Raw genomic sequence first — 72,089 nt, 5'->3', positions numbered from 1 at the left:
AGCACTTTATTTCCAGACCAGTCAACTCATAATGATGCCAATTTAATAGTGAGGCTGCACAAATCGTGTAGGTGTAGGTGGCCGAAACAATGCATAATGCACAGACCGAGAACACATTAATTAAATGTGTTTTGCTTTCGATATTTAAATATGTCTCAAGTGTAATTTCCCTGGTAGCACAAAAGCTTGTTTTTTGATGAACAGAAAAGTCTGATTACATGTAGGGTTAAATTGAGAGCTGATGGTTTATGGGCTTCCAGGGAAATATGTAGAATGTATGCCAAAGGCTATGTGACTTAAAAATGACAGTCGCAAATAGGATTACATGAAGGAATGCAGGGAAAATAATATGGAACGCCGGAACATGTGGGAGGATAAGGATTTACTGCTGCTTCAATGAATGCTCATGTATTTCTCCCCCTTCCCTTGCCTTGAAGTGTTTATGGAAAGCCTTGCACAATCACCATCTGAGTTAATGGGTTTCTGTTCCATGTTCTGAGTAATAAACCTAGGTATTCATGAATCATAAATGTATTATGTGGAGTATGTAATGAGTAACCATGGGCCTCATCAGGGCCTTGGCGGTACTGCAGCGTTAATTTCGCCAGGATAGCACCTATGCTATTGGCATTACCGCAGCTCGGTCTGGTGCAATTTGCGGCAGATCCTGAGTTGCAGTGGTGCTGTAATTCCGTATTTTTTTAGAGTCCATAGGACTCTATGGGGCTTTTTTGCGCTATTACTGCCAGCAGTAATAGTACTGGTGGTAATAGCACTGAAAATGGGCAGAAAGCTGGTGATTTACCTACAGTTTTCCGCCCAAACCCAGGATTGGGTCGAGCAGTAAAGCAGCGGTAATAGCATTACCACCACATTTTTGCTGCTGCACCCAATCCCTGATGAGGCCGTCTGAAAGAAGATCATGTGTCAAAGGGGTTGTACTTTGTAAATGTATCCTATGTAGTTTTACAGCTAGGGGGATTATGTTATTTTTATTAGAGTTAGCCAAAGGGGGATTGGGAGGTGACTTTGTATCAAAATATTTGTGATTATGTAAATTGTCTGCGTATATAAGCTGAAACCTTGTTGTCATTCGGAGAGAATTGTGTACATTTTCAGATCCAAGGAACTTATTAGCCCCTCCCAAACGTTAGCATGCTATAAACTTGCTTTTCTGATGAAATGCATTCATTTCTTTGTGGAAGCCAGGTTTTCCACATTGGAATCTTTGAGTCACTTCTTTACAATGTCCAGTGCTTAACCAAAGCTCAACCCCTCCAATTCCTAGTGCTGACTAACAACAATGAAAACCCTGACATCCCAACCTGGCTCTCTGCTGTGAATCTCGAGGGAACATTGCCCTGCACCTCGTTAACCTCGCCCCAACTCCGGATTGCACCGTAACCTGCAAAGGCGAAGAAGAAACAAGCAAACATCAATAAGACTCTTACCTGGAATAGCAGCGCTTCGATCAACCATCACTCCGGAACATCACTGCACCGCAACCTGCATGAAGAAGAGAAAGGAATACAGGTTAGCAACTGATTCTAAATAAACAGCGCCACACTCCACACTCAACGGCTTACCATAGTCTTCTCTATCCTCTATCCGCAACCGCAACAATCCCTGTGGAGACGGAAAGAGACATCAAAGAGCGTAGTAGTGAAAAGTAACACCAAGAAGACACAGAGAGCGAAGGAAAGAAAAGAGATAGAACAGAGACTGAAAGACTCAACAGAACACAATTGTCAGGAACCAGGATTGGAAATGCTGGAGTCGCTGGAAGTTCCGACTTCGATGAACATTCTAGTCCTCACCCAACATGGCGCCGGTGCCTTCAAATTTAGGCCCTGCCTACTACTCGGCACGTTGTGTTTGTGATTGTTTTCGTTCAACGCTCCGAGTCCTGTGTACTTGTTCTTCCTTCCCGTGCTGTTGCTTCCTCTATAGCCCTCCTGTAGTAGCCTGTACTTTGTTATTATTCCTCTCTTTCTATCTATCCTCCTTGTTTCCGTATTTCTATTATTCCGCCTTCCTTAATTCCCGGCTGTTGGTTTTCACCCTTTTCTTCAGGCTACACGAGCTCGCCTACCGCTCTGTGTAGTCGGCGCCGGCTCCTCTCTCACGGAACCCTTTCGTACTCCTTGCTTACCTCCCTGTCCGCTCGGCATCCTGCCTCAGCCGTTTAGTTGGCCTTCTTGCTGGCGGCCTCGGTGTCGCTTCCCTGCGCCGCGTTCAGCGGAGCTTAATAAGGTGTTGCCTTTCTTTTGCTTCTCCTCTTGTGAGTATTTTCCGTTAACTTACATCCTCCCTGTATTCTGCTCTCCGCTACTTTCTTCATTCTTTGTTTCCCACATCTTTCTTTGTTATTCCTTCTTTCTTACTTTTGTTGTTCATCCCTGCTCTCTCTTCTTTCTCAGTACCTATTATTATTAGTATCTTCTCTTCAGTTATACTTCGGATTGTGTATTCCACGTTACTTGTATCCTAGACATTGTACCTGAAGATCTGTGCCATCTCTTTAACTCATCATCTGAACCCATCTATGGACTAGGGTTTTTTCTGCCTTCAAGCTTTTTCCCTAGATCAGAGGCTGGCCCCCTGGGGTTCCCCTAAGGCAGGTCTCAACCTCTGCCAAGGTGGCCTCCGGAGGGGCCAGACCTTACCTACACGAAAAGAAGGTTCAAGCACCTAAAGGCAAGGGTTCAAGGACGAAGAGGAAACCCCAGAAGACCGAGACTGACCTTCAAGGATCTACCTCAGGGGAGTCAGGTGAGGAGAAAGGGGAGGTAGACTCGGATCTTGACAGCATACAACGCCTAACCCCTACCATGGCCTCATTGGAACAATACCAAGAATTAGTGGCAGCTATGCAGAACCTTACTGCCGAAGTCCAGGCGCTAAGAACAGAGAATATCGCTCTCCGACAGCAGGTGGTCTTACATAGAGATGACCAGTGACCAGGGCGATCTACCAGCTATGCCCCTTTCTTTCGGCAAGTATGATGGTCATCCGGGAAGATTGAAGGACTTCCTGGACGCCTGTAATGTTTATTTTGCCTTTCGAACCCATGCCTATGAATCAGCGAAATCTAGAGTCGGATTTATTATTGCCAATCTCACAGGTAACGCACTAGCCTGGGCCACCCCCCTGGTCGCCAGAATCAACCTCTCCTTGAATGACTATGATCGTTTTGTAGTAAGCTTCAAGGAAAAATTTGACAGACCCAAAGTATTCTACTCTTCTCTAGAAGTCATTTTGGATGTCATACAAGGGAACACAGACGTTGAAACGTACATATCCCGCTTCCAGAGATTGGCGGCTAAGGCAGACTTGCCGGACTCTGCCCAACAAACTATATTCAGAAGAGGACTTCGCGATGAAAGCAAAGATGAGTGGCTTGTGTAGCCCAACCAGTATCCTGCCAAGAATTGATGACCTTGTCTCTACAGATAGAATTCCGTTTGACGGAACGGCAACAAGTAAGAAGACGAATCAGAGGTACCTGTCAGTCTACCTACTTCTTCTCCCACAACCAGGACAAATTTCACTTCTGACGAACCCATGCAAATAGGGGCCACCCGAGGGCCTCTGACTTCTGAGGAACGCAAACATAGAAGGGAAGCCGGATTATGTATGTATTGCGGTTCCTCTAAACACTTATTAAGAAACTGTCCGGAAGTGCCTCCTAGGCGGAAGGAAAACCTCAGCCCCGATCTACTGCAAGGGAAGTTTCGGGGGAAGTGCCAAGTACCCTTGCAACCACTCAAGAACCATGACCAACCCTGAGGAGAACAGTCTGATGGTGTTCGGAGTCAGATTGTAGCTATCCGACTCCGGTCCCACCGAGGTACTTGCCATGTTAGACTGCGGAGCAGCCGGGAACTTTATGGACTCCAACTGGGCACGGGAACATCAAGTATCCACTAAACCAAAGGTTACTCCCATTCCGGTGGAAGGTGTGGATGGCAGGCCTTTGTCCTCCGGACCAATTACCAGAGAAACGATACCCTTAAAGATGGAGCTGAGTCATCATTCAGAATATTTGGTGTTCGATCAAATCAGAGCTGCACACTTTCCTTTGGTCATTGCAATCCCTTGGTTAAGAAAACACAATCCTCACATAGACTGGAAGGCCACTAAAGTGAGTTTTAATTCCCTCTTTTGTAAGTTGACCTGTATGAAGCAGTCTGTATTCTCCACATACCAAGAAGAGAGGTCGGGTCCAGCCCTAGGTCCGGCTCTCATCGCCTCAATTCCAACAAAATATCAGGAGTTTTCTGAGGTGTTTTTAGACATTCAACCCCGAGAATTGCCTCCCCACAGGGCAGAAGACTGTGGTATTGACCTTGTTCCTGATGCTGTGGTTCCATTCGGGCGGATTTACCCTTTGTCTCTCCCTGAAAGGAAGGTCCTGCGAAACTACCTGGACTCCAATCTACAAAATGGGCTCATCCAGGAGTCAAGATCCGCTTGTGGAGCCTCATTGTTCTTCATTTCCGAAGAAAGATAGCGCTGAATTACGCCCGTGCATCGACTATAGAGGGCTAAATAAGGTGACGATTAGGGACAGGTATCCCATGCCATTGATCGGAGACATCCTGGAGGCGGTACAGGGGGCTATTTACTTCACCAAGCTGGACTTAAGGGGCGCGTACCACCTCTTAAGAATAAGACAAGGGGATGAATGGAAGACAGCTTTCCGCACCCCTTTTGGACTATTCGAATACAGGGTGATGCCATTTGGCCTTGTCAACGCCCCCGCTGTTTTTCAGAGGTACATGGACAAGATATTTGCCAATATGTTGTTCGTATCGGTTGTGGTGTATCTGGATGATATCCTGGTATTCTCCCAGACGTTACCTGAGCATAGGTTACTGGTTAAGAGGGTACTACAGCGACTTCAGGATCACAAGCTTTTGGTTAAACCTGAGAAATGCCAATTCAAAACCACTTCGGTATCCTACCTAGGATTCATTCTGTCCGGTAAGGGCATAGAGATGGATCCCATAAAGGTTAAGGCTATCAGGGAATGGAGAGAACCCAGCACTGTCAAGGAGCTACAAAGATTCTTAGGTTTAGCCAACTTTTATAGGAGGTTAATTCCCAATTTCTCCAACTTGGTGCTTCCTCTTACTTCCCTGCTAAAAAAGGGTGTCAAGTTCGCCTTTGGAGAGGAACAACAGAGGGCTATTCAAACCCTTAAGGAGTGTTTCTCCTCTGCTCCCATTTTGGTACAGCCAGATCAGACTAAACCTTACATTTTAGAAACTGATGTGTCAATAGGAGCAATAGGTGCCATCCTCTTGCAGAAAGCGGCTGATAACTACGAACACCCGGTGGCATATTTCTCAAAGACCCTTACCAGTAGCGAACGCAATTACTCAGTCCTGGAAAGAGAGCTTTTGGCCATCAAATTAGCTTGCCAAGAGTGGCGACATCTCCTACAGGGCGCAACCCATTGTTTTGTGATCAGAACTGACCATCGTAACCTCCGGGTTCTCCAACAGATGGAATGTACCAATTCCCGTCATGCTCGGTGGGTTTATTTTTTTTTGCAGTTCGATTTTGTAATAACATACATTCCTGGCTCTGAAAATAAGAAGGCGGATGCCTTGTCACGAAGCATTGGGAACAGCTTAGGGAATTACGAAGGACATGACTGTATTTTCCCCAATCTCAAGGTTTTAGCATCCACTGTTTCCTTCCTCCAAGATCTGATACCACAATATCAGACTTGCACAAAGCTTCCTTCTACGGTCATCCAAGGTAGTGATAGATTATATTACCATGAGGACGCCCTTTTCATTCCTACCAAGAGTCTCCAGAAACTCATCCTATCCTGGTGTCATGATTCTCACTTAACGGGACATCCTGTCATTAGAAAGACCTATGAACTACTACAAAGAGGTTTCTGGTGGCCAAATTTAAGAACGGATGTGTACCAGTATGCTACTTCATGCTCGATTTGTGCCTCTAATAAATACCGAACGGGTAAGCCACTCGGTCTCTTGCAGCAACATTCCTTACCGTCACGACCATGGGAACATATTTCTACGGACTTCATTGTCGATCTCCCACCTTCTGATGGCATGACGGTAATCATGGTCACAATAGACTCTTTCAGTAAACTGGTCCACTTTTCTGCCTTCAAACAAATACCTTCCGCTTCAGAGACCGCAGATGTCTTTCTCCGAGACATAGTCCATCTGCATGGGTTGCCCGGACTATAGTATCCGATCGGGGACCTCAGTTCACGTCTAAATTCTGGGCTTCGCTTTGTCAGACTTTGGGTATTCACCGAGCCCTTTCCTCAAGTTACCACCCTCAGAGTAATGGGCAGACGGAAAGGTTAAATGCCAGCTTGGAGCAATACTTGAGGTGTTTCTGCAGTCCACAACAAGAGAAGTGGCACCATTTCCTTTCGCAAGCAGAGTTTGCTTACAATAATTCACTGTATACCTCAATCCAAATGAGTCCTTTTTTGTGCACCTATGGGTTTCATCCCCAACACTTACCTGGGCTCAGCTCTCCAACCACAAAGATCCCTGCCTTGGATGGAATCTTGCAGGAAATACATGAAGTACATGAACTCACCAAGAAGGCACACCAGGTCAGTCAACAAACTCAGAAGAGATGGGCAGATAAGAACAGGGGATCTAATCCCAACTGGGAATTAGGACAATTAATCTGGTTATCTACCAGATTTCTACCTAGATGGGTTAATGCTGGAAAGTTTGTCCCTCGGTTTCTTGGACCATTTCCTATTCTACAACAAATAAACCCTGTTGCTTATAAGCTCAAACTTCCTGACTACCTCAAGAGAGTTCATCCGGTTTTTCATGTCTCCTTGCTCAAGGAATATAAGGAAGATCCGTTCCTTAGACCCATTCACAAGGGTCGTGCCCAGGTAAGACCGATTCCAGAAGAATATGAAGTAGCATACCTGGTGGATTCCAGATACCGCAAGGGTCGACTCCAATACCTGGTTCACTGGAAAGGCTATCCAGTGGAAGAAAGGTCCGGGGAACCGGTAAGCCACATTCATGCCCCCAGACTTCTAAGAAAGTTCCATCGTCTCCACCCGGGCAAGCCTGGGGGCCCCCGAGAGGAAGGGGGCATACTGTCAGCAACCACGATTGGAAATGCTGGAGTCGCTGGAAGTTCTGACTTCGATGAACTTTCTAGTCCTCACCCAACATGGCGCAGGTGCCTTTAAATTTAGGCCCCGCCTACTACTCGGCACGTTGTATCTGTGATTGTTTTCGTTCAACGCTCCGAGTCCTGTGTACTCGTTCTTCCTTCCCGTGCTGTTGCTTCCTCTATTGCCCTCCTGTAGTAGCCTGTACTACGTTATTATCCCCCTCTTTCTATCTATCCTCCTTGTTTCCGTATTTCTATTATTCCGCCTTCCTTAATTCCCGGCTGTTGGTTTTCACCCTTTCCTTCAGGCTACACAAGCTCACCTACCGCTCTGTGTAGTCGGCGCCGGCCCCTTTCTCACGGAACCCTTTCGTACTCCTTGCTTACCTCCCTGTCCGCTCGGCATCCTGCCTCAGCCGTTTAGTTGGCCTTCTTGCTGGCGGCCTCGGTGTCGCTTCTCTGCGCCACGTTCAGCGGAGCTTAATAGGGGTGTTGCCTTTCTTTTGCTTCTCCTCTTGTGAGTATTTTCCATTAACTTACAGCCTCCTTGTATTCTGCTCTCCGCTACTTTCTTCATTCTTTGTTTCCCACATCTTTCTTTGTTATTCCTTCTTTCTTACTTTTGTTGTTCACCCCTGCTCTCTCTTCTTTCTCAGTATCTATTATTATTAGTATCCTCTCTTCAGTTCTACTTCGGATTGTGTATTCCACGTTACTTGTATCCTGGACATTGTACCTGAAGATCTGTGCCATCTCTTTAACTCATCATCTGAACTCATCTATGGACTAGGGTTTTTTCTGCCTTCGAGCTTTTTCCCTAGATCAGAGGCTGGCCCCGTTGGGTTCCCCTAGGGCAGGTCTCAACCTCTGCCAAGGTGGCCTCCGGAGGGGCCAGACCTTACCTACACGAAAAGAAGGTTCGAGCACCTAAAGGCAAGGGTTCAAGGACGAAGAGGAAACCCCAGAAGACCGAGACTGACCTTCAAGGATCGACCTCAGGTGAGTCAGGTGAGGAGAAAGGGGAGGTAGACTCGGATCTTGACAACAATAAGCAGAGTCGGAGTCACAGCCGGTCTGGACCCGAAACAAGGGCATATGGACCAGTGAAGCAACTAGGTCCTCCGAACGCCCGCATCCATAATGCGCCCCTGCACAGAGACGCAGGATGTAGAGCTCAACGCACAAAAAACTTAGGTGAGACATAACCCCAAGGGAATGGACTTGGATCAGAGGGAGGTGGGAGTCTGCCTATCACGGGCCCAGTGTCTAAACCCTCTGTTCTCCTGTTTTAGGCGCTAGCCAATGGCTGACATACAAACAAGCAGAGAGGGGTCGAGGATAGTTCACAACCTTCCATCCAGTATCGTGTGGCACCCCTGTGGATACCAGGTGAGCGTAACACTCACTTTCAAAGAGCACATAGCAAGGAAGACACAAACAGCCTGGTAGCAACGTTCTGTCCTGCGGAAGATCAAGCCCTTCACCCCAGAAAACAACTTCAGATCTGTTGTCCAAGCCTTAATCCTGTCCTACCTGGATGGTGGTAATGCCCTTTTGGAAGGCCTTGCGGCGACTATCCTGGCACCCTGGAAATGTGTCCTGCATGCTGCTGCCAGACTCATTACAGGACTCTGCAAATTTGACCACATCACCTGACCCTCATCAAATTGCACTGGCTACCACTGCAGGCCTGTATCATCTTCAAATCTTGTTCTATCATCTACAAAGCTGTCATCCTACAGTCCCCAGGGTACCTCACTGAGAAACTCTGCATCTCTGAAGTCCTGCGATGCACCAGAAGTAAGGAAATGTGCCAGACTTGAATTACAACGGTGCAGGAACGAAAGAACCAGAAGACAGGCCTTCTCTTTCTACACTCCAAGACTCTGCAACCTCCTCCCCATCAACATCAGACTTGCCTCATCTCTTTTAGAGTTCAGGAAAGAGCTCAAGACCTACTTCTTCAAGGAATGGCTTCCTCCTTCACACCCAGGTCCACACACCCTTCACTCTCACCCTACTTGGGACTCAGTGATATGATCCCAACTTTCTCCCTCCCACCTCCCCTGGTTGCTTGTATATCCCTTGCTGTCAATTGCCCTCCCTCGCCCTCCCCTGCTAGCTCCCTGTTACTTTTTTCTCTTCTTCCCTCACTGTGTTCTTCCTCTTAGGATTGTAAAGCACTGAGTTGCTTCCCAAAGCTAGGTCTGCACTCAATAAATAACCTAATAATAATAATAATGCTCGGCCACAAATTCATGTCCTCACTAAGCACCTTTTCCATCTGGCAGCGCACACCGACATAGGTAAATATAAGCCAGGTGCCATGGCAATCAAATAATCTATGTTGGCAAAAACTAGAATCATCCAGCCTTTTGTTATGAATGGTATAAAAGAGTACTGAAATGCTATTCTGTGTAACCAACGGTGTTTTAAGCTTTATAATTAAAGGCTGGCTCACTGGTGTCTGGAAATAGCTCCAATGTCATTGCTATAACCAGAAAAGTGATGGGTGGAAGGTTTTGAATTAATCTGAACCACTGTCACTGCTGCCCTTAAGGTAGGCAGAATGTCATGGCGCATGTTCCTTCTCTTTTGAATGTATATAAACTGGTGATGGTCTGTGTCTAGTGTGTGCCTCATATGCTTGCAAGTTCATTTCAACAGTTCCTTCAGGGGATGCAGTGCTTGGCACAATTTCCATATGCATAACCATGAGTCAAACCATCGACAAACATTGGTGGCCACAGCAAAGAGGAATGTGATTACTGCGACCCCCAGCAGTTCGACTGCCGAAAATGCGGTCTTCTTTTTTCTCAAACCCTTTTACACCACATCGTTATGCAGGGTAGATCCCCAGCACCCCCTCCCAAACTTGTGTTATATCCCATACCCCCCTTCCACATATTTATGTGCTGTAAGGGGGGTTGGAAAAAAAGAGAATTCTGAGCTTTCCGCAGTCAGAGTTCTGAAGGCGACATTTTGGTATATTTCCAAGAGGAACTTATACCAACAGAGATTATCCAACCTCTGTGAACAATGCAGTGCCCTAATTAACCTGTTCCATTTTCAACTCACCCTTCTCCTGCCTCCTTCCTTGCATCAGAAGCGCACAACGTTCTTTCATTTTTCCCAGGTGAAGATCATTCCAAGGGTAACATTACAATCGTCAACCACAATTTGAATGCTGTACAGACAGGTGTCATTTTAGCCAAATAAAGGCAGTACTGCAGTCCACATACTGCTAAAGTACCACATCCTAAGGCTATCCAACACTGCAAGGTATTCGGAAATACTTCAAGCGTGAGCTCCCTACACTGCCCTGAATGCTGGCTCCTCACATTGGTTGCAAGTATCATCTCCTCACAATGTATAACCTTCTCAGATGGCCTACCAGGAAGCTACTAATACTGCCCATAAGCATTGACTTCTTCCACTGCCCACCCTAGACTCAGTGCTTAATTTGCAAGAAAATAAGTGCCAGGGCACACACATTTTCTTTCACTGCATTGACACAGCGGGGCAGCAGCTCCCAGCCCACTGATACCACCCATGCCTGCTCCATACAGTAGGAACATGGTGTTAAGGCTGCAAATCAGAGACAAAAGAACCAATGTGTCACTCATCCTTAAAACCTTCTCTCCTCTGTCTCCCCTCTTTGTAATCTTCACCACGAAAGTAAACACCCAGACCATGAACCAAATAGGTACTGGGTAGCACACAGATGGAAACTTAAAACATATCTTTTATTATTTTATGTATATATATCTCAATCACTTCAATTCACATATAAAATGCTAAAACACCATTTTTTACAACCTGGTGTTGTTAAGAACCATCATCGACAAACATACAAAAAATTCATATTTATAATTGTACTCCAGGTCAATATTTTAAGGTGGTTGATGCTACCTCAGTGGTCAATGTCAATGTCATTGTGACACACATACTAAAGATGGATGAAAGTTCTGTGATACGTGAATGGTCGTATGGAGGTTAAAGGCACAATTAAGCTAAATATATTCGAGTCAATGTTAAGAGGTCCTCATGAGGTACAGTGAATATGATTCGTAATGTGTGCCTGTTAACAATAGGTTGAATAGGCTTTATCACGAAATAAATATGTTTTGTTGTAAATGTCCCATGTTTAAACTGAACTAAAACACATATTCACGTCAAACATGGTGTTGTTTATTAGTACTTTGAGTGCTACGGACTCACGGAATGGAAGATGGTGGTGCCAGAGGCGTCCGGTTTTGTCCGTGACTCGTCCCGTTTGGCTTTTCAGTGAGATGCGGTTGGCTGTTGTGGAGCACGGAAGCTTGGCGCGGTGTGACACTGACTGCTGTTGATTGGATGCGTGGGCGGTACCAGGAGCCGCTGAGCACGATTGCGCAACTTCATACGTCCGATCACGTGTTATAGACGAACACCATTTAGCCATCAATCTGTGTACAGGAGAAACCAGTTCAGGGACCCGAAGCAGAGAGGCAGACAGATTGAAGACTGCAGCGACTAGGATTAATGAAGGTGAGTACAAATGGAGCTTCTTAGATGAACCGCTCTTTAGAACTAGATACTTGTATTGAGATGACTCACGGCAACATTCAATTATAACTAAGCCTTGGTTTATTACAGCGACGTTGTACGCTTGAACCAAAATATGGTTATTTATCGGGGCTGAATCGTTGCCCGAATGAAATCAGCATCCGTTCTTTCACAAATGGATACATGACAGGATTAGATCTCTACTACCGTGGATGTGCCCATTTGGAGGACACCAGGTAATTTCATAATCTTTCACGCATAATTAAATTCATAACTAATGGTTAGCTATATTCTGAGTAGTTACAAAAACAAATATATGCTCCCCTTATTACTACCTAGTACACGCCTTTTTGTTAAGATAGCCATTGCTTTTACCCCCACGAAAAACGTGAGGAAGTCGTTGTTTAGCAGAGAGCTGACACACGTGGTGTATTTCTAATAAGGTCTTTGTGGTATTGTTCACAGGGCATAGTCCAGAGTTTGGACACCTGAATATTCCCAAGCACAGAATTAATAAATTAACCTACGCTTGGTAAGTGTGTAGAAAGCGTAATAACATGCTTTTGAAACTTCTTTTCAGTAGCTAGAAGTTATAACATAAAGTGTTGTTTTCTCTCCTTTTTTCTCTTTTGTTCTCCTTTTTCCTCTCCCCCCTTTCTCCTTCTCAGCATGATGGGTGCTACACACCTCCTCTCAAGAATCCAATACGAATTGATTCAAGAAACTCACTTGTAAACAGGATCAAAGGAGTCACACATTTTTTTGCTACAATCCTGGTTTATAGATTATTAATATTTATTAGGATTGAATTGGTAAAATACCATTACTTTATAATCTGTAGTGGGATCACGTTGGTTCCCCTGATGAAGTCCTTATAGTTAGCACAACAAAACTGCTCCCAGAGGACGAAACATGTTGGGTACGAAGCATTGTGATTTAATAACAGTGACATAAAAATAGAGCTATTGAGTACAAGATGCCTTTCGGAAGAAAGGAGTTTGTGAATACATCCTAATATAAGGGTTCAATAGGTCCCTTGCTTTAGGTAAGGGTTCCTTTATACATTAGAAAAAAATGTGTATAAAAAAAGCCAACACAGTGTTTACACTACAATTGTATTTGTTGTTGTTTAAATTGTTTTTGAGATATTAATGTGGTAATTTTGCACTTTTTTGCACTTTGTACTTTTTGCACTTTTGTACTGCAAGGTTGTTCTTCCATAAGTGGTTACATTGACCACTGAGGTAGCATCAACCACCTTAAAATATTGACCTGGAGTACAATTATAAATATGAATTTTGTGTATGTTTGTCGATGATTGTTCTTAACAACACCAGGTTGTAAAAAATTGTGTTTTAGCATTTTATATGTGAATTGAAGTGATTGAGATATATATACATAAAATAATAAAAGATATGTTTTAAGATTCCATCTGTGTGCTACCCAGTACCTATTTGGTTCATGGTCTGGGTGTTTTCGTGTTGAAGATTAAAAAGAGGGGAGACAGAGGAGAGAAGGTTTTAAGGATGAGTGACACATTGGTTCTTTTGTCTCTGATTTCTTAGGTTGCAAAAAGGGCTGAATCTCTGTGTCTTGAAATTAGCCCATAGTCTCTCTTTTCGTTGTTAAGGCTGCAAATACTATTGGTTAATTGAGGGTCATGTATGCCTGCCGTTATTTACAGATACCAATCGACATAACATATTGGCCCTCATGACAAGGTTGGCGCTCCAGTAAGAACGGCACCTGTAAGGCAATACCGGCATCCATTACCTGGCCGGTGTATCATGACCCTAAATGGCGTTGCTACCGCCATCATCAAGGACCCGCTGTGGCCGTGCACCACCGTACCGGCATGCGGGCACGCGTGCAGATGAGGAGGCCTTAATACCGGCATGCCGCAAAGAAGGAGACAGCACGAGTCGCACATACAAGTACATACCGGCATCGAGATGCCGGTAAGAAGGGCCACCATGATGCCGGCAATACCGTCATCGCGGACCACCCCTAAACTGCAAACTGCGGTGTAACCAAGTGCCACAGGTGCACACAATCAGCACAGGTGGAGGCAATGGAGTCAGGGTCAGCACAAAAGGAGCACACCCACACTCCACACCCCCTTCCAAGCCAAAATGCTACCACTTGTACTTGCCATACTGGGCCTGCAGGACATGCCTGCACTGCTACTCCTTGAGCAGGCAGTACAACAGGAAACACAGAGGAGACGCAGGTGCAGAAGGAGGGTGAGACATGCCCAGCAAATCCCACCAGTGCAGGCAGTCGCTCCCCGCAGCCAGCCAACAATCCCACGTATAAGGGCCAATCCATTTGACTTAACCCCAGCACAGATCCACACCCTGTACCGCCTGGACAGAGACACCATCACCAACATAGTGGAAGTAATACAAGATGACTTGGTCAGCCTGATCAACACCTGCACAGCCACCCCCCCTTTGCTGGAGCTGGCATCTGTGCTCCACTTCCTGGCCACAGGCACTTACCAACACACAGTGGGCCAAATGCATGGCATGTCCCAATCATGCTTCTTTGTTGTGTTAAGCCAAGTGCTGGATGCACTACTGAAGCAAGCAAGTGCCCACATATCCTTACCAAGGACACCACAGGAGGCAAATGCCACCAAAATAGCATTCCATGCACTGGAAGGCATGCCCAATGTAATTGGTGCCCTCGACTGTGCCCATGTAGAGTTGGTAGTCCCACAAGCCGTGGAGGCGGTGTACCGCAATCGGAAGCTATACCATTCCATCAATGTGCAGATGGTGTGTGATGCCAGCCAGATAATAACACATTGTTGTGCCAGATACCCAGGATTCACGCATGATGCCATGGTGCTGCGGAACTCCTCACTACCCCGCTACATGGAAGGAGACGTACGAAGTGGCTGGCTGTTGGGTTAGTCTGCCCTCTGGGCCATGGGGGCAGATGGATTGGGGGGGTACATGCATATGCAAGGGGAATGCCCTCTGGGCGATGGGGGCAGATGGATTGGGGGGTACATGCATATGCAAGGGGAATGCCCTCTGGGCCATGGGGGCAGATGGATTTGGGGGGAATGGAAGTTTCTTAAGTCATCCGCCGACACACAGCACTCACATATGCATGCAAAATGCCCCTAGCCAAGACATACATTGGGTGGCCTGGTGGTTTAAAATCCTAGGACCCTAGGTCGTGTATGTCACACAAGGCTCCCTCTATGGATTGTCATGCACTGTACAGGGCTGACAGTCATGTGGATGTGGCTGCCAATGACGAGATTGTGCATATGAACTTGAATGATGTACAGGCTGAGCACACCTGTCAACTGAGCCTCATCCTCACACATACCTCCTTCTGCTCTCATGTAGGTGATGCTGGATATCCTCTGAAGCCATGGATACTCACCCCTGTCAGGAACCCACAGAACAGGCACGAGGAGGACTTCAATCGTGCACATACACGTACATGTGTGGTCATTGAGCAGACGTTTGGCCTTTTGAAGGCACGGTTTCGCTGCATCAGCAGGTCGGGAGGGGCACTCACATACGGGCCTCAGAAGGTGGGTAAGATCCTCGCAGCATTTGCAATGCTGCATAACATGTGTATCCGGCGGAACATACCCCTGCCACCTGATGTGGAGCTGCCACCACCTGGCGAAGTAGAAGGAGAGGAAGGAGTAGAAGTAGGACATAGGCCAGGACGCGAAACACGTGAGGGTCACGCAGTGCGCCAAATGGTCATAGACCAATCATTCTGATGTACTTTGATGCAGAGGCTGCCATGTGTTGTGAACTGTGGGCACTGGGTGTGTGGGCACATGTGCACAAATCACCATGAAGCAATACATTGACATACAAAAAATCAGCAATGTCCACGCATGTGATGTTTGCTACACAACTGGTGTATATGTGCGGAATTTAGTACAACATGATTAAACAATCCACGCCCTCACCTCCCCTCCACCCACCCTACTCCCATGCCCCCAAACACCCCAGTACTACACACTACACTCACCACCCCTCCAACTCCCCCCACCCTACTCCCATGCCCCCGAACACCCCAGTACTACACACTACACCCACCACCACGCTCCACCCACCCCCTAACACCCAAAGTCAACTATGGCACAACATGTGTCTGGATGTATACCCAAAGAGATTCTGCAGGGTGGCTCTGCTACTGTTGAGCCCCCTTCGAAGTGGGGGTTGGATATCTGAGCGGCGGGAACTCCACAGGGACATGCGCACGGGGCTGGTCTGCCTCGAGCTCGCTGGTGTGGATGATGCGGATGAACCAGATGGTTGTGATCCCAGGGGCAGGGTTTGCTGTTGGTCCATGCTGTCAGCAATCCTGTTGAGGATCTGACCCAAGGCATTGAAGCCATCACACACTTGCTGTGCACTTGAGTTAATGGCCTGGATTATGGCTGCAGTGCTGTGCTGGATGATACAGTGTGTTGTCTCCCCTTCAGCAAGGTACTGCTGCACATAGCCTTGCATCACCTCCTGCCGGGCCTCCATCCTGGAGAGACGTCCCTCAAGGTCCCGTATGGCAGTGTGAGTTGTGGTCGGTGGGTGATGTGGTGGCACAGCATGAGTCATGGGGCTGTGCATGGCCGGAGACCACTCTCCATGGCTGCCCTGGTCGGATGAGTCCCGCCTGTGGGGTGTCCTGCGGGCTTGGTGTGTGCACTACAGGCTCCTATTGGACAAGTCCTCCATCGCCCTCATTGTCCGGCTCAGCTCCCTCATCAACACTATAAACTGCCGATGCAGCCATCTCCCCAATTGTGCTGACAGCAGCAGACTGTGTGCCTTCCTCCATGCCTGTTGTGTCCTCAGCCAGTGTGGATGGTGTGACCAGGGGTGCAGGGGCAGGTGTCTGCTCGTCCTGTGTGGTTGTCTGTGTGGCTGTATTGGCATCGGATGTTGACCCGCTTCCCGTTTGGCCCATCCTTGGTCCACTTGTGGTTGATGGTCCTGTGCCATCAGCTTGCCTCCTAGGCCTTTTGGCTGCTGTGCATTGTGCACTCCCACGTGCTTCATCACTGTCTGCATCCGTACCTGTGGGGGACAGAGAGTGGCAGGGCATCAGTGATTGTGGCGCTTGCATTATGCATGCATTGGTCTTTGGGCATGTGGCACCATCTGATCAGTTGCATTCCTGGCTTTGTAGGGGACTGTGTACATGCAATGTTGGAGGGTGCATTTTGAAAGCGTAGTCGTGTTCACATGTACACCATGTTGGCTGCTGTTGGGCCTTGATGTGTTTTGGGAGTGTCGTCCTGAGTGACTTATGCCCGTAATATGTGTGTCGGGTGTGTATTCGTGTATGGGCGCAACATGCATTGGGATGGGATAGTGGTGGACCCGGCATGTGTATATGGATATGTGTAGGTGTGCATGATGGGCCATGTATTGGCTGGCGTTGCTGCCAAATTTGGGGGACAATGATTTTGATTAGTTATCGTGTTTTTGTAGGGACACTCACCTTCATCTGTCGATGTTGGCACGCCAAACTCTGCTCCACCAACTCCTTCGACTGTCTCCACGTCTATGATGGAGCTGCAGGTCTCCTCCCATCTGGCCAATTTCAGTGGTGAGTGTGGTCCTCCTCCTGTTGCCAGCCCCTGGCTCCGATTGGCTGACAATATGTGCCGGACTCTCAGCCTGAGGTCGTCCCACCGTTTTTTACAATAGCGCACTGTGCGTGCGGTGGTGCAGACTGCACTTACTTTCTGGGCAACTTCTTCTCAGATGGCCTTCTTCTTTAGCTGGGCTGGACGCCTTAGGTCATTGCAGAAGACCACTTCAGCATTTGACACTTGGGTGTCGGCTAACATGTTGATCTCATCGTCCGTGAAACATGGTGTGCGCAGGTGGGCCGTCCCTTTCCGGGTGGCCTTCGACATGTTGTCCGTGGCTTAGGAGTTGTGGTGTAGAAGGTCCTGTAGGTGAAGGATGGCAATGGATTGTGTTTTTGAAGATGGCCGCCATGGCATATCCCGTTCCGGCGCAATGACGTTACTTCCGGGTCCGGTATTAACGGACCCGTTATTAGCACTATGTTCATACCGGTAGCGCTATTTAGGGGTTTCCGAGGCCGGAGGCATTCTGTGCGTATTGGTCGATGCTGCTATGTGGGGGTTTGAGGGTCGTTAACGGCATGCCGGTACGGCCGTTACCGGCATGCAGGGGTGCGCATGCTCGCGCACTCTTGATCTCCCGCTATTTGCGGGTTGGTGCCAAGCCGGATATGTTATTACCGCCATGCCGGTACAGGCTGATTTTTAGCGCCAACCTTATGATGAGGCCCATTGTGTCTTGAAATAATATAAATATTCATGTGTTTCTTTAAAACACATTATTGTTAATATTTTGCTCTGATTCTATCAGTGGCAAGTGGAACCTTTTAACAATCAATCAATAGAAAATATGTGGCAACGTGCTTTCCTTCTATGGTAAATTATTGTACAAATGTAGGCAAAATCATTACTTAACTGATGAACGTGCCTGTCAAACACTGCAGCAAGATCATCTAACTTGGTTTGGCACTCACGCTACGCACTCCTCTTTGATATTGGCCTTTTCACTGACCGTGCCTCTGTGTTATGGCTGTTGGATGATGACTGTCCTCTTGTGGTCAACCCACTTTGTTGGTTATTACCATAGAGAATTTGCAGCAACGTCAAGCAGGTTCATTAGAGCAGTGTACAGGCATGGTCAGATCAATGCCCAACATTCTCACCTTCTAACTCATTGTCATTCATGAAAATGGATACATAGCCATGCCCTGGCCACCTGGCTTATCAAGTTTGTGAATAGAAATGAGCAAACCCAGGACGTACAGACCCAGGTAAGTGCACACTGTTGTTTTTATATGACTATGATTGACAGTTAACATAATAAAGTTGCCAAACCACCACAAAATGATCAAGCTAGGATTAGAAATAAGTGCCAGAACTCAAAGATAAGTGCCAGTGCTCAGCCCTGGCAAGCCCCCCAACAAATGAAACACTGCCTACATTGCCCACGAAGTGCAGCTCCTTTTAGTGCCCACCATTGTGATCTTTACATTTTACCCACGTTTTTCAAATTTCTTTGTAAGGCCCGCACATTCAATTGTTTGCTACATGGACTCACTGAACACCACTACCTCTACTCACGAGATCCTCAGTTCCATCTCCTCGCATAACACATCAATTATATCTTCTCAGTGTAACCACCGGTGCCAGCTTCTTGCACTGACTTGCTTTGCCAACTTCCTAGGCTGCCCACTGGTGCCACCCAGGCAGGCTGAGAATGTATGGGGGTTCGTGCGGCCCATTTCAAATAATGTTTGTTGTCCCCTTGCCTACAGCTGGGAAAAACAGTCTGAGGCAGCTGTGTGGAGCGTAGGATAAAATGCAAACTCCAATGTGTATTTTCCCTTGTTTTATCATTGTGGGCACACAAAATGAGCTCCAGCTCGAACGCAAATAATCTCCAACTTATTCACTTTCCCCCACCAAGAGCTGAAAGAATGATAAAACATATGTTATAAATTAACACCTTTTAAAGACGTGTGTCTTTGGCCAGCAAGTAGACATTTAAAGCGACACAGCCTTTTCTTTGTGAAAAAAATGTCTCTTTAGTGAATATGTGCATACCGACACCCCACTTTGTGGCTCCATTTCGTGGATTGATCCTAAATAAAGACACCTATGCACAGCAGAACAAAGACAGACAGACAGCAGGAGCTGAAACCCTAACTGACTACTTAATACATGCTATTAATCTGTGTTTGTCAAAGGGGCCCCCTCAAGAAGTGGTGGCCGATGTCATTGGAAATGGTTGAAAGACCTAGAGGAGGGGCCTGAGGGCCAGCTCACACAAACAAGTGCATACATACCACTACATCTCCTCACGTTATCCCTGATGCCACCTCCTCACACAGCTTCCCAATGCTATCTGCCTCAGTGGTCACAAGTGTCAGTTTCTGCCAATGAGTGCAAGTACCAGCTTCTCCGGCTGGTCACCTCTCAGTGGTACACTTGCAGAAACATAGATAATCTTGGGGAGAACTGTGATCATGACAGGCCGAATTTAAGTATTTGTTCTTTCAAAACAAAAGACACCCGGTTAATCGCTTTGCTAACAACCTACAATAACAAATAAACTGTGCCCAAGAATCCCTGTTGCAGCCACAGTGCTCCAATGGCCCACAAGCTCCGTAGGTTACTTTGATTTACTGCAGAATCATGTCTACCATGTAGAAGTTCAAACTCATCACCAAATAATCCAATAACCAACCACAAGCAAAGGCAGCGTCAGGATTTATTTCCATACAGCTCTGCAGAAATGGAGAGAGAAACAGGCATTATATCCATGTGCCAAAAATGTGTTCCCGAACACAGAAACCTGGGGGATTTTATAGGGTTTCACACAATGAGCCATATGCAGAAGAATCAGTATGATACATTCAGACAGTTACATGAATAATGAACTTCCGAACGGATCATCGTCTGACCTTGGAAGGCATGGCTTGACAGTGCCATTTGAGCCTCTGGTCAATGCATTTGTCTGCCAATGAGGATTTCATGCCGGCTCAATCCTGTAACCCAGCATGCAAGTTCTGTCATGCTCATCAGAGCAAGTGACAGCGCAACTGGCCACTTCAAACTAGTTTATGTGCATATTTTGGAAATGTTACCTTTCATGAAGTCCATTTTGCCAGTGTCCAGTCAAATGTTCAAAAATAAAGGATGGAATGACCTTTTGATCTAAAACAAAAGGACCGAAAAAAAGGATTGAATGTTTTATTTATTTATTTATTTATTTTAGCATGTATAAAAAACTTTTTTATAATAAGAAAACAGGGGACTGGGGGGAATCAATCCTTTTTTTCAGTCCTTTTACTGTTGAAAAAAAGGCATTCGAGCCTTTTGTTTTCGAAAGTTTAACCTAAAACCCATTTTGTATTTCCACTGCCCGCACTGATTGTGGGTGATAAGGGCAATCGAGCATTCGCTGAATATTCATCCACTTTTGAAAAAATTGGAGCATAGAGTTCCTTTTGTAGCTGGACTGCCAACCATACTTTTGAAACATGCACCACGCCATGGAGCACACATGCATTATTAAACATAGGCAGTGTGGGAAAAACGAAATGACTTTCACTCAAATGCCAAAGCCTATCACTGTGAAGAGAAGAGTCTGCTCTGAACCATGCACTGTTCTCAATATCTGGGGCACATTCTTGTATTTCTGCTAACTCAGATTCTGAGTAAACTGCACTATCTTTTGGCATACTTTTCCTTGTTGTGGGTTAAGGGGAAGAGCAGCCCCCCTCGCTCTGTCATCCGAAATGCCTTTCTTTGGCTGATGTCATCTCTTTGGTTTGGCACCTAATTCCTTCCATAAAAACACTGCCAGCGGTCCCAATGCCAGTATATAAAGAAGGGACGAAAGCGGGCATCCCTGTCTGGTTCCTCTCTGTATGTCCGATGGTCCGGACACCTGCCTCCCCGTTTTTACCCTGGCCACTGGTTGTGTGTATAGCAGCATAACACACTGAATGTAGTCCTCTCCAATACCAAAACCTCATAACACAGTGCACATCCATTAACAATAGACTGAATTGAATGATTTAAGGGGTCTAAGGACACCACTGCGTATGGCTCAACTTGGGAGTTGATCTAGACAATTATATGCTGCAAGCGGCGTAGAGTCATGGAGGTGTTCCTTCTGGGTACAAATCCTGTTTGGTCCTCATGAATGAAGGCACTGATTACCTTGTGAAGCCGCCCACCCAGCAGCACAGTTAGTATTATGATGTCTTGGTTTAGCATCACCAAAGGTCAATATGACTCGCATTGCTCCACCGATTTCCAGGGTTTCGGAATGGGTCTATTAAAGTTTCTTGCATACTAGGTGGGAGTAAGCCCTTTTCATAAGCTTCCTAGTACACTTTCAATAGGACAGGAGTATGCGTGTGGGTGAACTTTTTATAGAACTCCACAGGGAGACCATCACCCCCCGGTGTCTTCCCAGTTGCCAAGGATGCAATCACCCCACTTAACTCATCCTCCGTTAAGGGCAGTTCAAGTGCCGTATCTTTCTCAGCAGTGAGCCATGGAAATCGAATATGGGAGAGCGTAGAGTGCAGTTCCTCCGAGTTAACCGGTGACTCCTGCTTATACCATCCACTATAAAAGGCACTAAAAATATAATTTATCGCTACCTGAGATCGCCACTGGGCTCTTCACTCATCATGGAGCAGTGTGATCGTACACCAGGGCTGTTCAGTCCTACATACCCACACTAATAACCTCAAAGATGTATCTCCCTTGCCATGTGCATGCATCACCTGCACTGAGTAGACAAATCCGTGAAGCCTCTCCCATGCCTACATACATTGGGTCCGCAGCAACAGAGGTTCATTTTCTACCGAAGAGTCCAAAATCCCATTCGACTCTATAGTGCAAATCCAATCTTCCAAAGCCCACAAGTCTTCTTATAACGATCTTCTAATCCCAACTGTCCCAGCAATTACCTCCCCTCTAGTCACCACTTTCAAAGTCTCCCAGACTGTCCCCCAGCGGGCAACACTACGCACATTGGTTGACAGGAAAGTCGTTAGCAAATCCTCCATTCGATCTCTAAAGACATCATGCACCATGTCGGAACCGGGGGCCTAGGTTCCCCATTGTCCCAACACATCACCAGGGGGGAGTGATCCAAAACAGAGCGCCCCATATATTCTGCACCAGCGAATTCTGCCAAATGTTCAGCCCCTACAAACAAGTATCCAATTCTAGTGTAAAGCCCATGAGGGGCTGAGTATTACAAGTATCCCCTCTTACCCACATTTAACTCCCCCGGATATCAACCAGCTATAGCTCCGTTAGTACTGCATTAAGAGCCACTGATGCTGGCAAAGACTTGCCCCGTGCGGAGTCCGACTTATCCAAATCAGGGTCTCTTGCACAATTAAAATCTCAGCCCCAAAGGAACAGAGCATTCCTCTTTTGGGCCAGCTTACTACTCAGCAGACGGAGGTGAGCGGGAATCGCATGATTAGGGCAATAGGAGTTCACTATGCATACTTCTTGGTGTTCCACATAGCCATGCAGAGCCACATACCTGCCTTCCTTGTTCAACTCCACATTCAGGAGTCGAAAAGGAAGCACAGCGTCTATCCACAGCAAACCTCCTCTAGCAAACTTTGAATATGTGATCTTAATCCGGTCCCCCCCCCCCCCCTCAATGCCCCCTGGCAACAATCTTCTCCTGCTCCTCAGGGAGTAGGTGCGGTTCTTGCAATAAGGCAATTGATATTAGGATTCTATCCTGTGACATTCCATGTCAATATTCTAATCAACACCATCCAGATAACACATGAGCCCCCCCACTGCCAGTCCCAAATGCTAACCGAAATGTCCATCGCACCTCCCACCAGCAATCAATCCGGCGGCAGCACAACCCCTGTGCATACCTCCAGGTGCCACATGCAGATCCCCATCCCCGGCAGACCCCAACCCCACCTCCATCCAACTCCTAGTATCCCAGATGCCAACAATCTCACTAAACCACCACAACCAAACATGTTGGAACAAAAACAATGTGCCCCCATCTGCCGGGCAGCAACAGTGGTTAAGGAATTCTCTCAGTTGTACAAGCACCTTACCCCAGCCACCAATGGAAGAAGGGGTTAACCCTGCCTTAGTTAACTAGTCTAGCAGCCTTATTGCTTGGGGTCTTACTAGAATGTTAAGTGCAGACACATTTGTTGGGCTCACAGTCCTTTTTGTATCCCTCCCCATTCATCTCTCCCGTCTCGGGGATGATGGTTGACATTGAAACTGACATTGCTAATCCCTATGAATATTGATTGACACATGTATGGATTTGAGACCCTAGGATGGCAGAGGATGCGACCCTGAGCTTCACAGAATTACACATTTCAGAGGTGTTCAGAGGCCCCTCATTGTTTGATCCAACTAGCACTAATCAAAACATGTCCAGTTCCAATATGAGTGATGAACTCCCGAAACTAAAAAAGAAACATTTCAGGACGGCAGACCCTATTCTAGAAAAATGTATTCTAGAAGCTGAAGAATAGCATATGCAAGACATCCATAGGGATGCAAATAAATAAAAAAACAATTCAAATTAATATACACAATGAATTGAAAAATGGGGCTGTGTATCATATGTTTTTCATGGTTCATCCCACTTTCTGATTGCTACAAGGATGTATGTTTTAAAAACCTGATGTGAACACAATGATAAACCAAATGAGTGAATAGATTCGGATACATTATTTTGGATGGAATCAGTGAGAATAAGCAATTCACTTCTTAGGTATCTTACCTTATTATAGGGACTATGTGGTTTCTCTGTCTTTTCAATTCTTATTTCCTCTTACTCATTTTCGAACTAATCCTGGCACCAAGGGATACCTGCCAAGACTAAGGACAATAACGCCCTGTGGGATCTTTATCTGTTTGTATGTAATACTATCTAAACCAGCCCAGGTACTGTCCCTGAATCAAAAGTCATTGAAAAGTGTTAAAATGGATGTTGTATATTGTTACACAAGTCCTTTGTAGTTTATGTAAAACAACATAGTTTCTATTTTTAAGGGCTGTCTGGATATTTTCATGCTTTTTAGCTGGTCACACCAGTCATGTTGAGCGGGATATCAGGTGTAGAACTATGAATGCCCAATGGGGGAATTATCTTTGTTGTATTGGCAGCGAGACTCAACGATGATTTGCAGAATGCTCTTAAGTTTCGATTCTATCAGCTGACTAGTACCCTATAAAGGTGAAGGGTTTGGAGGTCAGGTTAGAGTAGGCAGTTCCCGATAGACGTATGATGCTAGTTTTCATGTCTTCCAAAACAGCAATAAAGCTGTCTCTGTTTTCCATCACTTGAAATTTATGCATGAGCCTGGTTTCTCCGACATCTCTAAGTCCTTTTTCATTTTTTGATTAGTCCGTCATTAACCTCCTCTTTACCTGCTGCACCTGATGACGTGTCACAAACCTTCTGTGTACAAACATGGGCATTAACCTTGTGGATAGCGTCAGTAGATTTCCAAAGTCTGACATCCTTAATACAGTTCTCCATTGTTTGGAACTTCAAGTCATGTGCTGCTTTCCAGCACCCAAGCCTTTACTGCTGTAGTGGGAGTCTACCCCACCCACCCAAGAATAGACCACCAAGTTGACAGACTCCACTCACTCAAGCAGCCCTACAGACCTTATCCCGATGACATCACCGAAATAATTATGAAGAGGCAACATGGCTGAATACACACACACACGTTGATGAGTTAGACATGAAGCACATGCATCCCTGTGTGAAACTACACAGACACTTAGGCCAAACCGCTCTTAGACACGAAGAACATGCTTACAATCACCAAGATAGAGATCACATACAACCTATCTCCCTTATGCTGAAATGCCAATCACACAAAGAATACATCTGACTGCTTGCTTGATGCAGAACGCAACCTGATATGTCCATGTTGTATCCCTGTTATGAAGGCTCTAATTTTCTTTTTCACATTCCTGGATCTCTCTGTTTCTTGGGTGTGGGGATTTACCCTGAGCCAGACCTCTTGCTTCATGATGGGGGCTTTCCCACCACTCCACTTCAGTGTCAGCTGTTTATAGTGCCAGCTGCAGAATGCTGTCAGATATCATAGCAATGTGCTGTCAACTCTAATAACTGTGGCCACCTTCAAAACGTACCATCAGAGGGTGGTCGCACAATACTGGTTATTAGTGGCATTATCTTTATATGTTAAATGTCGGTGCTGAAAGAAAAATGACAAAACCTATGGAATGGAATACAGGGAATATAAAACAGTGGTATACACAATCCAACAAGAAAACATGACAGCATGAAATTATGCGTTCACATTTCTCACTGCTTTGGCCTTCGACTCATCCTAAAAAATAATGGTGTGGCTAACCTTGTTTTGGCATTATCCTGCCTCTACGTAACAGACATGGAACATTCCCCTGCACTGCTGCTGTGTTTAAAAACTAGGCCTTTCCCTCTTTTTAGGAATGATGAATCTGGGTGTTTTGCATTTCTTACCTGGCAGATCCTTCTGTGTGTACCCTACTGTGTGACCCCCCCCCTCTGTGTATCCTGTGCTGTGTGACACTGGGCTGTGCATCCCTCCTCTCTCTTTCACTCCGTCTCCTCTGACATCCCCCTCTCACCCTCTATGGTGCTTTCCATCTCCCCCATCTTCTCAAGCTGCTACTCTATCTCCTATCCTATCCCTCTCACTAAGTCAGTAAGGAAAATGTTCAAGAGGGACATCCTGGTCTCCAACCCAGGCCTCCCTATCACTGATACCTACATCAGTGCTTCCTCCAGACACACTCAAACTGACATCCTCTTTGTCGTCAAACACTCGTGTGACATCTGCCACTTCCTCGAAGAACTTGACTTGGATGTCCTCACTCTCATTGAGACATGATTCACAGCCAGCTCTGTCACGAGTTTTGACACTCTCTTCCCTGATGGCTACAAGATCCTCTCGGAACCCAGAACCAACCGTTCCGAAGGTGGAGTAGCTCTGAACTTTCTGGATTGGGTACCTGTTTCTATCATTCCTATGCAGGCCTACTCCTCCTTTGAATGCCTGGACTGCAGGATCTCTATCTCTCCTGGCCTCTCTCTGACTGTGGCCACCATATACAGGCCACCGGGCCAGGTCTCCCTCTTCCTCTCCAAGTGTGCTGAACTGCTCTCTTCTCTCCTTGCCTCTACCTCTCAACTTCCCCTCCTCTGAGACCTCAACATCCACCTGGATGCGTCTAATCCCTCCTTGGGCACTTCCGCAACCTCTGTGATACTCTCTCTCTTTCCATTCTACCTTCTGGTCCGACACACTCTGCCAGGCATACCTTGGATGTTCCCATCTTCTCAGACATTCTGCCCTCAAACCCTATCACCACTCCTCTCTCTTGTACTGACCATTTTCTGCTCTCCTCTCACCTGACGCTCTCTGTCCCATCAGGATAAGCCCACCCAAGTATTGCCACCTACCTTCTTAGTTATTCAGCCCATGAGCGTGTGTCAGTGGATGCCTTTGCCACTACTTACCCTGCTCTTCCTATGCACGTGGCTGACCCCCACTCTGACACAGCCTTCTCTAACCTGCATCTTTCTATCTCCAACACTCTGGATGTCCTTGCTCCTGTCATGAGAATCTGTCTGAAGCCTACCTTCAAGTGCAACTCTTGGTATGACTTTGTCCTCCCCACGCTGAAACGCAAGTATAGGGTGGCTGAGAGGAAGTGGAGGTGTTCGGGTGCATACCCTGACAAACTGGCCTGCCACCCTCTCCAAAGGCAATACACACTCTCTGTCCTGTCCAAGAAGAGTGCCCATATCCAGTCCCGCATCTCTGCGGCCTCTAGCAACATGACCAAGCTCTTTAAAATCTGTAAGGAGCTAGCCAGTCCTTCTGCAGTCCTCTCCTGTTCCCTCCCAGGCCCTCTGTATGGCTCTGGTTTCTTACGTCACCACTAAAACTCAGGACATCCTGTCCTCTTCCTCTCCCTCTCCCTCTCCCTCTCTCGGCCCCCCTCTGGCCACCTCTCCCTCTCCTCCTCCCTTCTCCTTTTCCTCTCCGACTACACCTGACGAGGTTTCTAGACAAGTCCGATCTATGAAAGTGCCATCCAAACTGGTGCTCCCCTACTGTTCCAGAACCATCAAGGACCACATTGACACCCTTGCCCCAACCTTGGCCAATTTCTGCAATTACTATTTTGCCACTGTATCCGTCCCTTCTCTCCTCAAGCACTCCCTTGTTCACCCCCTGCTTAAAAACCCTTCTGCCAATCCTACCTGTCCGGTAAACTATCGCACCGATCTCTATCACTCCTTTGCTGGGTAAACACCTAGAAAAGCTGTTCATCTCCCAGCTTATCCGCAACACTGAATCTGTTGGTTGTCTCGATGACCATCAGCCTGGCTTCTGAGCAGCCAGAGGCATGGAAACTGCTCTCCTAAACACTCGTGAAGATCTGCTCACTAATCCTGATTCAAGCCATTCTTCTATCCTCATCCTCCTTGACCTTTCCTCTGGTTTTGACATGGTCAATTACGCCATCCTGATCAATCGACTGTGAGAACCTGGGCATCACGGATCAGGCCATGGAGTGGTAGTTCTCCTTCCTCCTACACCGACCCTCCCAGGTCCAACTTGGATCCTTTCTCTCCACCACCTCTCTATCCACATTTGGTGTCCCCCGGGGTTCTAACCTCTGATCCTGGCTCTTCAATGTCTACTTGGTTCCTTTTGCCCACCTTATCTCTCCCTTTGCCTCTAACTTCCAGTGTTATGTGGATGACACCCAGCTCCCTTTCAGGCTACCCTCACCCTCTTTTTCTCTCTCGCTCATACCTGACTGTCTATCCACGATTCAGGATTGGTGCACATCCAATGATCTCTGCCTTAATGCCAGAAAGACGGAGATCCTGCTCATTGGTACTTCTGCTCCAGCTTTCCCTCTCTCACTCTGGCTGCCCTCCTTGGACCCTCTTCCTTTGCCTTCCTGTGAGGCAATAAACCTTGGTGTTATCTTCGACTCCACTCTCTCCTTATCTCCTCACATTACAGACCATGCCAAAAAGGCCCACTACCAGCTGTACCTCCTTAGAGGTATTCTTCCTTTTCTCACCTTCCCCCAGAAATACTGTAACAGCCTCTTTCTCAATCTGCCTTCCTCTATTCTCCGCCCTCTGCAACTAATCGCCCTCTGCAACTAATTGCCCTCAAGCCCAGTATGTCTCCAGCCCTGAAATCTCTTCATTGGCTCCCAGTGGCTGCAAGGATTAAGTTCAAGACCCACTGCATCGTCCACAAGGCTTTCTGGGGCCAGAGGCCGACACTAAATCCAACTCTCTCTTCCAAAACACCTTTCTTCCCAAGCCCTTCGCTCAGCCACCACTAGTTCTCTGAGGGTCAGAGGCTACTTCAGGCAGAGTGTGGGGGATATATGTCTCTCCTTTGCAAGTGCCATTGCGGTGCAGTTGCGGTGAGTTCTCCTTCACCTATTATTTTATGGGGATTTCTGAAGTGCTGGAGACTATTGCCAGGGCTAGAATTAAGTCTTCTGCCCGTACCTCCACTTATGTCGAGCACGTTGCTGCTCTCCCTGATAACATACCCCAGTTGCTGACATTAGAGCAGTATACACTGCACCTACGTTAAACCACATAACCATGGCGAAGGGAAAATGGGTGTCTGGAGGCAGCGTTGATTGTGGCATGGGGGAATCTCTGCCTGCTGTGATAGTTGATACATGTTCCCGAGGGGAGAGGGGCCCAAAAGCCGATACTATGTCAACAAAAGTGCCTCTAGCAGCGAACATGAATCTGGCGCTGTTAAACACTAGATCTTTTGTTAAGAACACGATTGCTGTGCACGATTTCATCCTGGAACACAGGATTGACGTCATGTGCATTACGGAAACATGGTTCACTGATGCCCATGGTCCTATCATTGAGCAAGCAACCCCATCTGGGTATGCTTTCTTTGGGAAACATCGAGAGGGAGGACCGGGAGGGGGAGTTGCTGTGTTATGTAAAAAAGAGCTTGGCATTTATGAAGTCAAGTTAGAATGTGAAGGCTGCAACATATTACATATTAAACGTATTCCTAATTTTAATCACAGTATCAACCTGGTATTTCTTTACAGACCACCAGGTGAATCATCTAGATTCAATGAGGATCTTGTAAATGTTGCAACCCAGATGCTAACTGTAAACTCGGCAGTGGTCTTGTTAGGAGACTTGAACCTCTGGAAAGGACACCCCAAAGACAAAAAGGCCTTAGAGGTCAACAAATATCTTAAAAATAACAAGATAACCATTCACAACTCTGGTCCTATGTATAAGAAAGGGCACACCTTTGATGGGGTGGGGAGTGGCAATATTGCATATGGTCCGACCATTTTTCCATTCTATGCCAATTACAGGTTCCATCGCCTCTACAAAAATTGCATGAACCTCTGCGTAAGGTGCAAAATAGGAACTATAAAGCCATCACAGCACCTATTCTTTCTGAGTGTCTGAATGTCCCGTTGAACAAAACGGAGGATTCTGATGACCCTGCGACTCTTATTAGTACTTATAACAAAGAGATTAGAAATATGCTGGACAGCTTCGCCCCATTGAAAACCAGAATGGCTAGAGTTACTCCTAATCATCAGAAATGGTTTTCACCGGCCCTAGTGAAACTTAAAGCTAGTAAAAGACATATGGAACATGCCTGGCTGAAAGACAAAACCCCTGAAAATCAGGCAACATGGAAACTCAAGGAAAAGGAGTATAAGAGAATAATTATAGAAGCAAAGCACAGTTTTTATAATTACCAAATAAATCAGGCTGGAAAACAAACAAAAGAACTTTTCCAACTTTTTAGATCTCGGGAAAAAACAACAGTCACTATTTCCATTATTAAACCCACAAAGGATGACTGTATAAGAGTTCAAAAAGTCTTCTCTGATAAACTGCTAGCCAGGCAGGAACTACATTCAATAGTCAGAAATGTAAGTGGCAATAAGGAAAATAAGGAGGAGGGTAGTGTTAATGCAAAGGTGGGTCCCCAGAGCCAGGGGGAACCCCCCATGGGTTTCGGGGTTTCAAAGATGACTACTGCATAAATTCACAACATTCTTAAAACTATGCATCCCACTAGCTGCCATGGAGAACTCCTTCCCTCCAAGATAATCTTGGAGCATAAGGAAATCCTTGTGCCATTCCTATGCAGGTTTGTTTATATTTCATTTCAAACAGGTGTTATCCCGCAGTCTATAAAAGATGTGGCAGTTACCCCACTGTTAAAGAAGGTGGTTCAAACTCAAATGATGCTGTAAATCTTAGACCAATTAAAAATACCCTTTTCTTCTTGAAATTGATTGATAAAGTTGCTACTGTACAACTACAATCTCATATCTCAGTTGCTGGCATTCTGCACAAAAAGCTATCTGGTTTCTGCCGTTTTCACGGTACTGAGAGTGCATTACTGGATTTACAGACCCATATGCTATCCAAGATAGAGATGAGCAAATCAGGGCTGCTGGTATTGTTAGATTTATCAGCGGCCTTCAATTTACTTGTTCATAAGATTCTGCTAGATCTGATGGCCACTGTGGGGGGCCTTTCAGTTGAGGCGATTAAATGGCTAAAATCATTTCTCGACGGCCGTCGCTCAAGAGTCTATTGGGGTGAAAATGCTTCTGAAATTGAAATCACTACATGTGGAATCCCTCAGGGGGAATGTCTCTCCCCCTTACTGTTCAATATATATATATATTATCCCTCTGTGCATGGATTTTGAAAATGTGGGTCTCTTTTTTTCTAACTACGCAGACGACTTCCAGTTGGCACTAGAGATCAGTGGAAAATATGAAATTGATCAGGGGAAGCTGGATTCAGTCTATCAGACCATCAAGGGCTGGATGACAACAAATTGGTTATGCCAAAATGCAGCAAAGACTGAGCTCATGATCTATGGGTCCCGGCATGCCAGAGATGGGTTGAGTCAGGCCTTTGCGAATTTTATAATTCATGGGAGTCAGATAGCAGTCATTTACACAGTGAAAGCTCCAGGCACTTACCTGGAGGCCAGCCTAAATATTGGTGCCCATGATTAGGCAATAGTAAAAAACATGAATTACCATCTTAAAGTGTTATGACAAGTTGCCCCCTTAGTCTCAAAGGAAAATCATGTTAAACTGGTCAGGGTGGTGATACTCCTATGAGTGGACTATTGTAATGCTCTCTTAGGTGGGGCAAACAAAGAAGATGTACAGAAATTGCAAAAAGTGCAGAATGCTGCAGTACACATTGTGCACCAGATGGGTCGTGCTGAACTTACTTCTGCAGCCCACAGGGAGTTGCATTGGTTGCCTGTCTCTGCAAGAATTCAGGTTAAGTTGTTGACTGCCTGTCACAGATGTTTCTTTGGCGATGCCCCGACGTACCTTAAGGATAGGTTGAAAGTTTATCGCCCCAAAAGAAATTGTCGGTCCGCCATGGCCTGCTACTTGGAAGTTAACCGCATAAGAAGAGCCTCTGGAAACAGTCCTGCCTTCTATGCCCTTGCAGCGCGGGCTTGGAATGACTTGCGGGAACTTCTCCGTAAGGAAGAAAACCACCAGGCTTTCAGGAAATTGTTAAAGACTAGTCTGTTTGAGTAACATCTGGAATATTGATGGCTATATGATTTTCCCTTTTAGGGTGCCTGGATGCCTTCAGGCTTTGGCGCAATACAAATCCATTAACATACCATAACATAACATAACATAACATAACATAACATGTGCCTTCCTCTGGAATGGCATCCCTGCCACTCTCAAACTTGAGCCGGACCTCCTGTAGTTCCAAAAGCAGGTCAAGACCTTCCTTTTTGCCTCTGCTTTCTCTCCCTCCCCTACTGACTTACCTGTCTGCTGCACTGACTGATGGCCTGGCTACAACTCATCCAGAACAGGACTGCAAGACTTGTCCTTTGCCTCAAGCTGAGGGATCGTATCTCCCAGGACTGAAATATCTGCACTGGCTCCCAGTGGCTGTGAAGATTAAGTTCAAACCCCTATGCATTGTCCACAGGCCTTCTGGCCACGGGGTCTCAATACCTTCAACTCTCTCTTCCTAAATATCTTCCTTCTCAAGCTCTTCGCTCATCCGCCTCCAACTCCCTCAGGGTCAGTCGCTTCTCCAAGCAACAAGTTGGTGGTAGATCTCTTTCTTCAGCTGGGGCCTCCCTCTCTAACAGCCTCCCTGCCTCCCTGCCTCCCTTAAACTTGAGGAGAACCATCTCTGGTTCCGGAAGCACCTCAAAACCTTTCTCTTTGCTTCTGCTTTTTCTCCTCCTCTCCACTGCTGACCTCCTGGCTGTAACCGGAACTGCACTGGTTACCTGGACACCCTCTGATCTCGGGCCCAGGTCCCTCCCCGCCAGTCTCACACACCTGTAGACTGGCAACCCCCACACTTCGGGACTGTTTCTGTATCCCTACAGTCCCCCTACCAGCACTTGACACCTGATGTCTGCACTTACCCTTGCACTTGCCACTTGCTGGCCATTACTTTTACTTATTGTTATTATCTATTCCCACGTACTGCACTGTCCCTTCCCCCATCCCATGCACTTGCGCAATCTGAATGACACCTGGCCTAGTAGGATTGTTGTATGTCCTCTCTTTTGTTCCTCCTCCCTTGCCTCGTTGCGCCTTGAAACACTTATGTATAGGCACGTTATAAATGCCATATCATATCATACCCCCAGAGTCTCACTGGGTACCAGGCACCACCACGACCAGTCGAACTTGCACTACACCCGGGCCTACCAAGTACTTAGGGGCTCTAACTGTAACCCTCCAGTCCCTTGTCACCATGCACTTAACCGAGCAGCGCTGCCCTGACCGCACTTACTCAGAGCAATGCTGCCCTGATTGCACTTCCCTTCCCAGGCACTTCGCTCTCTCCCTCCCGTATGCACTTTGCGCATTGCACTTACACAATCTGAATGACACAAGGCCTAGTAAGATCGTTTGTTTTGTCCTCCCTCTGTCTTCCCTTCCTTTTCTTTTAACGTCTAGAAACACTTGTGTACAGGTGCGTTATAAATGGCCTATATCATATCACTGCTTTGGCCTTTTCCTCCACCTACAAAATAGACATGTGCGTAACACGGTTTTTAGTTTCAAGCGCATCAATAAAAGAAATGTGTGACTAACATTTCTTTGGCCTTTTCCTGCAACCACAAAACACATGCAGGGTTCTCAAAGCTATCACCTTCTCCTTCAAATGCAAAGTACGAGCGTGCCTAGTACTGCTTTGACCTACGCCATTGCCTATAATTAACATATAGGCTGCTTTCTTCTTTGGCCTTCTCCTTCACCGACAAAACATACGTGGGCCTAACAATGCTTTGACATTCGGCGTCTCTGAAAAAAGACACATGCAGTGATCTGACTCCTGTAGCCTACTTCTCTGCCTATAAAATGGATGTATACCTTCGCAACAACAGCCTTCTCCAACAAGAAATGTTTTGTATATTTATCTATTTTACTGCATATTATTTCAAAGCGACTTTATTTCTGCCAATTTCTTACCAATTTGTTTTACCGAGAAATGCGTGGGGAGACCACACCCAACCCCCACACTCACCCCTAACAGTCCCTTCACCTATCACCCACCCCATAGTTCCTTACCCAAACACGGCCCCTGCCTTTAGCTGTAAACAAAATGTTTTAAAAAATCATCGGGAAAAAGCTGTAATTAAATAAATGCAGGAAAAACATGGATACTGTGCCTAGTTCTGCCTTGGCCTTTTGGTTACTTGTTGTTTTAATATAACCTTGTACACAGATGCAATATGAAGGGCAAATTGAGAAGCAAACTGCTGTTCTATACTATAAATGGCAATCATTTTTTTTAAATAAACAAAAAAACACACATGGAGTTCTCGCTGCTCTGGCTTTCTCCTTACCCTCTCCTCTGCCTACAAAACACATGTGCGCCTAACAGCGTTTTTGGCGTTTTCGATTCCTACAAAACACATGTAGGGTTTTTACTGACTTGGCCTTTTGCTCCGCCTGCAGAACATCCACACCTGCTCATTGTTATGACCCTCCTTTCTGCCGAACACTGCCTTGGCCTTTGCTATATGCAAAACACACATGGGTTCTCACTTCACTGGCGGTCTCCTTTCCTTCTCCTCTGCCTACAAAACACATGAGGACTTCTCATTGCTTTTGTCCTTCTCCTAATATTAGTTTAATTTAACCTTGATCAATACTTCATTTATCCCCCAACTTCGCAAATTGCCTTCTGTAAATTGCCATAGCTCCAATGTATCGCTCCTGCCTCTTCAAACGTCAAACCCCCAATTATTACAGGCTTTGACTTGTCTCCCCTTATTTAGACCCGGGGTGAACTTGTTTGAAACAAATGACCCTAACCTCCAAAAAAGTAATAACATTTTGACGACGAACGGTTTCGCCCGTGCCGCTTGGCCAACTCAAAACGTCAACATCTGAAGCTGTTTATGAGTGCAATACCTTTTGCAATGCAAACACATGTTTCTATCATGTCCATACGTCTGGGAGAGAAGGGCTTGCTTTGCAAAGACGTATTGTGAGTGTTGCTAACTGCCCCTTCCTCAGATGCCAGGTTTAATCCCCAATCCTTCTCTTCACTTTTCACTATTAAAAACAAAAATAAAATGAGCAAATTGTATTTTCGACATTTAGCTAGAGTGCTTTCATACGGATCATAAAATTGTTGTTCCTTTCTAATTGCATTATTCTATTGACAATAAATGAACCTATATTTCAAGAAATATGTTTCATAATCTGGTTTTTAAATGCCTTTCAATATCTGGAATTTTAAATCAGTGAAGTTGCCAACGCTTGAATAATGAGGAATGAGCTGAGCAGTAAAACAACCCGCTCAAGCCTCCGCTCGAAATAAATAGGGTGCTAATTGGGACAGTTTGCACACATTGACACAGAACAAAATGGGTGTTAAAAACTTCTATTTCAACACTCCAGAAACTTGCAACTCATAAAACACCTAATCAAAGAATATTTGTTTAACTTCATGCAGTATAACAGCTTTCTACAAGTAGTGTGTGAAGCGGCTGGGCTATTACCGTGTTGCCGTTCAGTGGAGTCTGCCGTTGCTGCCCATGAAAAAAGGAGGAGTTACTCTGCAGAGCATAGCGACAGTCGGTTAGGGGGTGTTTCTGCGGTTAGAAGCATGCTAAGCCCCGGGGACGCGCAGAGGGGGTAGTGGGATCCTCGCCTGAAGCTTATGTGCAGGCGTACAGGCCGGTCTCCGGGGCTCGCTGGATAGTGTTTTGAGTGGAGGGATGTGTGTGTTTGAGGTATGATAGCTGGTGGTGTGCGTTGGTGGGGGGCGTTTGTTTGTGGTGGGGTTGCTGGTGGTGTTGGATTGGAGGCAGTCGGTGGACCTGGGGGCGGTGCAGGGTAGTGGAAGCCTTGCCTGAGGCGCATGTGCAGGCGTACAGACCGGGGTCCCGCTTGTCTGCGCGCCGTTCTCTGGGGCTCGCTGGATGGTGTTTTGAGTGGAGGGGAGTGTGTGTTTGAGGTACGGTAGCTGGTGGTGTGCGTTGGTGGGGGGCTTTTGTTTGCGGTGGGTTTGCTGGTGGTGTTGGATTGGGGGCATTCGGTGGACCTAGGGGCGGTGCGGGGTAGTGGGAGCCTCGCCTGAGGCACATGTGCAGGGGTACAGGCCGGGGTCCCGCGTGTCTGCGCGCTGGTCTCTGGGGCTCGCTGGATGATGTTTTGAGTGGAGGGGAGTGTGTGTTTGAGGTACGGTAGCTGGTGATGTGCATTGGTGGGGGGTGTTTGTTTGTGGTGGGGTAGCTGGTGGTGTTGAATTGGGGTAGTGTATGATTGTGGTTAGGTAGCTGGTGGTTTGTGTGGAAGTGTGGGCTGTGTGTTGATTGGTGGGTTTGGTGCACATCATCCTTTTGGATGGGGAAGCGCCTGCGTGGGTCTGCCCACGCATTCGATAATTAAGAAGAAGAAGAAGAAGAAGAAGAAGACAGTCCATTAGCGCGGAGAGTGTGAAGCAGTTCGGAAGTTCGGCGGAAGAAGGGAGGAGGGCAGTGGGGCTGTGTTGCTGCTGTGAATTACTGCTCGGATCAGATCATCAAGGTGAGAACTTGTGGTTATCTTCTCCTTTAAACCTTCAAATAGAAATCGCCCTGCCTTTACGATCCTCGCCCCGACCCCCTGGGGAGCATCCCTCAGCACAAGGGATTATTGCAGAAGACGGACTATGTAAAGATCTCATGAACGCTGGCATGCAGACAGACAAGAACCATTTGGGAAATAATTCGGAAAATAAACCTGAGAACAAAACTAAGAAAACTAATAATAAGAAAAACAAAATTACATCTTTCTTTGCGCCACTTGTGACAGAAAGAAACCCCATGCTACCTGATTTTCTGTTTGAGAGTAGCGATCGGTTGGTCCAGCAGAATCAGAGACCATCTACGCATGTGGGTCATACAACAGCGTCATCAGATGAAGTCTAGCTCAGTGTTCTGGATCACACTGAAGGACAACTGGGTCCTGAGAACGGTCCTGAAAATAAATGGCTCAAGAATCTGGGTAAGGCTCTCGTAATGGTCCAGCAGAATTAGAGACCATCTACGCTTGTGGGTCATACAAAAGCGTCATCAGATGAAGTCTAGTTCAGTGTTCTGGATCACACTGAAGAACAACTGGGTCTTGAGAACAGTCCTGAAAATGGCTCAAGAAGCTGGGTAAGGCTCTCGTAACCGGGACTAATGTCCAGCAGAAGGACTCCCAGGAACCCCTTTGTTTCTTGCATAATTTAAGTAACTTTGGGTGTCACCCTAGGTTACTAGAGGAATCCAGACGTGGACCCCTTGCTCACTCTTCTTAGCGAGGTATCGCTGCCCGCTGTGGATGAGGTCCAACCAGATCAAAACAAGTGTCTCAGGTTGCTGTTGGTACTCTTGTTCAGAGGAGAATTGCTTAGCATTTCGGTGCTGGACTGCCCCAGTGCAGGACAAACACTGATATGTTTTGGATATTTCTTCTCTGTGAAAGATAGTGAGCTAAAGAATCTGGGTAAGGCTCTCATAAATGGGAATAATGTCTGACAGAGGGACTCCCAGGACCCCTCCTGTTTGTTGCATAGTTTAAGTAACTTTGGGTTTCACCCTAAGTTACTAGGGGAATTCAGACGTGGACCCTTTGCTCACTATTTTTAGAGAGGCACACCTCCACACTATTGATGAGGTCCAAACAGACCGAAACACGTGCCTGGGGTTGCTGTTGGTACTCTTGTTCAGAGGAGAATTGCCTAGCATTTTGGTGCTGGACTGTCCCAGTGCAGGACAAAGACTGATATGTTTTGGATATTTCTTCTCTGTGAAATATAGTGAGCTAAAGAATCTGGGTAAGGCTCTCGTGACCGGGACTAATGTCCGGCAGAGGGACTCCCACGACCCCCCTTGTTTCTTGCATAATTTAAGTAGCTTTGGGTCTCACCCTACACCCTTAGTTACTAGGGGAATCAAGACGTGGACCCCTTGCTCACTATTCTTAGAGAGGCACAGCTCCACTATTCTTAGAGAGGCACAGCTCGACCCTACTGATGAGGTCCAACCAGACAGGACCACGTGTCTGGAGTTGCTGTTGGTACTCTTGTTCAGAGGAGAGATGCCTAGCATTTTGGTGCTGGTGTCAAGATGTGAGTACCGCTTGGACTAAGAATACCTCCATCCCCAAGCACCAGTCAGAGAGAAAATAGTCTCACTCACTGACCGATTATTGAGGCCACAGGTGGCTGGAACAACAATAATGGGTCCCCACATAGCTGCAAAGGAAATATCACAGGTTAATGCAAATGCAATGGTCAGAACAGACAATACACTAATAGGGACTTCACCTACCACTTACAAGCAGGAGACAGGTCCTGTAGCAGAAGAAGGAATGGGACTCCCGTGGTACAGGAGATAATTCCTCTACTACTGCGTTGCAGAGGTAAGCGGAGGTAGTTCCAGCAGTTCGAGATAATATGTCCCAAAGCTTTGCAGAAACCCACAAGCAGTCCTAAGCAAGGTACCGTAAAGGAGAGTCCAGAAGCAAGCCAAATGCCAAATCTAAGGTCCAAAACATGGGTAATCCAGATGAGCAAAACAAAAACAATGTGAGCAGAGTCGGCAAATCCAAGAGCAAATCCTAAAGCATAGCCGAGGTCCAAATTCCAGGAATCACAAGTAACGAAGAATGAGCAGCAACAAGAAAACTCTAAATGCCGGCTGGGAAACACAGCTGAGGAGCAGTGAAACGCAGTGCAGATCATTCTTTTAAGCCGGTTGCTGGGGTAACCATCCACGTGACCTCTGGCACGTCACGTAACTGGCTGTGAACGTTCTGTCTTTCCCCCAAGCGCCATGTCAACCGCCAACACGGACGCCGCTGCATCAGCTGTCCACGTCACCATTGGGAAATAACTGCTCCTTTAACCTTATGTTTCCCAACAGAAGGGATTTTTTTGGTGATCCTGTGACGTGAAGGTGGAGCGGAGGGAGGACAAGGATGGCGTGGGCGTGGAGTATGTGAGTGGGGGCATGACTGATTCTTGACAGCTGGACTGCCCCAGTGCAGGACAAAGATTGATATGTTTTGAATATTTCTTCTATGTGAAAGATAGTGAGCTAAAGAATCTGGATAAGGCTCTCATAACCGGGCCTAATGCCCGTCGGAGGGACTCAAAGGACCCCCCCGCCCCCTTGTTTCTTCCAGCAAGAGCATGTCAGACATAATAGGAGTCTCAATGCATGAACTAGAGACTTCTCTTTCCTCCTCAAGGACATCATTTGACCAAAATCCCAGGGGTGGCGGAAGTGACATCACATGACCCTTGACATCTGATGAAATCACAGGAAGTGATGCAATTTGACCCCACCCGAAGTGACATCATGGGAAGCAATGGAACACAACCTTTTACCCCTTTGTCAAAACAGGAAGTGGCATCACATAACACTGTTTCTAAGTACACTACGAAAAATATGGTTACAGTATTACTGTAATGTGACATACATTTCATACAACAATCATGGATCGGCAGAAAAAAACATGCTATAACTGCAACTTGCGAAAAGCAAAATACATAGTCCGAAATGGATGCTTATACTACTCTAAATGCTTTTTGGAGGATTTTGTCTGCATTGTGAATTTGAGGTGTTTAAGAACAGACTAAATCAGTGACTCACACCCTGAAGCGTGCCTGTAATAAACCTTTAATGAGTCTAGCAATTATTGTATGGAATTCAAGTGCGACCTCTGGTGACCCATAAATGACGTCCCTGTTTCTCCTTCACGTTCAAGCCACAGGCAGTTCCCTGGATGGCCCAATTAAGGAGATTAACTAAGTCCTATGTGCCCTCGTCAATGTGTGACAAGGTCTCAAAACAGAATCAAGGAACCACTCAATGCTACTTGAGTACTTTTTGTTTCAATTCAATCACATCAGTGTATACAAAACGAAAGGATTTTTGAGTAATAAAATCTTGAATTCTGGAAAGTTGCCTAATTTGAGCAGAGAACATTTGACCAATGAAGAAGAAAGAAATACTCACGGGTGCCAAGGCTCAGTAGCTGGGGTGCCTAGGGAGTGGACCTCCAAGGTGCCGAAACGTGCTGTCCAGAAACTATAAGAGAAATAGCCGTTAGTGGGACCATGGAAAATAAAGGAAAACGCATAACAAAGGGTCACTACGCTGCTTACATGGGTCTCTGTCAAAACTGGCCTGGAGTGTGCAGAATCATTATTAGCAGAGTCAGCTATCGGCGATTGTATGGATTGTTATGGGGGCCACCTATTGGCATCAAGCTGGCCCCATTGGTGCTATGTACATCAGCACCTTAGTTGGAGGCCCAGTGCCTCAGGGGGGGGTTGCCAGGGAACACAGCAGTCTTATATAGGGACAGAGCAGATCATACCCAATTTGTGCAGTGCCTGGCCACCGTACTGGCAAGAGGACCCCACAGCACCATGGCCTGCTGGCCCATGTTCACACAGTGTGGGCTTGCAGGACTAAATAAGACACAGTTGCAGTCATTCCATTCTTAGAGCCAACAGCCGTACTGCCGCACATGCCTGCAGTTGCTCCTTTTATTAGCTTGGGCCATGACCCAGACATGGCCCATCTTAAAAAAGGGCAATACACTTGGGAGTACCACACAAAACACTACCCATCTTAAAAGGGCAATACACCTGGGAGGGTCACACACGGCATGGATGAATCCCTGATGGAATCAGAGCAGGGACTGGTAGGAAAAGCACAGGAGGGATAGTGTATATCCCTGCAGACAATGATGAGCAGAACCTCAAACTGAGTCAACCAAATAAGACATCTAGAAAGCCGTCAGGAAAAGCTAAGGCTAAAACGAAGTTGTGTGAGGAAAAGAAGGAAAAAAACAAGCTGAGGCCTAAGCAAACCCAGAATTCCTCACGTACATTTTTGAAAACCTTGTCAAAGCAACCTCTGATGGCTCTGCGAAGAGTGCCACAGAAAAAAATGAATACACAAAGAAAGCGGGATGCATTACTCCAAAATTAAGAGACCCAGGTTGTGGCTGGGCAGGTTGCATCGCAACAGAAGCAGAAACAGGCAGCGAATTCAGATGAGTTGTGCCATGGTGATATTGTGGATTTGGCAAAAGTGCATCTGAAAAAGTAACTTTTTTTAATAGGCATTGTAGAGGGGCAGTCCGCCCGGCCATTGAGATTTATGGAAACCAGGCTTTTCCAGCTATTCTTTATGACTTAGATCTATGGGGCAACTCGAAAACGTCTAGCTTCACTAGGGAGGAGAACAAATTCATGAAACAAATGCTAGAGCTCCCCTGCTCCACCCCTAATGCACTCGTTCACCTGGAACTTGATGTACGCCCTCTTTGCAATTTGGCCTCTCTTTCTCCAATTTTATATTGGGTAAGGCTTTTGAGCACAAAGGCACTGGAGAAATATCAAGAAGACCACCTCCTAGATCTTGAGGGAAGCAAACATTTTCCTTGGGTGGCCCATGTGAAAAAACAGTTTTCTCAAATTGATTGAAGCCAGGATGTGGGAGGAGCCACATAACATAGACAAGGCGGCAATAGAAGGATTAAGAGAATAGCTACCATCACCTCAAGGAAAACATGATTGAAATTGTCGGTAGACTGTACAGTGGCCCAATGTATCTTAGTCTTAAATTTAAATTTGGTCTACAGTGTCATCTGAACTACTTGGTGCCACCATTTACAAGATCGCTTTTTGTAAGACTGCAGTTTGGGCCATTACCAATGGCTACCAATGGCTACCGTAACTCACTGCTGGGCAGGAGGAGGCTCAAGGGCCTGCTCTGTATGCGGGTTCAGAGATGAGACAGTGGTTCATTTCCTGTTTATATGCACTGTCATGAAACTGCTGAGACTAAGATATTTATGCCCCTTGCTTAAGGATGCTGGAGCTCGCTCCTTAGCTGAGGAATTGGTATTATGTAAAGGAACATCAAACCCAGACATTGTAACTTTATATGTTTATAAAGCCTGGATCCTAGGAAGACAAGGGATGAGCGAAATGAGAGAGGATAACTGACTCTCAATGTATCCACAGCTAAAGTAATGATAAGCAATTGGATATGAGCCCAACTATGTTCGCCACGTATACTTGCGGAATTGTCTCTTGTATTATGTGTAATTGAAACCTCTTTTAGTCAGGCTCGAGAAATCATGCATTGGGTTTCAAAAAAGTTTCTTTTGTTGTGATTCGCCGACCTGTGTTTTGAACAACCAGGTCATTTTCAAGGCCAAGAGATGTAAGCACCTGTAGCTTATTCTGCGTTGGATGGGGCAGGTCCCAATTTACAATTACGGTGGGTAATCCACAACCAGGCTCGAGTCAGCCTGTTTGCAATGTTGACTGTCCTGGTCATTCGCACTGGATACAATTATCATATCCAATTGCCTATCAAACAACGGCGACAGTGGGGCACTTCCCTAGGAGACCATTTCCAGAAGCAGCAAAATATACAACATTCTAATTAATTAGCACAGTGTTCCTGCTTTTCTATTGCTCCCAATTTTAAATTTCTACAATAAAAACACTTGTGATTAAGCAATATAAACTTTATCTGCTCTTTTACATAAGAGGCAGAACGGCTGTGAGTACAATCTCCCTTCTGGCCTCTATGTAGAGATTAGTTTTAAATATATTTTTCAACCTTCCATGCATTTTGCACTTTACTATATGCACTTTTTCTCTTTTTTGTAATGAATTTTGATTTACTTGATTTCATTAAAGTTTTTCTTTTTAACCATTTTTTATTGAATTTGTATAACGACTTAACAGCTTGTCACATTATCCTTCCCACCTCCCAAACCTCTCGCCCATTCAGGGTTCCATTGTATCACAGCTTTGTCCCCCACATCACCTATTCCTGTCGCCTTCCCCCGGCCGTTGATCAATGTTTTTATGCATGCATGTGTTTATTAATGAGACTTTTATGGCATTATAGATGAATAAAGTATTTTTGATGATTAAAAGTGCAAAACAACAGAGAAGTGCGGGAGCCAAATGGGGGCGAGTCAGTAAATACAAGTGCACATAGTGTTGTCAGGTTGCTAAGAACCATTACATTCGAAGAACCATGTGCTACAGAAGAATTTACTCCGGTTGACGAGAGGGCCCCTCAGGCCATAGCACCCACACTTCAATCTGCTCCTATTTTTGCAGGAGACACCAGGAGAATCCCCTTGTCTGGGTTACTGTGTGGTCCCTTACGGATCATGGCCTCTGAAAGTAAGTCTAAGTGTATGGTATTCATAAAAGGCTCAAAAGGCCCTGACTCATTGCGGGATGGGAGCACAGGTGATGTTGGACTATCTAAAATGTTGCTGCCTCACATGGCCTCAAGATTTGACAGTCCATCTTCGCCCCATAATACCATACATATGGTCCTGATTGAGAGCCTACTAACTGAAAATAGAGACTTTGTACTCAACAGATCCAACATATTATATCTGTTACATACCGAATTTGATGGCACTATCCTCTAGAGATTTGGAAAGAGCGATTTTCATTGATTTGCATAGAACGGACGACATTATGTTTTTTAATTCAAAAATCGTACTGGACAACATCTTTGGGGAATTGCAATTACTGAGACCTCTTGGTTTTGATTTAACAATGCATGAGAACCCTCTCTCTTCAAACAATCTGACAAGCACCGATCGGGCTGGAGATTTAAATGGAGCCTGTATTGACATAGAGGACCTAATATCATTTCCTCCTGATGCCAGTGCTAAAGATTGCAAACATTGGGCGGGGTGACTTTGGCAGCAATGTCTTCAGGGGCTGGGTCTCATCATGCTTAAGGGGCAGTAAGAGGAGATGTGACCCGTCATACTATTTGGCACAATGGTGATCTTGCCTCCACTTTGGATTACATTTTCATCGGCAAGTGTTTTGTTAGTCAATGTGAATCGTTGGAGATAAAACAATCTGCACTTACTGACTACTCTATGTTAATATTACCTTCAAATGGAAATCAGTTGAGTCTCAACATGAACCACGTTAACATGGAAAAAGTTGAAGATGCATTTTATGACTGCCTGGTTGAAATAACTCTGACATGGAAGATGAGCACTTTTACAGTGAATAACTTTGAACCATTTGTGGATGAGCTGGTGAAATGGGCTAATCCATCAATGAGGTGCGCTGGCCACAATCTACAGAAGAAAATATGACATAAGTTTGAAGAGACTCTTGTGGAAAAGAAACACCCGATGAGATACCAGATTAAAGAACTGAAAGGTAGAGATGACCTGACGTGGGAAACTAGAGCAATCAAGATTAAAAAGGTCAAACAATACTACAGAAATAGGGCAAGAGGGAGCAAATTGTGTATGCTCCAGAGAGATGCAGAGGCAATGCTGGGCGACCTAAAAAATTCAAATACAAAGCCATTTTGGCACTTAATTAATGGCTGAGAGCAAATAAATACTGTCTCTGAGGTGGAATGGGTGAGGTACTATAAAGGAATGTTTGGTGAAAAATGATCTGATGGTACAGAATGTTCACTAAATGAGCTGAAAACAGAACCTAGCCATAAGCTTACTATAGACCAGGAGACAATAGATGGCATGGTAAAACGGATCAGCACTTCAAGAGCACCTGGAATAAATAACCTTTCTAACACACTCTTTGGGGGTAGTCCTGTGATCTGGTTGTCTGGGCTAACCCTGCTTCTGAGCCAAATATTCAAGAACAATTATTTCCCTGTCTCCTGTAAAGTGGCTTACCTGATTGCCATTCATGAAAAGGGTGAACGATCGGAACCCGAAAATCATAGGGGAATTGCTATATTGAATGCAGAGAGTAACGTATTTGCCTCTTATGTGTTACAGCTCTTACAAACCTGAAACCTGGGCCAATGACTTTGGAATCCTAAAAAAGTGGCAAACTGAGTTCAGAAAGAATATGTCCACCTCACTGAATGGTTTTATGCTAAATTGTGTACAATCCCTTGCCTGTTCCAACACAATGTGAGTCGGCCTTTATTGCTACCGAAGACCTTAGCGCTGCTTTTGACCTAGTTAATAGAAACCTTTTTTGGTCAAAGTTGCAGTGGTGGGGAGTTCCCCACAGACTTCTAAGGCTCATAGTTGGCCTATTCAGTGATACAAGTAAGATTGAACCATTCTGGAGGCTTAACCAGAAGCATACCGACCTATAGAGGGCTGAGGCAGGGGTGCATTTTGGCTTCCTGCCTTTTCAACCTGCATATGCCGGACATGGGCAATTATCTGGACCCAGTGGCATTTGTCCCCCGAAAGTGAATAATCTTCCCAAAATTTGTCTAAGTTATGTGGATGACTTTCATATCTTTGATTGCACAGAATTGGGTTGCAGTGCTTAATCACAGCATTCTCGAGATCTGTCTGAAAATTCTCTGGTGGTAAACCCGCTGAAGTCAAAGATAATGCAATGCACAATGAAATAAATCTTCATTTAAGTGGCCAGTAACTTCTGAACCAGTAGAGAAGGTTAAGAATATAATCTACTTGAGTTTCCCTGTCTTGACTAAGCCTCATAGGTCTCAGTTTCAGGAGTGGCTGCGGAATAGAGCGATTGCTTTATCGGCACAGATACATTGTGTTGATGCTAGATATGGGATATTCTCGATCCTCGCTAACCTGAGATTCTCTGAAGGAAAAATCGTAGCAATGCTTTTGTATGGCTATGAGGTGCTACCCCTGTGGGCGATAGACGTGCTCCCGGTGTTAGAAGGCATATTATGGCGTAAGATATTGGGCATTCAATCCTCTAACCTGCCTGCTGCCGTTCAATATGAATTGGGGCTTAATTCCCTCACTGTTAGAGCCAAGTGGAGAGTGTTGTCGTTATTTCAAAGCATAATTTTTCCCCCAGATAATTCATTGTATAAATGACTGTTTAATCAGATACAGTCGGACAAAGTGACATTTCGAGAGGATTTGACTTAAATTGTCTATTCTTGCTGGACAGTTTAAGGTTGCGGAAAGAAGACCTCATCTTAAATCCTTTACGAGATAGGAAAACATTATATGAAGAGAATTGGATCCAGATTCTGGAGAAATATGATGAGTAGGAGTCATTGGTGCATCTAAAGTTAGAACATAAAAGACGGGTACGTGTAGCCTCTTTTCTCACTAGCTACTTGAAAGACGAGAAGGCTGCTCCTCAGGTTTAGGTGGAATCTGCTGCCCACAAATACAATAAAATACTGATATGGCCTTATTAAAAGGGTGAACAATGGGCGCAGAGTCAGTAAGAGGGAAGACTCAGTACAAACATTATATCATCTGGTGACTAAATGTCGAGCATTGGGAGGATATCAGCAATGTTACTTTAGCAAATAAGTTAACTTTGAGTATCCTGACTGGTAAGGCACATTCTGGAAGGAATGCCTAGTGGGGAGAACCACATCTACTGTCATCGCAATTGTGGAATGTGTAAAGAGTTTGCAAATGGAAGGTGATCTCCTTGAGTAAGGACTCTTTGAGTGTCTGATTATTAATTCCTAGTTTTGCTCACTCTGCTGGATTTTAACAAGGTTGTCTTAAAAACTGCTATTTTATCTGTATGAAATGATTGAATATGTATTTAGACTTCAATGCATTGTCATTTTTTTAAACTTTGTATTTCATGTCATATGAATTTATATACAATTCTTATTTAACTTTTGTTAAAGGTTATTTGGCTAACCATAAAATAAAAAATAAAAAAGTATGGCAAGAGGATGAGGGTAGGTGTTCAGGTATTATGTTGGAAATGAGCAAGATAAACCATCCAAATAAGATTGACGGCAAATTCGCCATCATTCACAAGGCATCATGATCATGACCAAACTGGATGTCACAGCCATCGGCTCTTTTGAAAACCTTTCCACTTCCCACTCTCCCCAATAGACACAGACACTTTCCATATCTTCTACAGACCACACTGCACCTACAACTCCTTCATTCAAGACTTCACAGACTTGGTCACCTGAACAGTGGTGTTAACTTCTTACCCTATTTGTATTTGTATTTTATTACATGTTTATAGTGCCGTCGCCAAAGCACTGATCATAGGGGACTCTAAAAATAAAGATGAGTTGCAAATTGACAGAATACATGCGTTAAAAAATGTTGAGTAAATGGTTTTTCGAAGCAGCACTGAAAAGGAAGTAGCAAAGTGAATAGGCAGTGGAAAAGAATTCCAAAATCTAGGGATGAATAATGAAAAAGAGCAGAAACAGGATAAGTCACAAGGAGTTTAGTAACAGAAAGAAGGTAGAGGTGCTGGGAGCCCAAGGACCGCAAGGGGGTTTGAAAGGAGAAAAGAGAAGCAAGATAGGAAGGGGTAAGGCCATGAAGACATTTATAGACTATACAAAGGAAATTAAATAATAGGCCATTTTCAAAGGAAAGATGGGAGGCAGATCGAAGCTGTGATGAGATAGATGCACGAGGGAAGACAGAATGAAGAGGTGCAAGATGGGGAGCCAGAAGAATAAGGGAGGAACAGTAGTCCAGCCTAGAAAAGACAAGAGAAAAGATAACAAGTTTAATAGCATGTGAAGATAAAAGAGGACTACAGCGATGGATGTTATATAAATGAAAGAGACAGGTGGGAGAAGTAGTGGAAATGTCCGTTGAGAAGGACAGTGAGAGATCAAAGGTGATGGCAATATTCTGAGCGATAGTGGAGAACGGAAGAAAAGTAGGTGGAAAAGAGATACCTTTAGGGTGAGCAGAGGGAGAAAAAGATGAAGCAGGAAAAAAAGAAAAGTTCAGTTTTGGCAGGATTTACATGCAGAAAGTGGGATGCATCCAGTGTTTGTTGGCAGGGTGACATTAGGTTGGACAGTATCAGAAAAGTAGAAGGACAAGAACAATTGATCTTTGTCAGTATAAAAGTGGACACAGAGATTAAAAGAGTATATGATTTGGGAGATAGGGTTAGTGTAGAGGGGGAATAGAAAAGGATAAGGATCGGAAGTAGAGCCTGGCCCAAGAGACCAAAAAAAGGGGGCTTAGAGTGATAGTAGGAGGACCAAGAAAGGACAGTACCAGAAAGGCCAAGTGAGGCAAGAGAGGACAGGAGAGTGGGGTGATTGACAGTATCGAAACCCGCAGAGAAGGTCAAGAAGGAAAAGAACAGAAGAGAGCTTTTTGTGAATGCAGAATGAAGAAAATTGGTGAGGGCAATGTAACAGTTCACATCCATTTTGCTGCCATTCCAAGCAGCGTGGGCTAATCTTGTGCTCTGGACATTTCTGGATGGTAGTTGATTGAAAAGGTGGTGGTTCTGATGGAGAATGACATCACAGAGAAAGGTAGGCACTTTTACATTTTATGTAAGTAAAATCTATATCCATGGGCAGTCTCTGGCTCTCACTGGCTGGTGCATCGTTTCACAAGGCTGGCTTGTGATTTCGAGCACTCACCATCCCTGGGGGAAGAGTGCGGCCATTGCATGCAGGCTGACAGAAGGCTTCGCAGAATCTATTCAAGCTCAGAGGTGAGTGACCAAGATAAAGAATTCTCCTGCAGGTAGTAAGTAAACTCATTTTACCACAGGCAGTAATTCACTTTATCATGTGTGGTAAAATACAAAGCAAATTGGTCACTGTGAATGGGATCATTTTTAGGGGCTTTGTATGAATGACAGTATTTTGTTTACATGGTGGATGTATTCTGAGATATCGCTAAAAGGGCATAACGTGGTATTGTAAATAAAATACGGCAGGGACATGAAATTATGATCTAGAGTTTACTAGTCCAGTCTTGGCTTACCGTTGGTGACCCCGGTATAAGAACAATCACCAGGCAGTTCCCTATATTTAAGCTCACTACTGTACCACAAAATACCTCTGACATATTTATGGTGCATTGGACGTGAAGTGGTAAAGTAATTACTGGGCATGACCTTGCATAATATTGCCTAGCATATTGTACGCTCATTCTCTGAGTTAGAGCTGCGAGGTAGCAACTGTGGTCTGTGCACATTGATTTTTGGCATTATGTCACTGGCACTAATCCCACCATGCCGGAGGTACAAGCTGATTTTTTGGAATTATTGGCTTATCTTGCAATTATTTGTCATCTGAAAACATAGTGAAATGGAAAGATAAGTTTAGTACTGATATTCAGAAAGAGTCCCCCGAAAAGATTTCTGATAATGGAACTATTGTGCAAATGTGTCTCTTTTGACTATTCCAAGCATCGGAGAATAAGGGGAAGAGTGATTATATTATCCGATTGTTTCCCAAGTTGTTGTTTCTGCTACACAGGTCTATAAAGCTGCAGGGGAAAGACTGTGATGTCATTAGCAAATTGCAATGCAATTTAGATGCAGAATGAGAGTGATCGCTACAGATGCAAAATCATAGAGAGTTGGACACCTATGCAAGTCAAATGTAGTAAGTTTAGTGCCCGGTTGGCTCAGAGAGACAAACTATTTGCTGAAATTGAGGAAGAGTTCATTAATTTAAAAACAGTATTAGATGATGTAAGACAGGACAAAGATGTCGCAATTTCAGAAATTTAGACACTTAGAAAATATAATAGTGAAAAAGATAAGGAATTCCGTGCCATGGAACAGGACATACTTAAATTACTGTATGAGATTGAAGAAAAAACTAAAACAGTTGACCTTTGTCAGGCACAGATCAAAGAGCTGCAAGGAATAATCATTAAAGTCAGGGATGAGAATACTACTTTTTAGTACCTTCATTCGCAGTGCAGAGAACTGAAACAGTAAATATTTAAGTGTCAAGAAAAGCAGCAGTGCACCACAAACACTGAAGCTGATTTTAATCACAGCCCCAGCCCAGGGAATTTGCCAGCAGCTTTCCGCCTGACCAGGCCCGGTTATGAACCAATATTAGGGTGTGAATCGCCCACAACTGCTCACACACATTCTGACCCACAAGAGAACAGCAGTGAGGGACAAAATGGAACATCCCAGAATGCACCATGTAGTCCTTTAAAAATTATGAAGTCTATCAGAACTCTGATCAGACTGCTCAAAAAAGGAAGTGATTGCTGCATAGAAGATCATTTGCAGGTGGTCCATGATATATTTAAAACCCTTCAGCTTCCTAGGGAACAATATGGGCAGCACTTTCACCTCACATTAGATGCGACTTCTGCAAGCATTATCCATGGTCTGAATGAACAGAAACATGTATTCTGGGCAGATTTTGAGAAAGAAATTTGAAACCAATTCATGCCATATCAGTCTATACAGCAAGCCAAGAAAGTTGCTTATATCATCTCTGCACAATCAAATTAATCTCCTCGCCAATTCTTTCAAAATTTAAAAAGGGCATTTCTTTGATGTGACCTTTAACCCTAACAGTAGAATTGAAAACTGCATATTTCTATGGGCTCCAAAAGGAAAATATCTGCCAATTAAGCCATGAATTTGATCGGGAAAAACCATTAGAATGGACAATTGAGCACGCAACAAAACTGTATGAGGTAATATTCAATGAGAAAGAGGAGGGACCTCAAATTAAGGCAATAAAATCAAAGACTCAGTAATCCACACCAGCAATTTTAGAAGTGAAGTATGTAAAGATGCCACTAGAATCAGCCCAGACTCAGGCAAATAATAGCATGACACATAATCAAAGGGACGTGACTCAACAGAGTACACAACTCCTATGTTCCAATCCATTGATCCCAGTGATAGAAATTCATACATTAGTTCTCGGTACCTTGGCATTTCTCTCTCCATGATGTGCTAGGCCTAAATAACATTAGAAATGACATGTACAATGCTCCATACCAGACATTAGGTGCCCAGAGTAGATTTCACCCAAATATAATGGTGTTTGCCCATCAAGAAATACCAAGGTATGTGGATAGATTAATTGAAAATGGAAATCAACATAGGGAACAGTTCCCACCAAATGAAAGAGAAAATATGAATTATGTACCTCGGCAATATAGTCAGCCCCCACCACAGGTTGACCATGGTCAAAGAATGGTCACCCCACGTTCCCCGCCTCCTGTGTCATGGGAATTCAGGGGAAACACAATCAATCTCCTGAAAGGTACCAGAACAGATCTAATCAGGGTGAATTCAACCCATAACGGCCCAGATGACAAAGGGAGGAATCCAGAGACCTGGACAGGTTTCAGTGCGTAGGGGCCCAGGTTAAAATGTTGTCTGAGCATATATGGAAATTATGTGCAGTTCAAAAGCAACAACCAAATGAAAGTGCAGAGGGTCATAGGAGTGATATTGCATGTAGAGACAACATGCGAATAGACGGTCACCTCTGCCATGATGAGAACACAAATGCCCATGAATCACATTTGAATATAGACACTGAATTGCTTGCCGATTTAAATCAAGAACAATAACACACACAAAAAGGGAGTGTGGTTTAACTTGAGGTGTGTGACAATGAGGAGCAGGAAACAAGAAATGAACAAGAAAAACTTAAAGAACAGAGAGGTAGAATTAATAAAAAATTACAATGTGAAAATGAAGCACAAAACGAAGAGTCAGGATCAACAGATATTTTACCCTTACCTGACAATCAAAAAACTGTTGATACCCTCACAGAAGTAAACATTCCCCAAAAGGCAGATGCAGGTCAGTTACCCAAGGAATATTTTGAACCAAAGATATTCCGGAAGACAGAAATGACAGGCACTGTGCAAAATGCAAGTAAATATACACCAGAAACTGGCATGCTGACACTTGTAGAAGTACACAGCCAATAGGTTCCTGAGTGGAGGTAAGTAGAGAGGACACAGACAATGGGAAAGAACAATGATTGGGGTGTGAACACTATTGGTCCCAAATCAGAGGAGCAGTCAGTGGCTACACTTCAAATGGGTTCTGAGTACAGGAAAATAGACAAAGAAATGCAAAAGGTAATGGATAAACATGAGGGTAAAATGTTACTTCATATGCCCCTTTGACTAGTAAAAAGCCAGGCTGGGCTGAGCAAAGTAAGTCCAGAGATCAGTAACAATTCACACTTTCTATGCATACTAGAAGCATTTGAGGACAGATACTATGCTTCCGTCACTGTTCAAGAGAAATATAATGTATTTGCAATGGTTGATTCAGTTATCCAAGCAACAATAATATCAAAGGAACTAATGCAAAGCATACATGAGGGGAGGAGCCCACAAAACTGTGTAAAGGTGTGGCAGAGTGAAGGTCGCGTGCACAATTTCAATGGGAAAGAAATACCTATTGAAGGTGTCACCAAGGTTGACATAAAAATAGGGAAGCATAGGATGAGACAGGAATTGTTGGTCATACCCATTAATGAAATACCCTTCCTCAGAGGGACACATCGTCTGAGGAGGCTGTCACCCCTCATTGATGGGGTAAATGGGATATTGTGGTCCTTGGCCAAAAACACTGAAACCTAAACAAATAATGACACAAAGCAACAGCATACAAGGATGCCAATCGGTCACTAAATCAGAAAGTGCAGTGGAAGTATATCTTCAGAATGGCTGTGTGCCTAGCATCACTATCATTCTCATGTGTCGAGGTGAAAAAGAAAAGCAATCTTTGGAGATTTATTTGGACCCTAAGAAAAACTGGCAAACAGAAACAGATGAAAACACATTGCAATTTTATTTAAATGAGGAAAACTGCAAACCAAATATTACTCCAGAGTCAGAGGAGGAAAAATGCATTTCAACAATTGCAGAAATACACATGTGAAAAGGGCAGCATTGGATCCATATCCATGTAATGGGCAATCTGAAATGATTGAAGCCACTTTGGCGCTTGAGCAGGAAAGGAGTTCCATTAATGAAAAGGTATTCAGGCAAATACTTGACAGGGAGGAGATGCTCGATTTTTAAATCAAAAATCAACACATTTTTGGCCTGGATGACCCTGAATTGGGACAACGAATTGTGGCAAGATGCATGCTAAAGATTATGCTAAAGATTACAATTGGCTCTAAAAGCATTCATAACAATGTGTGGATTGTGAGCGGAACACAAAATACATTTAGTTTGAGAAATTACATCATGAACAGAATGTGTGTGGCTTGAGACTTTTGAAATCAAAAGGTCTGGTCCAAATTTGTTGGAGCTGCACCTGAATTTGAAAACAAAAGACAAGCTTACCATTGTGCATTTACCAGACACTTTACAGTATCATTAAAATACAGGAAGGGACAACAGATGAAAGATCCTGATGCATTTGTGTGCTTAAATGAATTGAATCCATAAAACAGCAAGGGTTAGAATGCGAAAATACACCATTGGTAGAGATTGGGGATTCACCCATTTGAATCCTGGTGGACAACAAAGGGTGTCAGGATATTCATTTAGAAGAAAATACAGCATTAGGAATGGCAGTGCAGGAATCTTATTAGACTGCTGATTTCAGTTACCCAGTGATCGGGAATATTCCTGAAAGCTATGTGACCTCACAGGGTGAATTACCTAAATCATTGGATTCTAAGCTAAAGGGAATCTTTAAAGTTCAGACCCTTATGAGACATGTGAAGTGATATGCTGTCATCGGGATGATTGTGTCCTATTTAAATTGGGTGTATCCGAGAGAGAAAAGCAGCATATAGAAGTGGAGGTCCATATTCCAAAATATTTGAGGGTAGCGGCTCTTCAGAGAGACACTGCCACACAATTAGAGGAAAGCACAGAGGTTCCTCATTTGGAGGATTTCACAGAACTTTCTGAAATGATAGAAGAGCACATTGAAGCAGCAGATGTTTGCACAAATGAAGAAGAAAAATATCAAATCAGGGAAATATTTATGGAATTTATACAGGTTTTTGTCAAAGATGCCTATGGCTGTGGGCTGACCAATTTGCATGTTGCTACACTACCAGAAGGACATGGTAGGGAACCAGTATTTTTGCAACAATATAGGCTACCCCTAGCATGTCTGGAGTCACTAGCTGAAAAGGGAAAATGTGGAATCTAGAGGCATCATTAGGCCTATTCACCGTACTTCAAATATTCCTATATTAGGTGTGCTAAAGCCCAATGGCCAATGGTGTTTGTGTACAGACCTAAGCGAATTAAACACGAGTCTACCTGTTTCAAGGTGGCCCCTTCCATTTATTGATCATGGACTTGAACAGGTGCAGGGATCAAAGGTATTTAACACCTTGAATCTGACAGATGGATACTGGTGTGCACCACTAGCTGAAGATATACAAAATGTATTTGCATTTTCCTTTGACAAATCACTATATGCATGGTCCTGGATGCCCTTTGTGTATGTCAATAGAGGGAGTGAATTTGGGATATTCCTAAGCAAGGCATTCCTAGATGCAGCTGAGAGAGGAACCATAGTTAATTTGGATGATGTGTTAATCAAAAATTAAGATTTGAAAAGTCATTTCAATGAAATAAGACATGTGCTCAGTCAGCTACAAAAGGTTGGGGCAAAGGTATTTCTACAGAAAGTACAGTGTTGCAGAAAAAGGGTACATTTTCTAGGCCATGAAGTAACAGAATATGGGTTAAACCCGCTTAAGAAAAAGGTGGAAGCAATTCAGAAACTAAAAGATCCCACTAATTTGAGAAGTTTAAAAAGTTTATTAGGCATCAAAAGTTGCAACAGGAAGTTTATTGAAAATGATGCAGAGTTCACACAACATTTGACCAAATTAATGAAGCAGGGTGTACCCTGGAAATGGGAAACGGAACAAAATGAAGCAGTGGCCAAGTTAAAAGGTTGTCTGATAAAGGCGCCTTGTTTGGCATATCCAAATAAAAACCAAGATTTCTTTGTAGAAATAGGATTCACAGATCAATGTATGTCATCTGTGCTATATCATGTTGTAAATAACAAAGCCATTGCATATGCCAGCAAGATATTATCACAGGTAGAGACCACGTTTAGTGAATGTGAAAAAGCGCTTCTGATCACTGTCTGAGAATTACAGCATTGACGTCCCATAATTCAAGGGGAGCGGGTTATTGTGGAAACAAATCACCAGCATTTACAATTCTTGCAAAGTAAAAGGATCAGATCAGGGAATTTGGCCCAGTCAAGAATCACTTCATGGACATTAGCAGTACAGGTATTTTCAGTGGAGGTGAGAGATAGACAGAACACAAAGAGACCAGTTGCTCGAGGGCTAGCATATTTACATGATTATGCAGCTGTCTGTGCACCTGAAGACACTGAGTTAGAAACACATTTAAATGAATTCAAGCCATCCCAACACACAGATTTCAATGAAGAAACAAGTAAGGATCACCCAACCGTGTATGTAGATGGATGTGCATATCATGTGGGGGGTGATTCTGAAAAAGAACTAGTGCCAGGAATTGGAAACTGGTGGATTAAATGTGGTGGTATTCCAAGAGTAAGCATGAGGTTAGGTTCTAAAAGCAGTCAAGTTGCAGAATTGGCCACCATTTATAAGGCAATACCTACTGCGGTCGAAAATAGATTTAAAGAAATAGTGTTAGTCACTGATTCTGATTACACATGAAACAGTTTTGTGGAGTATTTACCCAGCTGGAAATTGACAGTAATGCTCACATATAACAAGAAACCACTCAAACATGGCAAAATGATCCAAGCCATAAACAAACTTGTTTCAGAAAATGACATGAATTCTCATTGGAGAATGATACGTGCTCATTTGAAACCACCAGGGGAAGACAAGGAGGGAAATGATAAGGCAGATCAATTAGCCAAAATTGGGGCTGTGATGTGTGAGTTATTTCCCATTGAACACCTGCGGGGTGAAATCGAGGTGGATGCGATCACATGCTCCAAAACTCTGAAAACAGTTGGTCAGCCCGTGGTACAGTGGAGCTTTGATACTCCAGATCAAGACTTGAGTAAGGCACACAAGAAGATCTTCTTTAGGCCCATTTTACAACCACTTGCTAGATGCAGAGCAAAATCCTTTGACTGAGGAGGATTGCAAAGGGAAAGAGGAACTGAGGGGGTTGTTGAAAAACAAATAAAATGATTAGTTTACAAGATAGGCTGATGATTAGGGAATGTGTGTCAGGACAAACACAATGAGTAGTACCTTTTTAATTTCAGGGATTGATGTTACATTAGGCCCACGTTGCCATAACTGCAGGCCGGAGAGGTTCCCAGAAAACCTTTGAGATTCAAAACAATTATGCCTATTGACCACACATGTCACAGGATGTAGAACTCTATACCAGGGGATGCTTAGTGTGTGCACGATTTCAGCCTACGTCCCCGACTCACAGGGCACCATTAGAGATTTGACACTCCCATGGTCTCCATGCCCCCCTTCAGCTCTTCTCTCATTCCCCACCCACCCCCCTCTCTCTCCACTTCCCCCTCCTCAACATCACCCATGGTTCTCTCTGTTTCTCCTATCTTCTCCAATTGTTTCACCATCAACTATCCCACCCTTTACACTAAGTCTGGTAGGAAGAAGCTCAAAAAGGATATCCTGGTCTCCAACCCTGTCCTCTCTATCGCTGACACCTACACCAGCACTTCCTCCAGACAGACCCTCACCGACATCCTCTTTGTCGTTCCTTCCCCAGACCTTTCGACTCTTCATATGATCTCTGTGCTCTCTCCTTTCTTCTCTTCTCCCATTAATGGTTGCACCCTTTGGGAGGCCCTCCTGGCTTCCTTCCACTTCTCTAAGGTCATTAATGTGTACCTTAATGGTAATGGGCCTCATTCTGAGTTGGGCGGTAAGGGTTTTTGGTTACCGGTAAGGAGACCGGTGCCGTTAAACCGTTACCACCCAATTCCGAGGTTCCTTAGCGGGACCCGCAAAGGACGTGTGGTCTGACCTCACGTTCTTTATGGGACCCGTTAAGGGACCTTGGAGCTAATAACGGGTCTGCAATTAGCGGGCCCGTGATTAGCACCTTCCCCCTTCCCATTGATCCCTATGGGGCCTCAAATGGGAATGGGGAATGGCATTTGGAATGGGGACTTACTGGTCCGCCTAGGTCGGAATGTCCCAGTAAGTCCACATTCCACCGGACCGGACCCGGACCCGGTTATGGAGGCAGCCATGGCGCTTTTTTTTTGGCCGAATGTCTTTGTCTAAGGCCCTCAGGCCAACCGTCTCCTCTTTGACAGACGTTTCCCGCGACCTATCAATTTCCTTTAATCTCCTGCTGGGCCCTCTCTCCATTCTTCAGCTTCCTTGCCTCCACCCTCTGCCACCTCTATGGCGCTCTCTTCCTTCTCCTCGTGTACCTTGCCCTCTCTTCCTACTTCCTCCGCCCTCCCTCTGGCTCCTTCTTCACCTTCGCAGGAGTATCTCTGATTTGTACCCCTCCCCAGAAGTCTTAACAGGATGGCAACCTTCTCCACCTCGCCACTCGCTCAGCTGTCAAACACTCCACTGATATCTGCCGTCTCCTGAAAGAACTTGACCTTGATGTCCTTGGTCTCACTGAGACATGGTTCACGACCAGCTCTGTCACAAGCTTTGACACTCTCTTTCCTGATGGCTACACGATCCTCTCCGCACCCAGGTCCAACTATTCCAGTGGGGGTGTAGCCTTGATCTTCCCGGAGTGGATCCCTTCCTCTATCATTCCTCTGCAGTCCTACTTCTCCTTTGAATGTCTGGTCTGTAGGTTTTCTCTCTCTTCTGGCCACTTTCCCAGAGTGGCTACTATCTACCGGGCACCTGGTCAGATCACCTCTCTTCCTCACTCCAGGCCTCATCCACTCAACTCCTCCTCCTTTGAGACTTCAACATCCATCTGGATGTTTCCTGTCCCACCACGGGAATCTTTCGCGACCTTTACGACTCTCTCTCTCTCTCTCTCTCTCTCTCTCTCTCTCTCTCTCTCTCTCTCTCTCTATTCTTCCCTCTGGCCCGACTCACTCTGCAGGGCACACTCTTGAAGTTCTGATCTCCTCAGACGTCCCCTCTCTAACCCTCTCACAACTCCTCACTCCTGGAGTGACCACTTTCTCCTCTCCTCTCATCTCCCTCACACTAACCCCCAGGTCAATCCTACCCCCAAATTGCCACCCTCCTTCTCAGTCATTTTACCTATGAAGTGTGTGTTAGTTGAGGCTTTCGCTGCATCTCCTCCCCCCCCGCACATCTGGCTGACTCACAACCTGACATAGCCCTCTCCATGCTCCACTCTGCTATCTCTGATACTCTTGAGGTACTTGCCCCTGTCACGAGGATCCGCAATAAGCCTAAAATCAAGTGAAACTCCTGGTATGACTCTGACCTCATCACCCTTAAACGCAAGTGAGGGGTGGCTGAGAGGAAATGGTTGGCATCTTGTACATCCTATGACAAACTGGCCTGCCGCCTGCTCCCAAAGCAATACTGACTTTCTGTCCTCACTAAGAAGAGAACTCACATCCAAGACTATATTTCTGAGGCATCTGACAACTCTGATGAACTCTTTAAAATCTGCAAGGAGCTGCCCAATCATGCCACAGTCTCTACTTCCCCTGTCCCTTCCCAGGCCCTCTTTAGGCCATGGCTTCTCACTTCATCTCTAAAACCCAGGACATCCTGGCCACCCTCTCGGCTTCTCCTGCTTCTCCCTCCACTCTCTCCTCTTCTACTGGCCCCATTGTGGCCATTCCCTCCCTTCTCTGTCTTTCCTCTCTTCTCCCCTGACGAGGTTTCTAGACAAGCATGATCTATGAAAACCTTATCTAAGCAGGTTCTTTCAAAACCATCAAGAACCACATTGACACCCTCGCTCTAGCCTTGGCTGACTTTTGCAACCACTCTTTCACCTCTGGAACCTTCCCTTCCCCCTTAAGCATTCTCTTGTGGACCCTCTCCTCAAGAAACCCTCAGCCGACCCCTCCATTCTGGCTAATTATTGCCCAATCTCTATCACTCCTTTCCTGGGCAAACTCCTGGAAAAGCTGGCCATCTCCCAGCTTAATCTTCACACTGAATCTGTTGGGTTTCTCCATGACCATCAGTCTGGCTTCAGAGCATCCAGATGCACGGAAACCGCTCTCCTGAACATCCGTGAAGACCTGCTCTCTAACCTTGATTCTAACCTCCCCTCTGCCCTCATCCCACTGGATCTCTCTCTTCTGCCTTTCATGTGGTCAACCATGACATCCTGCTCAACCAGCTCTGTGATAATCTGGGTATCAATGATCAGGCTCTGGCCTGGCTGACTTCTTTCCTCTCTGACTGACCCTCCTAGATCCAACTTGGGTCCTTCCTCGCCTCTATCTCTCTCTCCACCTGTGGTGTTTCCCAGGGGTCTAACCTTTCACCCTGGTTGTTCAACCAATACCTGGCACCTCTCGCCCACCGCATTGCTTCTCTATGCTCTAACTTCCAGTGCTATGTGGATGACACCCATCTCGCTTTCAGGCTCCCCTTTTCTGCCTCTTCTCATTCTCTCATAGCTGACTGTCATTCTGAAATCCAGGAGTGGTGCGCTACCAATGATCTCTGCCTGAATGCCAGTAAGAGAGAGATCCTCCTCATCGGCACAACGTCATGGGCCTCTTCTCCATCTCTCATACCTGACTGTCTGTCTGAAATCCAGGAGTGGTGAGCTGCCAATGATCTCTGCCTGAATGCCAGTAAGATAGAGATCCTCCTCATCATCACACCAGCACCCATCTTTCCTGCCACTCTCTGGCCCGCCTCCCTTGGCCCTCTTCCTGCTCCAACCTGTGATGCTAAGAACCTCGGGGTTATCTTCAACTCCACACTCTCCTTCTCTCCTCACATTTCCAATGTCTCTAAGAAGTCAAACTACCAACTGCACCTCCTCTGAGGTATTCTTCCTTTCCTCTCCTTCCCCCAGAAGCTCAATGTCTCCAGAGCTCTGGCTCTCTCTAGCCTTGACTACTGTAACAGCCTCTTTTTAAATCGACCTGCTTCTACTCTCTATTCTCTGCAACTCATCCAGAACAGGACGGAGGGACATTTGTCCTTGGCTTCAAGGCCAGGAATTGTATCTCTCCAGCACTGAGATCTCTCCATTGGCTCCCAGTGGCTGCAATGGTAAAATTCAAATAATTTTGCATTGTCCACAAGGCCTACTGGGGCCTGGGACCAAAATACCTCCAGCTTTCTCTTCAGAAGTATCTTCCTTCTCAAGCTCTTCCCTCCTCGACCTCCAACTCCCTAAGGGGCAGTCGCTTTTCTAAGCATCAAGTTGGGGGCAGATCTCTCTCCTCAGCCGGCACCTCCCTATGGAACAGCCTGACTGACTCTCCGAACCTTGAGCAGAACCATCTCCAGTTCCGGAAGCAGCTCAAGACTTTCATCCTCGCTTCTGCCTTCTATCTTCCACTTCCCTGTTGATCTCTTGTCCGTTATTACAATGGTTACCTGGCCACCCTCTGAACCACTGACCCAGGTCTCTTCCCTCAATTTGCACATGTGCACTGCTTCCTGGCAACCCTGCACTTGGGACTGTATCTGCAACCCTACAGATCCCCTGCTTGCACTTATCTAAAATTTGTTCTCTGCACTTAACCTCTGATCTGCCACCTGTTGGCCGCACTCTTTTATCTATGTCTTGATCCTTTGTCTTGCAGTCCCCCCCAGGCACTTTTTCCCCTTCCCTCTACCCTGCACTTGCGCAATCTCATCGTCACTTGGCCTAGTAAGTTTGTTGTCTTGTCCTCCCTTGTTCACCTCCTTTGCCTTGTCATGCCTTGAAACACTTGTGTATAGGTGCGCTATAAATGAAATATCATATCATATCATAACATGGTCCAACCTGCAAATTGATTTTGTAGGCCCCTCGAAAGGTTAGCAAGGGGAAACATGCATATGTTGATGGTCATTTCTTTAATGTCCAAATGGGTGGAATGTATTCCAGTCCCAGACTGTAGTGCCCAAACCATGGCCACTTTTTGGTTTACCTTAGGGAATAGAGTCAAACCGTGGAAGTCTTTTCACTAGTGCATTAATGACAAAAATTTGGCAAATCTTGGGCGGTAAGAGGAAGTTGCACATTTCAAAAAGGCCCTCCTCTTCAGGGGACTGGAACAGTGGAAAATGTAAATAGTTGACATGTTCAAAAAGTTTTTAGCTGAAGCAGGATCAAGTTGGGATCATAGACTCCCTGTGGTGTTAATGGCTATCAGGTCAACACCATCTAGATCAACACATCTTAGCCCACGTGAAATTTTGACAGACAGGAAGATGGTTTTGCCACAGCATCTGCTTTACTGAACAAATTAACAGGTTCTTGTAAATGTATCTACAATCCACAAATATGTGGAAGAACTGAGAAAACCCTTGCATCAAGCTTTTACATTTGCACAGCAGAATTTGGAAAAATCCACTGATATTGTAAAATCATATTAGGACAAGAAAACATCTGTGAAGGAATATGAGGTAGGCGACCAGGTATAAAAGTTTGATTTTGAGAAAGTTAAACATAAGAATGCAAAGTTTCTTGCATCATGGAATGGCCCATTCAGAATGTAGATCAGGTTTCACCTGTAGTTACAGAATTGTCATAAAGGAGGCAGAGTTAACAGTCCATGTTAACCAAATTAAACCATTCCACCCAAAGCATGAGGTGAGAGGGTCGGAGAAAATTGGGGAAGCGGAGCGGACATAGATATCGCACATTTTTTGAGACCCACTTTTTGGTCATTTTAAAAAAAGTACTGGACGGATTTTCACCAAATTTACAAAAACACACTTTTGGGACCAAGCTGCCGCTACTGCCGCAAATTTGGTGAAAATCTGTCCAGCGGTTTGGGCTGTAGGCGTGAGCACAATTTTTTTCTCCATTAAGTCTATGGAAAAAAAGAAATTTTGGGACCCTGCCCTATAACTTTGCCCCCCTGGACCAAACCTCACCAAACTTTGCAAAATAATTCAGAGTGGGCCATATACTTTTTTTGCAAAGTTTGGTGAGAATTCGTCCAGGGAGAGCGAAGTTATAAGCCACCCAAAAAGTGTTCTTCAATGGGTTTAGCTACCGCAGGCCATGATATATATATATATATATATATATATATATATATATATATATATATATATATATATATATATATACACATTACATGGCCACGGTAGTGGCCATGTAGTTATGGTTAAGTTGCTGTTTCCATAGGAAGAGCACTTTTTGGGCAGCTTATAACTTCGCTCTCCCTGGACGAATCCTCACCAGACTTTGCAAAAAAAAGTATTTGGGTCACTCTGAATTTTTTTCCAAAATTTGGTGAGGATTCGTCCAGGGGGGGCAAAGTTATAGGGGGGTCCCAAAACTTTTTTTTTTCCCATAGACATAATGGGAAAAAACTTTGCTCACGCCTACAGCCCAAACCGCTGGACGGATTTACACCAAATCGGCGGCTTGGTCCCGAAAGCGTGCTTTGCTTTATTTGGTGTAAATCCGTCCAGTAGTTTTTAAAAAAAATGACAAAAATGTAAGTGGAAAAAATTAGTGATATCTGTGTTCGCTTCGCGGACACACTTCCCTGTTCGCTCCACGGACAGGACGGTGATTGGGCAAGCAGCTTGCGTGATGTCCGCGGACATCTGGCGTGCTCTCTCATTGGATGCGGTGAAAGCGTGCAGTGTGTCTGGCTTCAGAGACGCCCGCCATCTTTGTTCCTCGCATGAGAGGCTTTGTATCCTGCCTGCACAGTAAGTCCCCCACCCCTGCTCATGCCCGTGTCTGTCTCCTGTTCCTCCCACCCCCCCGCTCATGCCCCGTGTGTCCTTCTTTTCACCCCCACTCATGCTCCGTGTCTTCCCTTTTCCTCCAGCCCCCCGCTCACGCCATCGGCACACGGTGGCCAGCGGAGGGCCGAGGAGCGGGATCTGCCGCCTGCACACAAAGTCTTCCTACTTCCCGCCAACCCCCCGCTCATGTCCGTGTGTCTTTCTCCCTCCCGCCCACCCCCGCTCATGTCCGTGTGTCTTTCTCCCTCCCGCCCACCCCCGCTCATGTCCATGTGTCTTTCACCCTCCCGCCCACCCCCGCTCGTGCCTCGCTTGTGCCCCGCTCGTCTCTACCACCCGCCCACCCCCACTCATGCCCCGTGTGTCTCTCCCACCACCCGCTCATGTCCGTGTGTCTCTCCCCTCCCGCCCACCCCCGCTAATGTCCGTGTGTCTCTCCCCTTCCCCCACCCCAGCTCTTGCCCCGTGTGTCTGTCTCCCTCCCCCCACCCCCACTCTTGCCCCGTGTCTCTTTCCCCCTCCCACACACCCCCGCTCTTGCCCCGTGTCTCTTTCCCCCTGCCGCCCACCCCCGCTCTTGCCCCGTGTCTCTTTCCCCCTCCCGCCCACCCCCGCTCTTGCCCCGTGTCTCTTTCCCCCTCCCGCCGACCCCCGCTCTTGCCCCATGTCTCTTTCCCCCTACTGCCCACCCCCACTCTTGCCCCGTGTCTCTTTCCCCCTCCCGCCCACCCCCGCTCTTGCCCCGTGTCTCTTTCCACCTCCCGCCTACCCCCGCTCTTGCCCCGTGTCTCTTTCCGCCTCCCGCCCAACCCCGCTCTTGCCCCATGTCTCTTTCCCTCTCCCGCCCACCCCCGCTCTTGCCCCGTGTCTCTTTCCCCCTCCCGGCCACCCCTGCTCTTGCCCCGTGTCTCTTTCCCCCCCCGCCCACCCCCGCTCTTGCCCCGTGTCTCTTTCCACCTCCCGCCCACCCCCGCTCTTGCCCCGTGTCTCTTTCCCCCTCCCGCCCACCCCCGCTCTTGCCCCGTGTCTCTTTCCGCCTCCCGCCCACCCCCACTCTTGCCCCGTGTCTCTTTCCCCCTCCCGTCCACCCCCGCTCTTTCCCCGTGTCGCTCTCCCTACCCCCCACCCCAGCTCTTGCCCCGTGTGTCTGTCTCCCTCCCACCCCCGCTCTTGCCCCATGTCTCTTTCCCCCTCCCACCCACCCCCGCTCTTGCCCCGTGTCTCTTTCCCCCTCCCACCTACCCCCGCTCTTGCCCCGTGTCTCTTTCCCCCTCCCGCCCACCCTTGCTCTTGCCTCATGTCTCTTTCCCCTTCCCGCCGACCCCCGCTCTTGCCCCATGTCTCTTTCCCCCTACTGCCCACCCCCGCTCTTGCCCCGTGTCTCTTTCCCCCTCCCGCCCACCCCCGCTCTTGCCCCGTGTCTCTTTCCACCTCCCGCCCACACCCGCTCTTGCCCCGTGTCCCTTTCCCCCTCCCGCCCACCCCCGCTCTTGCCCCGTGTCTCTTTCCCTCTCCCGCCCAACCCCGCTCTTGCCCCATGTCTCTTTCCCCCTTCCGCCCACCCCCGCTCTTGCCCTGTGTCTCTTTCCCCCTCCCGGCCACCCCCGCTCTTGCCCCGTGTCTCTTCCCCCTCCCGCCCACCCCCGCTCTTGCCCCGTGTCTCTTTCCACCTCCCGCCCACCCCCGCTCTTGCCCCGTGTCTTTCCCCCTCCCGCCCACCCCCGCTCTTGCCCCGTGTCTTTCCCCCTCTCGCGCACCCCCGCTCTTGCCCCGTGTCTCTTTCCCCCTCCCGCCCACCCCCGCTCTTGCCCCATGTCTCTTTCCCCCTCCACCCACCCCCGCTCTTGCCCCGTGTCTCTTTCCACCTCCCGCCCACCCCCGCTCTTGCCCCGTGTCTCTTTCCCCCTCCCGTCCAGCCCCACTCTTTCCCTGTGTCGCTCTCCCTACCCCCCACCGAAGCTCTTGTGCCCCGTGTGTCTGTCTCCCTCCCCCCAACCCGTGCTCTTGCCCCGTGTCTCTTTCCCCCTCCCACCCACCCCCGCTCTTGCCCTGTGTCTCTTCCCCCTCCCGGCCACCCCCGCTCTTGCCCCGTGTCTCTTTCCCCCTCCCGGCCACCCCCGCTCTTGCCCCGTGTCTCTTTCCCCCTCCCGCCCACCCCCGCTCTTGCCCCGTGTCTCTTTCCGCCTCCCGCCCACCCCGCTCTTGCCCCGTGTCTTTCCCCCTCCCACCCACCCCCGCTCTTGCCCCGTGTCTTTCCCCCTCTCTCCCACCCCCGCTCTTGCCCCGTGTCTTTCCCCATCCCGCCCACCCCCATCTCTTGCCTCGTGTCTCTTTCCCCCTCCCGCCCACCCCCGCTTTGCCCCGTGAGTCTCTCCCCCTCCCGCCCACCCCCGCTCTTTCCCCGTGTCTCTTTCCCCCTCCCGCCCACCCCCGCTCTTGCCCCATGTCTCTTTCCCCCTCCTGCCCACCCCTGCTCTTGCCCCATGTCTCTTTCCCCCTCCCGCCCACCCCCGCTCTTGCCCCGTGTCTCTTTCCCCCTCCCGCCCACCCCCGCTCTTGCCCCGTGTCTCTTTCCCCCTCCCGCCCACCCCCACTCTTGCCCGTGTCTCTTCCCCCTCCCATCCACCCCTGCTCTTTCCCCATGTCTCTTTCCCCCTCCCACCCACCCCCGCTCTTGCCCCGTGTCTCTTTCCCCCTCCCGCCCACCCCCGCTCTTGCCCCGTGTCTCTTTCCCCCTCCCGCCCAACCCCGCTCTTGCCCCGTGTCTCTTTCCCCTCCCGCCCACCCCCGTTCTTGCCCCGTGTCTTTCCCCCTCCCGCACACCCCCGCTCTTGCCCCGTGTCTTTCCCCCTCTCGCCCACACCCGCTCTGCCCCGTGTCTTTCCCCCTCCCGCCCACCCCCGCTCTTGCCCCGTATCTTTCCCCCTCCCGCCCACCCCCGCTCTTGCCCCGTGTGTCTCTCCCCCTCCCGCCCACCCCCCTGCTCATGTCCCGTGTGTCTCTCCCCCTCTCGCTCATGCCCCGTGTCTCTCTCGTTTTCCCCCCACCACCGCTCATGCCCCGTGTTTGCTTCCTTTTCCCCCCACCCCCTGCTCATGCCCTGTTTGTACACTGTTCCCTCTCACCCCCCGCTCATGCCCATGTGTCTCCCCTGTTCCCCCCACCCCCGCTCATGCCCTGTTGTGTTCTTTATACACCCCGCCTTCCCTTTCCATGGTGGCCATCTTGGTAAAAGATTTTCCTTCTTAAACTGGGACGCCGCAGGCGTCCCGGTGTAGGAAGGAAAATCTTTTTGTTTTTTTTACCACCCGGCGTTCCCACTTTGTGGACATAAGATGTTAGTGGTCTTCATCTATTGAAAAGGATGTTATGGTGACTTGCACTAATAAAACCCTTTAAAATTTGGTAAAAAAAAATGTTACAGGGACGTTATGGTTAAGTTGCACTAATAAAAACCTATGAAATTCAATGAACACACTTTGTTAAAGGGACGTTATGGTTAAGTTGCGCTACTAAAAACCTATGAAATTCAGTGAAAAAACTTTTTGATGTCATCTTTGATGTCCTGGGTGTTAGTCTTAGCAGTGCATGGTGGTGGCGCAAGTTATGGTTGCTTAGCTTACCATAACTGGCGAAGTTCAAGGGTTTTTCGGTTTTACTTGGAACCAGTAATCCCTTTGACAGTTTTTTCACTGAATTTCATAGTTTTTTAGTAGTGCAACTTAACCATAACGTCCCTTTAACAAAGTTTTTTCACTGAATTTCATAGGTTTTTAGTAGTGCAACTTAACCATAACGTCCCTTTAACAAAGTTTTTTTATTGAATATATATATATATATATACACACAGATACACACACACACATTGGGAGATATGTGAACAATGTTTATTATTAATTGCATGTTGTTTTACTTTTACTTTTATGGGTTAATTTGCTTGGTTTAACTGTTTGAAATGAAGGTACAATCAAGGTTATATTTTTTGTGTGCCCCGGATCACACATGAATGTTATTATGGTGTGTTTCTGCAGTAATTCATTAATTAGGTCCCAACAGAAACAAAGGAGGAAGTGTAGGGAGAGGAGTCTCCGAATTTTAGCTAAGGCTCTACATTTCAACAGGGATGAAAATTGACCTCAGTAGTGAGCAAGGGTGTGAGACTCAGATGTGAGACACTGTGATGACTCTAGTGTATGTCTGTTTGTAAATGCATAGAGCACATGCTAGCAAAAAGGGGAGGGTTTGAATTTGGCATTATATAACAGCTGATGTTATCATTTTGCACTACACCACAGTAGGTTGGACTTTAAAGCATAAAGACTAACGAGTACTAATTATTAATCCTCAACCATTAACATATTCCCTACTAATAGTCAGGGCAAATCAGTCCATGGTTTTGTGTACAAACTTTGATACAGATTGATAATTGAATGTCCAGGCATTTGCGCTGTGGAAACTTAATTTGAAATGCAGGGAAATAAATGTGGCAGAATAAGATTTATTACAGTTTCCTTGATATGAGGCGACCTGCTCAAACTAGGCCCATTGTTCACTTTGCAGAACTGGAATGTAACACTTTGCATCCATTGTGCTTGCATTCCAAGCAGCTCGGGATAATCACATGCTCTGGACATTTCTGGAGGCTGACTGATTGAAAGGGAGGTGGTTCTGATGGAGAATTGCATCACAGAGAAAGGCAGGCACTTTTACATTTTATGTAAGTAAATTCTATATCCATGCACAGTCTCAGGTAGAGGATTTAGAAAGGCTTGCAGGAGGCTGGGGCACTCTCTCTGGTGTATCATCTCACAAGGCTGGATGGCGATTTCGAACACTCACAGTCCCTGGGGGAAGTGTGCGGCAGTTGCATGCAGGCTGACAGAAGGCTCTGCAGAATCTATTCATGCTCAGGTGAGAGTGAACCAGATAACGAATTCTCCTGTCCAAGCAGCTAGACAGAGGTAGGTTGCAGTCCGGAGCGGTGGGGTTGGGGGGTGGCACACACACAATCAAGCATTATTTCCTGGGTGAGTTCCAGTTAAATTGTGGAGTGTGAAGTGGCAAATCTTGTCAAAGATTAACAAGTGTGTGTGTTATTTGAGAGCTCTAAATGAGTGCATTTTAAACAGTTACAGCGTAGAAAGATGTATTTGCATTTTTAAATATGGTTAGCTGTTTTCATATTCTTCTCCATTAATGCGACAAAATTGAGATGTAATAGACGCGTATACTGTGCCAAGATTAGTTGCGAAATTCACTTTTTAGCAGGACTCTGGGCATTTATCACGAATAGAGTGTTTTGAAACCCATTGCGGGAAACGCTTAGTTACTGCATAGAAGAACACCTTGAAGCCTAATTATAGCAAGGCTCATTCCTTGCAGGACAAGTAACTGCAAATGAGTTGTGCTTTGAATGTTTCATTTTCACCTTTGAATCACAGATTTGAAATGTCATTTGAACATTGTGCATTGGATGTTTTCTTTTCATAATTTGCATACTTCTAACTTCTAATACAGAACAAAAAGTGAAAGGTAAATCAGCTTCAGGTTTCTTATTATGTGTTCTGGTTCCTTGTGTTAGCATTCAGACTGAGATCAACACAAATGGTAAACTCATTTTATCGCAGGCGGTAATTCACTTTATTATGCCTGGTAAAATACAATTTTATGAATGACAGTATTTGTTTACATGGTAAATGTATTCTGAGATATTGTCATTATTATAAATAAAATACTTCAGGGAAATGAAATTATAATTTTAGAGTGTACTAAATCCAGACTTGGCTTACTGTTAGTGACCCCAGTATAAAAATAATTACCAGGCAATTCTCTATATTTAAGCACACCAATATACAGCAAAATACTCCAAAAGGCTTACCTGAAAATACCACCAAAATACCTCTGACAAGAGACTTGTTATGTTTTAGTTTAAAGCCAAAAGGTAGTTAGCATCAATATTTGTGATGCAGGTGATCACCTGGCCAATCTTCCAAACACCATGTTGACCATATTCTACTGAGTCACCATTTTCCGCAAAATTACAGATTGTTTTACATTGATAAAATCCATTGGCTTGTTTGTTTCCACTTTACCAAGTTTTATGTTGCTCTTCCAACTCCCTAGGCATGCTTGGAGCAAGCTTATTCTTTAAAGGTGGTGCTTTTGAATATGTTCTATGTGGAGTATTAGTTAATACTTGATTCAAATCAGCAATATTAATAAGTATGGGCCAATATTTAGTAAAGATGTTTGGTTTTTTGGCAAATTGAACATTATAGCGTGTGATTAATCTGATGGTTGAAGAGACCACAGTTTTGGGTTTGTTTCTCCATAAATCCATGTTTTTCTTAACTTCAGCTTTCTGATAAACTTTATCACTTGTTTTACGGGAGTTACCCCTTTTCAAGAACCGATCTCCAATACATCTAGCTGTATGTTTAAATAATTAATCCTTTGATCAGTTTCTTTCTGCTCATAATACTCCATACAGTATACTCGTAATTAGAGGTGCTGGATGAAAGCTCCGAGTATGTAAAAGGGAACTGGATGCAGTCTGTTTTCTGTACAGATTCAAAGTTAAACTTTTGCCAGTTACTTTGAACTTTACATCAAGAAAGATCAATTCATCTGGACTAGTAGTGATTGATAGTTTGAGACTATAGATATTATTATTAAACTGAGAATGTATGCCACATGTTAAGATGCTTGGTTACATGTGATTGAGATTGAAACACAAGGCAACCTACATCAGAATTGCAAAAACAAAGATGTGACTTTAAATAATCACTATGCACCTTAGGGATCAAATGTGACAAGTAGATACAAAATGACAATGTGCACTTTAAGTGGGAAAGGCACTAAGCATATGACAGAAAAATACAATAATGTCTGTTTAAAAATGTAGATGCATGACAAATATTTACTGATACATGGATTAATGCTCTAATGCTATGCTTCAACAAACAGGAGCAGAACAATATACAATCCTGAACTTATCACACATACATCTATACTGACCTAATCGACGTGTCCACTGCAAGATGGCAACCAGGTTTTATTAGCTGGCACAGAGGTTTGTGTGACGGTAAACACTGAGGTTGTTCTAAAGGCACAGGCAGGCATTTATTTTGGGGATACACAATGCTCTGGTAATTCTGATGAAGCCAGTGTGGGTGAAAAACATTATTCATTCTGCCAGAAAAGTCCTTTTCATGAATTGAATAAAGGAAGTCTATTGATGGGAGACACAGTGTGAAGGCGTTGATTTTTGTTTTTAAACGTGAAAGTGCAGCTCTGAAGTGCGAGTACAGAGAACAGTGGGGAAGTCTTCCCCAGATCAGTGTGAGAATATTATATTAATTTATACCCTCATAAACTTGCTCATCACTTGTTCTAATATTTGTCCTATTGTACAGACATAATTCATGGGAATGCTTCTGCCATCTGTAAATATGTTACTGATAGAAATTGACATCCCTGTTGTTCAAATAAATACAAATACAAATTCTGGGCCCTTAGGTGATTACTCTTAGACCCCCACACTCTTCCAGGAGAACTTACATTTATTTAATTATCTTACTCCTACCTTATATATGTTGCCTTAACGGATGATGAAATGAAATGGTCCTCAATCATGGCTGTGCGTAATTTCCTGATGTTAAATGGAAATGTGAGGGTGGACTGCCCCGCCCAGTCCACCTGGCAAAGAGGTGCCCAGCATGCCATAATTGATTATATTTATGTTAATGCCAAAACTTTTCACTCAGTTCAGAAATTGGAAATTATCCAGACAGATCTAAGTGATCACCACAAACTTAAACTGTCATTCCAGATTGATTATACTCAGATGATGCAATGGTCGAATACGAATGTAACTGGTGCTGTTGTGAACAATGGGAGAAATAGATTCTCTTGGGATAACGAGAAATTAAGAACTTTAGATTATAATCTTAAGAACATGTATCAGAGCAATCTTTTGGTTAAAGATTATACAACTGCCATAAAGATGTTTACTCGAGTTATTAGCAGCAATGGGCTCATCAAACAACGGCACATTCACGCCCATGATTTGGAAATAAAATATTGAAAATCTGATCTAAGACAAGAAATATGATATTTACGGAAGTCGCAAAGACTCGACATGGCTGAAAAATTATATCAGCTAAGCAAAGTTATAAGAAATGGCTCAGAATAAGAAGAGCAAAATTGTATGAAATAGAGGGGATATCTATGCTCAAACAATTGGTATCAAAATCTACAGCTGGTATCTGGGAACTGCTTAATCGTACAACTGACATTCCGCAACATGTAGCCCAAATAAACTCGATTTCCTCTGAAACATGGCAGATGTATTTTCAGGAATTATATCTCTCTCCCTTCTCTGATATGCAATTAGCAGGGTAATTCATAGAAATTCGCACAAAAGTGGCGCACGCGACTGGCGCACAGCGTGCCCGTGCGAATGTCTGCGCCAGCCGCGTGCGCTAAAATCGATTTCCGCGCACAGCGTATTCATGGATTTTCGCATCCAAAACCAGCCGTGGCGAAGCGTGGCACAGCGACCCTGCAGCAGCGCCAGTTACGCCCCCAAGAACACCGTCGCGCAAGGAAAAGCCTTCAAAATCCCCAAATAATCGCAAAGGGCTGCGCTAACCCTGGACCAGTTCACAGGGCTGGCAAACAGCAAACGCCAAGCGGGGAACGTGTATTTCAGTGGTTCGCGGGAAGTTCCATACGCGATTGTCCTGTGTACGTGTGCATCAGGGGTGCGCGGGAAATATCACACGCCATTTCAGCAGGGTACGTGTATTTCAGGGGTGCGCGGGAAGTTCCACACGTGATTTCAGCAGGGTACGTGTATTTCAGGGGTGCGCGGGAAGTTCCACACGCGATTCCATCAGGGTACGTGTATTTCAGGGGTGCGCGGGAAGTTCCACACGCAATTTCAGCAGGGTACTTGTATTTCAGGGGTGCGCGGGAAGTTCCACACGCGATTGGCCCCGTGCGAGCAGGGTACGTGTATTCCAGGGGTGCGCGGGAAGTTCCACACGCGATTTCAGCAGGGTACGTGTATTTCAGGGGTGCGCGGGAAGTTTCACACGCGATTCCATCAGGGTACGTGTATTTCAGGGGTGCGCGGGAAGTTCCACACGCGATTTCAGCAGGGTACGTGTATTTCAGGGGTGCGCGGGAAGTTCCACACGCGATTGGCCCCATGCGAGCAGGGTACGTGTATTCCAGGGGTGCGCGGGAAGTTCCACACGCGATTTCAGCAGGGTACGTGTATTTCAGGGGTGCGCGTGAAGTTCCACACGCGATTTCAGCAGGGTACGTGTATTTCAGGGGTTCTGGGGAGTACTACACGTGAATTGGCCGTGTGGGTCCTCCCAGGTGTTCGCTCTACAACCTCCACGGCCCCTGCAGGCAGCCCACACCACAGGGGACTACCCTGCACCCCTGCTCATGTCCCGCAGGCAGCCCATCCACCATGGGCATGCCCCCCAGCCAACCCACGTCACCTTGCACTACTGATCAACAATGCATGTCTCCCAGCACCCTCACCCCCCAGCAGTGAGGGGCACCCTCCACCAGGCCCCCACTCCTGTCTCCCAGCACCCCCAACCCCCAGCCACCAGGGGCAGCCTCCACCAGGCCCCCACTCCTGTCTTCCTGCACCC

Source organism: Ambystoma mexicanum, chromosome 8, assembly GCF_040938575.1.
Source record: "Ambystoma mexicanum isolate Mex_15411 chromosome 8, UKY_AmexF1_1, whole genome shotgun sequence".
Lineage (NCBI taxonomy): Eukaryota > Metazoa > Chordata > Amphibia > Caudata > Ambystomatidae > Ambystoma > Ambystoma mexicanum.
Note: the sequence above shows the minus strand (reverse complement) of the source record.